Genomic DNA, 72,089 nt, shown 5'->3' with positions numbered 1-72,089 from the left:
AAATCGTGCCAAAATCTGCCTTTCACTGTGTGCTGAATCAGCTGTACAAATCTGCTCAACTGCTGCCTTGGAATGTGTGCCAAGCTGTTGTCTCCTTCTCCTCCCTGCTCAGAAATCTCTCTTGCTCTCTTGCTCTCCTTCTCCCAATCTGCTCATGAAAGAATTGAATAGAATGTGATCTTTTCCTCCTTTTCCTCCCTTAATATAACTCCAAATGACTTTTGGGTGACCCAAGTGACTTTTGGGTGATCTCTAAATCCAATGGCTGAAATAGATTTAAATCAATGGCTGAGATTAAATTCTCATTTAAATCTCACTTTTTATTTTTTAATTCACCCCACTTTAATAAAGACCCACTTAATCATTTATTTCCAAAGTCACTTTTCCTTTCTAATTTTTCATTGACTTTATAAAAGTCACTTTATAATTAGACTTAGTAACTTTATCACTTAAAGTCACTTTTAAATTAGATTTAACTTTATAAAATTATAAAGTCACTTTAGGAGAAAAATTAAATTCTTTTGGACACTTTTCCCTAGGCCAAAGATCAAATCCTAAGGGAACCACCTGTCCTCCGGTACCAAATTTGAACACTCCCTCTTACCAAGGAAGGTGTTCCTCACCACACCCATCTTGTCTCTGAAGTAGACATGCTTGCCCCGTGGTAAGGCTTTGGTAAGGATATCTGCAACCTGCTCATCAGTGGAAATATACTCAAGCTTCACAACTCCCTTCTGAACATAGTCTCTGATGAAATGATATCTGATCCCGATATGCTTTGACCTGTCATGAAATACTGGATTCTCTGTGAGTTTAATGCAACTCTGATTATCACAGTAAATCACTGAAGGTCTCAACGACTGACCAAATAAGCCAAACAACATCTTGCAAAGCCAGATAGCCTCACAACTAGCTAGACTGGCTGCCATATACTCTGCTTCTGCTGAACTCAGTGCTACTGACTGCTGCTTCTGGATGAACCATGACACTACTACTGAACCCAACCCAAAACAACACCCTGAAGTGCTCTTTTTATCAGAAGCACAACCTACCCAATAAGAATCAGTGTATCCTGCCAATCTCACTCCATCTCCCTGCCTGTAGTCCAGACCATAATCCATTGTCCCCTGCAAGTACCGAAAAATGTGTTTTGCAGCCACCAAGTGAACCTTCCTAGGCTCACACATAAACTGACTCATCGTGTTGACTGCAAAACAGATATCTGGTCTAGTGTTGACCAAATACATCAAGGAACCAATCATCTGCCTGTACAATGTGGGATCCACCAACTCGGAATCCGAAGCATGAAGCTTCTTCCAGTTGGTGATCATTGGTGTCGACATGGGTCTACAATCCTCCATGTGGAATCTGCTAAGGATGTCCACAATATACTTCCCCTGCCCTAGGAAGAAATGCCCCTCCTCCTGCCACACCTCCAAATCCAAAAAGTAATGCATCAAGCCAATGTCCTTAATCTCAAACTTCGTCGTAAGATCTCTCTTGCAGTGCTCTATGAGTCTCTCTGCACCTGTAATGATCAAGTCATCTACATACAGCACCAGAATGACAGGCTCCTCACCAATCACAATAAAGTAAAGGTTCCGATCTGCCTCACTCTTTGTGAAACCCATCCCCTGCAAATATGTATTTGTCCTGGAGTACCAAGCTTTGGGAGCTTGCTTCAGGCCATAAAGGGCCTTCTTCAGTCTGCACACATGGGACTCCTTCCCATGCACCTCAAAGCCATGTGGCTGCTCAATGTACACCTCCTCATGTATGAAGCCATTGAGAAATGCGGTCTTCACATCCATCTGGTGGATCTTCCAACCCATCTCTACTGCTATCAATATAATGGAGCGGATCGAAGTATATCGAGCCACGGGAGCGAAGGTCTCCTCATAATCAACTCCATCTACCTGGGAGAACCCTCTAGCCACAAACCTCACTTTGAGTTTCTCAATGCTGCCATCTGCAGCATGCTTTACCTTGTAAATCCATCTGGAAGTAACCACGGATTTTCCCTCAGGCCTCGGCGCCACCTCCCAAACATCATTCTTCATGATAGAAGAATACTCCTCCTGCATGGCCTCTCTGCAAACCTGCTGGCTAGCTGCCTCCTCATACCTAGAAGGCTCAGAGTCAAGGATGCTGGTAACCATCGCCATATAGCTACAAAACCTCTCAGGTGGTCTACTCTCTCTGACCGGCCTCTTTGGCTCAGCAACAGATGTGGCATCTCTCAAGGTGTCCTGAAGCCACTTGGGCTTTCTCTTCCCTGAGCACACTTCTCCCATGGGAGAATGAAACTCTTCCTCCTCATCACCATCAGTAGCCTAAAATCCTGACTGTCTGTCTGCTGTCCTCCTGCCTGCACCTAAACCTATATAAGCTGAGGCATCGTGTGAACTGTCCATCAATGGACTCCATAGTGAACTGTTATGCATGCTGCCCGGAGCACCACCCCTCTGGCTCGGCGAGCCACTGCTCACTAACAGACCTGACATCCTCATAGATGTACCTCTGGATCCACCTGATCCCTGCCCACTGGATCCCTGCGACTGACTCAACTGCTACTGAGGGTCTGGCTGATCCAGATACTCTAACTCCCGTGACCTCCTAAAGGCCCTGTCCTCCTCGAACTTCACATCCCATCTGACAACAACTCTCCTCTGTGCAGGAATGTAAATCCGAAAGGCCATTGAGGTCTCACTGTAGCCCACAAAGATACCCTTCTCTGCGGTGGGCTCTAGTTTGGTCCTCTTCTCCTTGGGTATATAGGAGTATGTAATGCATCCAAAGATATGAAGATGACCAATATCAGGCTTCCTCCCAGAGAAAGCCTCCTCCGGAGTCATGTGCCCCAAGGCACCATGCAAACTCCTGTTCTGCAAGTAAACAGCTGTGTTGCAGGCCTCTGCCCGCAAGAACAATGGCAACCCCTGATCATGTAACATGGCCTTGGCAGCCCCTATGATGGATCTGTTCTTCCTCTCTGCAACCCCGTTCTGCTGGGGGTTGTAAGGAACAGTGAACTCCCTCCTAATGCCTGACTCCGCACAATAGTCAACAAACTCTCCAAGGGTGTACTCTCCTCCATTGTACGACCTCAGGGACTTGATCTTTCGACCTGTCTGAGTCTCCACAAGAGCTCTGAACTCCTGAAACCGCTTGAAGACCTCACTCTTGGTCTTGAAAAAATAAATCCAGGTCCTCTTGGAGTGATCATCAATGAATAAAACATAGTACTCATATCCACTCAAGGAAACATGAGACATCCGACCGCTCACATCGGAATGAATCAAATCAAGTATCCCCGTCGCTCTGTTGTCACTGCTAGGAAAAGGGGATTTGGAAAACTTGCGCATCGCACAACCTCTGCAAGTATCAAAGTTAATTAGTACTGAAATCTGGCACACCTGTAGTGATCTCCCGCAATGTCCTCAAGGCTCCATGATACATATGTCCCATCCTGCGGTGCCAAATCTCACACAACTCAGAACTGCTAGCTCTGTTGTCGGTACTACTGCTTAATGCCAAAAGGGGCTGGAATGCAAACTTGTACACCTTTGCATGGCGTACACCTATCACTCTAGATGAATCAGCTGGAGTGCCCCTGGGATGCATCAACACCTGTCCTCCCCTGAACAGTACCTCATATCCTCTGTCCTCCAAAGCTGAGACGGATATGAGGTTCTTCCTCATCCCTGGCACATAAAGAACCTCTGACACCTTCAAGGGAGGTTTAGACTCCCTCTGAAATGTCACTGTCCCCACCCCGACTACTCTAAAAACTCTGTCATCACCGAGTACTACCTCAATATCAGTGCCACTCTCTGAAAGCTCTGAGAAGTACTCACGGACTCCTATCATATGATGTGAAGCCCCACTATCCACATATCAGATACCTGAAGATGCTCTACTAATCGAGGGAAAAGCATGCTCCCTCTGAACCTGTGTGGCAAGTGATCCTGCACTAGAGGACTCACACGTAGTGAACGCAAACTCTCGGTCAAAACGACCATCAAAGTCCTCAATCTCTGCTGAAGCTGCCATGTCATGGTTCTTCCCCTTCTTCTTCTTCTTTTTCTCTGGACACACAACTGCATAGTGTCCCATCTTTTGACAATTCCAACACTTCACTTTGGAATAGTCCTTCTGTGTGTTCCCCTGTTTACCTTTACCTTTGCCTTTGCCCCCACCACTGCTTGTGGAAGCCTGCTTCTTCCCTTTGCATTTCTTGCCTCCTGCCACCAGTGCTACATCCTCATCCTGCTCAACTGGCTTGGTTGCCCCAAGCGGACCTTTCTTGATCTCTATCTGAATGCAATCATCCCAAAACCTCTCCCATGTGGGAAGGGTCTCACGTGCAAAAACCCCATCAGCGAAGTTCAACCATGAACGGGGGAGGCCATTCACTGCAATCCGCACTAACTCAGTGGGTGGAATGGCCTCTCCAATCACTGCCAACTCATATCTCACATTAGTAATCTTTGTGAGATATCCAGCTGCACTATCATTACCCATCTTAATGTTCTTTAGCTTCTCCTTCAGGACCATCTTCCGGTTCTCATTGGTACTCTGGTAGAGATTGGACAATGCTGTCCACATCTCATGGGCATTGCTCTTTCCTCTCACATGAGGAATGCAATGGTCTTTGATTCCATCTAGAATCAGCCTCTTACCCTTCTTGTTCTTTTTATTATAAGCTGTCAACTGAGTAGCATCAGTAGGCACAACAATAGGGTTCTGTGTGGTATGCACCATGATATCCCAGACTTCTGCCTCCTCAAAGATACTCTGCATTCTCTCCTTCCAAATGCTGCAATTTATATGCCCATCCAGCCTATCCTCCACCCTCAATCCCAATGACATCCTGCTGTCCTAAAACTGAAAAATAGCACTGTTGTAGTAAAGATAAAACTGTTGTTTATGAAAATATCAGCTTGCTGGAATTTTCTGAGTGAAAAATCAGCAACTGTAATTTTTCCTTTTGCTGTCCCAAACTTCCCTTCAACACTCAAGCTCTGATACCATGTAGAAATTTCTCATTTCCACCCCGGTTTTAAGTTTCTCCTTATTTCTCCCATATAGTTAAATGCCATTTCCCATAACCATACATTTAAAAAGCTGAAAAAAATAAATTTGCTGAAAACACAAATTCTGGAAATTTTACAGAATGCTGGAAATTGCAGAAATAAAAATCAGCAGTAATAAACAGCCATTAAAACACATTTAAACACTGAGATTTTTGGTCAATGTGACCCTGGAAAAAGCCCCTATAGCTCTTGGAGAAAACCAATTTGAGAGCTCTTCTTTATTTCTGAAAATTGTCTTTTACAGTGAGAAATTTTCAGCAAAAAATCAGCGAGCAAATTTACAACTTATCTCTTTTCCCATGCTTCACAGCAAACTGGAAATTACAACAAACAGGATAGCAATAAATGCTGTATGGTCTCCTCGATTTTCGTGTCCACTTTCAGCATTAAATGCTGCTGTATGGCCCTCATTTTGCGTGCAGAAAAACTAGCAAACTGCTCCTCGATTTTTGTGCAAACCTTTCCTCAAGAATCATGCCAAAATCTGCCTTTCACTATGTGCTGAATCAACTGTACAAATCTGCTCAACTGTTGCCTTGGAATGTGTGCCAAGTTGTTGTCTCCTTCTCCTCCCTGCTCAGAAATATCTCTTGTTCTCTTGCTCTCCTTCTCCCAATCTTCTCATGAAAGAATTTAATCGAATGTGATATTTTCCTTCTTTTCCTCCCTTAATATAACTCCAAATGACTTTTGGGTGACCCAAGTGACTTTTGGGTGATCTCTAAATCTAATGGCTGAAATAGATTTAGATCAATGGCTGAGATTAAATGCTCATTTAAATCTCAGTTTTTATTTTTTAATTCACCCCACTTTAATAAAGACCCACTTAGTCATTTATTTCCAAAGTCACTTTTCCTTTATAATTTTTCATTGACTTTATAAAAGTCACCTTAAAATTAGACTTAGTAACTTTATCACTTAAAGTCACTTTTAAATTAGATTTAACTTTATAAAATTATAAAGTCACTTTAGGAGAAAAATTAAATTCCTTTGGACACTTTTCCCTAGGCCAAAGAACAAAGCCTAAGGGAACCACCTGTCCTCCAGTACCAAATTTCAACAACTAACGAAACCTAGAACTACTATATTATATAAGATATGGCTCAGAGTCCTTGTGCTATGTTGGCATTAGAGGCACTCCAGTCGTGCCCAACACAAAGGAGTGCATTGCTCACTGCGATCAGAGAAGTTGTTCCAAAAAACTCGCTCATTCTTACATTCGATATGTCAAACATAAAGAAGAGACTCTTACATCATATGGCTTTTCAAATAAAGTCTACATATTAAAAGACCAATATCTTTCGAACTGTAGTTGATGAGGGAGCTTCCACATGTGTAATGTCTATATCATGTTGGAAGGCTATCGCATCGTCTCAGATTGTTCCTTCACCTACTCTATTAACTACATTTGATGGTCATTCTCATAGACCACATGGGATTATTCTAGCCTTTCCCATCTGTGTTGGCTTTAAGGTTGTAAATATTGAAGTAGAAATAGCTGATGCCAATTTGGATTACAATCTCCTTCTAGGTAGAAATTGGATTTATGAGATGGATGCTATTGTATCATTCTTATTTTGAATCCTTTGTTTTCCTCATGAAGAGAGAATTGTAATGGTTGATTAGATGGATTATTCTCTGGGTGAGTCCAATGCATCTTTTGAATCTATTATTCCATTAGTGAACAATCCCAAGAAACTTATAGAGAATCTAGGAGTTGGAATGTACTCTTCCTTAATGGGTACCTTTGATTTTCCTACTCCTATTTCTAGAATTAATGTTATTTCATCCTGCAAGGCACCTTCTCGAACAGAGTTCTTTAGGAATCATTATTTTTTGGATCCTTGGCGCTTACCCTCTTTTACCACCACATTAGATGAGGGGTAGGTAGGTGGAATGGAATTTCCTATGTCTATAGCTGAAATGCTTATCCATCTATTGTTAACATTGCAGACTTCGATCCTACTCCTTTTTCACCAGAGGAGCTGGATGGGGACGTGGCTCTGACCTGGATTCTAGATTCAACTTCTGCTATGGATTTCTTAGATACCGTATTACCATCTGAAGAAGCAATTAAGAAGTAATGATGGGTGTTGAAAGACCGTGGAAGGATTTCCATCATTGATAATATTTTCTCCCTCATTTGCAAGAAGTAGAATCAAGCCTATCCAGTTCTTCATATACTAGTGATGTTCATGCAGTTTTAAATCTTTTGGCCCCAACATAGTTTTTTGTTGAAGGTAACATGTCTGTCATTTCACAAACTATTCCAGTGAACATCTCTAAGAATCCCAACATTATTGAAAATTTCTTCATTGGAGCTGACCGTTCCCATGAAGAAATTAAAACTTATACAGATCTCTTTAAAGAGTTCCGAGATGTGTTCGCTTGGTCTTATGAGGAAATGTCTGGGATATATCCATCTATAGTCCAACATGAGGTCAATACGTATGAAAATGAAAAACCTATTCACTAGAAGCTTCGACCGGTAAACTCTAGAAAAGCAACAACTATTAAAGCTAAGGTTGAGAAGTTTCTTAAGGCAGGTTTCGTATACCTTGTTCCTTTGATTGAGTGGGTCTCTAATTCCGTCCCCGTAGACAAAAAGCAAGGAAAGATCGGTGTATGCATTGACTTAAGGGACCTAAATAAGGTTTGTCCTCAGGATAATTACCCCACGCCCTTTATTGATCAGATTATCAATGAATGTGAGGGTATTGAAATTTTCTCGTTTATGGATGGATTTTTCGGTTATAATCAAATAACTATTCGTCCAGAAGATCAACATAAGACAACTTTTATTGGACCCTAGGTTACATTTGCATATAAAAAAATGCCTTTTAACCTTAAAAATGTTGGAGCTACCTTTCAATGGGCCATGTCATATGCTTTCACGATATTAAACATGTTATTGAGGCTTATTTGGACGATTTAGCTGCTCATTCTAGAAAGAGAATAGATCATCCTAAACATATTTGATTTATTTTTGAACGATGTCATTTTTATAAAATCCATTTGAATCCAAATAAGTGTGTTTTCTCTATCACATCTAGTTGGTTGTTGGGATTCATCGTGTTGACTGGATGGATTCGTGTAGATCCCTTCAAGGTTGAGGCAATACCTTAGTTGCCTCTCCCCCTTTCTCTATACGTAAACTTCAAAGTCTTCAAGGAAAATCAAATTTATTAAGGAGATTTATAACTAATTATGCCAAGATTACTAAAGGATTTATGAGATTGCTTAAGAAAAGGGTCTCATTTCTATGGGATGATTCCACAAAACACTCCTTTGATGCTTTGAAAAAAGCATTAATCTATGCTCCTTTGTTGAATCCACCCGATTATAGTAGAGAATCCCTTTTATATCTCGATGCAACAGAATTGACTATTGGTATGGTTCTGGTTCATAAGGATGATGCTTTTTGTGAGAACTTAATCTATTATCTAAGACGAGGCTTAGTAGGTCTTGAACTATGCTATTCTCCCATCGAAAAATTAGCTTTAGCAGCTATCCATCTTGTCCATCGACTTAGACATTATATTCTGCTTCGATTTTTTTTTTGTGTGTTGGTATCCATCAATCCATTTCAATTTGTTCTCATCAAGCGAGTGATTGGGTGCAAATACAATAGATGGATTGTCATTTTACAAAAATTCAATCTCGAATTCATGTCAACTAAGTCAAAGAAATCCTTAGTATTTGCATAGTTGATCTCAGAGTTTCCTTGTGAGGAAGAAATCATTTATGAGGAAAATTTTCCTGATGAACATATTTTTCTTATTCCCTCGCAAGATCCTTGGCATGGAGATATTATTATATATCTCCACACTTCGAAGTTTCTGCTCACTTTTTAAAATGATGAACGTAGAAAACTACGTCACCTTGCTAAAAGCTATATTATTATAGGTGACACTTTGTATCATCATGGGGTTGATTCAATCCTTAGATGTTGTTTAAACTTAGAAGAATTTGAGTCTGTGCTTAATGATTTCCATATTGGAGCTTGTGGTGGTCATCTATTTGGTCTTGCAACAACCAAAAAAGTTTTGCATGTTGGTTACTTTTGGCCTTCGATCTTCAAAGATTGTATTGAATCGGTCAAGAGATATCATCATTGTTAGGTTTATAATCGGAAAATGTGCATGCATCTAGCTCCACTTTTCCCTATAATCACCATTGGTCCTTTCACAAAGTGGGATATTGACTTTACTACTTGTAGTCCGCCTTCAACAGGAAATCACAAGTATATCATTATAGACATAGACTACTTTACTAAGTGGCCCGAGGCTATGCCTACTTTCAAGAATGATGATGAAAAAACAACCTTGTTTCTCTTCAATCAAGTTATTTCTCGATACGATATTCCTAAAGAGATTGTCACTGAAAATGGCATCCATTTCCAAAATCAAATGATGTCTGAATTGGCTCTTAAGTTGGGTTTTCGATAAGAGCACTCATCTTCAGACTATCCTCAGGAAAATGGGTAGGTTTAAGCCTTGAATAAATCCACAAAATCATCCTACAAAGGACGATTAACAAATCTCAATACAATTGGCACATTATGTTATATCCGAAACTTTGAGCATATCGAATGCCAGTCAAGACTGCCACCGTTTTTACTCCTTTTCAACGAGTTTATCGGTTGGAATCTATTTTTCCTGAGGAATGTGAAATTCCTTCCCTTAAACTAGTTGTTGAGCTTCTTCCTGATACTTCTAGTCTCGAAGAACGCCTTGTTTATTTGGAACATCTCGATGAGTAGCATCAAGATGCAGCCACAATTAGCGAAGCCCATAAAAAGCGAGTAAAAACTCCATATGATAAGGTTGTCTATCCTAGAGTTTTCTCTGAAGGCGACCATGTCCTGGTCTATGACGAAGACAAAGATGCCTTGGGGGTAGGAAAGTTTAAATCTATGTGGTACGGTCTATTCATTGTCAAAAAGGTTTTGAAAGAGGGAGCTTATGAATTGATTGATTTTGAGGGAAATGAATTGGCGGAGCCCAGAAACAAATTCTATCTTAAGAAGTATTTTGCTTAGGCTTTGGCCTAGCATTTTCTTGGTTGTAATATTGTATCTTTGTGGATATCTATCTATTGGTCTTATAGTGATGTCGATACTTTTGATCTGCTTTGGCAGGTATTGATGGACGATTTGAGATATCTAGTGTTCGTCGATGGTACTAGTAGACCCTGGAACCTTGATTCCACAACTTGGGTGATTTATTATCCATCTGGACAGCTTTTGGTTTCGAGAGACATATGTATCAGTCCTGCTTCAAATAATTCCGACGAATCTAATGCTATTATTAATTTATTATCTGAGGCAATACATATTGGTATTGATTCATTAGTAGTTTATTTGGATTCACAACTGGTGGTATCTCAACTGAATAACATCTATCGTGTGAGAGATCCTTATTTATATCGCCAATTTCTAAGAGTGTGTTTATTACCAAGAGCATTTGTTTATATCACATTTATTTATATTCCACGATCAGAAAATTCATTCGTAGATTCTATCGTTAATAAAACATTGGATTGGCATATAAATCATTCACTGCATTAAAAAATCAAAATTAATTGAAGTATAATCTGTATATATATGATCATCCTGATAAACCATCTCTACATAGATAGAGTTTTGTGTCCAAAATAATATATAAAATCGGGACAAAATGTCCTGAAAAATTTGGGTTTATGCCCATCATCATGTCTAATAAAAAAATATATGATCATCCATCTAGTGATCCTGCCCAGGATGAGTAGCAAGGAAGAAAACGATGGCATTTTCCACCCGCCGAAATAGCTGCACCTAATCCCATGGTACTCCTATGAAGCATCTTTGCATCTCCTCCAGTAGGTCCTCTATAGCCACCATAGGTACTTGGTTGTTTAACCTCACCAAGTTTCTCTGGACATCATGGAGGGTCCTCTCAGTCTCTGCTGCAGCTCCTTCTGCATCTTTTATGTGACGCATGTGTCGAGGTAGACCATCAGGTCTCACTAGTCCAACATCTATGTCATGATCAATAATTTTGTAATTATTGTGTCTCATCAAAATATTTTTAGTTCATTTATACTTAAAATACAAAAAGTATTAAAATTAAAAAATTAAAAAACATTTGTACCTATGGCGCCCCATGCTGCATGTGGTGGCAACACCAGATCTGGATCTACTCTGATGTCCATTCCTGCATAAGGGTAGTCCTCGACCGCAATGACCTATTTTTCCCACCAAAGGGAAACTCGTCATCAAATGTATTTCTAGGGACCTCACCGACCCCTAGTCCTTTCATTAAGTCAACCCACCTGCCCATCTGTGGATCCCTTGAGTTGCTGATGGTGGATAATACCTTGGGCCGAAGCCTAGGTACTCTCTCAAAGAACAAGGAGCACAAGGTGGTTCTGTATCCAAATTTCTTTGTCTGACCCTTCTAGATAGAGGTAAGTTGTTTTTTCATATTGACTAACAAGGGTGTGCACCAATCGAAGATTGTAGTGAGACAATCCACTACATGACTCATTGGAAAATGAGAGGCCTAATGTAGAGAAGATGAACCATTTAATCTGGAAAAGGTAAAAAGAAGGATTCTTAGTGATAGAATCTCTAAATGTTTGATTGGAATCTGGGTCCAATCTTCTCGGTGTTTCCCAGGCAATAGATGCATATGTAGTCTTCCACACTAAGACTATTTCTTGTTCTTATAGTTGAGTAGACCCTCTCTCCCCTCCGGGAAAGGCCTGTGATGAAATAGATATCCTCTATTTCAATCCTCAAGGGCATATGATCAATAACAAAAGCATCTTCTTTTGGATTCCAGTAGTGGATTAACATCTCAAACAACCTAGTATTTGCCTTCTTATTCGACATTTAAAAAATTTTCAATAATCTTCATCCTCGTAAGGCATCTAATGCATCTTGATCTTCCATTACTTCATTATCAATCACATAATGCTCTATTTCACACCAAGTAATTGACATTCTGCAAAAAAAATATGTTTTGAATCATTAAAACCATGTTTCAAATTTTAAATTCGCGCACACGCTGGTTCGGTATTCACACAGTTGTGTATAGGGCTTTCCTATACATAGTTCACATGTGTCCAACCCACGTGTATGTAGAGAGAAAATTTTAAAATAAATTCCCACAGTAAATTTTTGAAAAAAACATTTAAAAAGCATTAAAACTTATTAAAATCTTAGTTAGAAGGTTACCCAGAAGATTGGAGGCTGTTTGAATGAATGAATTTGATGGAGTAAGCTTGCTTGGTTTTTTCTCCACAACTCCTTCACCCAATTGCTCAAAACACAAATGAAGAATTGTGAGTCAAAAAGTCCTTATATAAGTTGACATATGAAAATTACTTTTTCTAAAGTTTATTTTTCTTTTTGTGGGCTTTTTGACCTTTTTGGCTTGGAGTGTTCAGATGGGTTGTTTTCTTAGGATACTTTGGAATTTTTTTAGAGATTGCTTCGGTTCCATGACTGTAGACATGTCATGGCAGGTATCATTTTTCCACTTTCATATAGGTTAGGGATATCATTTTCCACTGCGTTTTCTTTCCTATAATTCTTGTCTTAGTTTGCTTCTACTCGGGTCGTGTAGGAAGATCCTTCCTGTACCAGTGCATGTAGTTTCCTGCACTCCAGTTTATTCATTTACTTCACAACAAGTTTTACGTTCTTTTTCCTGCTTATAACCTCATTTGTTCTTGTAAGCAAAAGTATTTTTAATTCAAATAATCGTTCTTAACATTAAGAGTATACTTTTAAAGGATCTGAGAATGTTTACATGAATTAAGGAAGGATGCTACTACAAAAACTTCATACTTGAATTTTATGACTTAAGAAAATTGAGCAGAAACATTATAAGCAAATTTCCGAAAGCTAGTTGATGCATGCAAATTACTTTGATTGCTGCTTTGATTATTCTGAATTGTTTTTGCTTTATGAAGTTTACTTTCATTGCAAGGTTTATTTAATTAAAGCATTTCTTTTTCACATGTAATTTATCTCAGAATTTAGTTTGCAATTGCCATTCTTTTCAACATGTCTTTTAATTCTTTCAAAAGTAAATTGGAAACTTTGGTGAAGAAAGCTCTGTCTCGGTGCAAGAGTTGGTCTCTTGTCATAGGAATAGAGTGCTCTAAGCCTTGAGGCTTAGTGCACCTCCACAAAGACATAAATCTTTAGTAAAGAAGGTAAAATATAATTTTGCATAGAATTATGATACATGTACTAGTGCAACCAGATTGCAATAGTACAAGAAGAGGTTGCTTGGCGTAGAAGGAAAATCAATTGGGAAATAGATCCTTGCAAGGGCCTGCTTGTTAAGTTATTACCATCTATACTGAAGATAAACATAGTATTTCATTTCAACATTTGGATTGTTTCCAATTGTGTGAAAGTTCCTTTACCTGATTTGCTTGGAAATGATTTTTTTACATTCTAGCACTAGAATTTCTTTGGTGTTGATTGTTTTTAAGATTGTTTTTTATTTGATTCTGCAACATTTCATTTAAGAAGTATGGTTAAGAATAGGAAAATTTCATACCACTTCTAGCATTTCTTGTGCTTCGTCTCTAAGTTTACAAAACCCCTGGGTATGACAATTAAGTGTTGAGGAGTTTGCTTAAGTGTAATTCTTTCACCCAACACTATTGCATTGCATGTTGAACATTTGTACCTTTTGGCGTTAAGACAGGTTCACTTAGACTCATGTTTAAGCCACCTTTTGACCATGTATTTTATGAAATCAACCTTGCAATCAATTAGCCTCTGCAACTTAACACCCTCTTACCCACGGAAAGAACATTCCCTTGAGTGTCATTGACTAGTTTTGTCACCTAGCATTGAGCATAGGAATGTTCCCCTCCTAGGAATTAGTGCATATGTATTTGGACACTCATTCATTCCACTGTACCATAGGAATTCTTTTATTCTTTTTCAGGATATCTAAATATGAAAAGGAAAAAAAAATTATATATTCCAAAAAGAGTGGTAACAAGACATTATTTCCATGATTGTGGCAGCTAGATTCAGTTGTGTCGCTCTCGAACAAAGCACTCAAAATTAGGTCTTTCCTCCATTGGGATGGTCTTTAGTTTGACTTGGGAAAGCCTTAATCTTGTTATTGAGTTAGTACTCCTCTGATTGATTATATCTTCCAATCATATGGAGAGTTTGTTTATGCCTCCTGCATGAAAAATTTATACAAAGTTATCATATGCTGCCATGTAGTCACATTTGAGTCGTGCTCTTGTTCAAGGGAATTAAACATGAGTCGACCTTTCTATGGTGTCCCTTGACTCATTTTTTAGTCAGCCATCCTTGATCTTCAGAGTCATGTTCATTATCACATCAACTATTTGGTCCTCTTCTCATGATGGTTTGAGAAGGTCTCCACTGACTTCTTCTTGGCTGGTCTTGCTCTTATCGACTACAAAAAATTGCTCTAAGAGCAGATCTAGAGCTACACCCTATCCCTCTTTTCATTATTGATAGGTCACCTTATGCTAAGCATCAATCAATATCATGGGTCTTTGACTGAGTGGTTTCCTTTGTGTTCAACGTCGGCTTTCATTATCACACATTGGGATTCATGTAGTACCTTGGTTTTCATTTGACCCTATTGGTGGATTCCTCGCCTCTATATCAACTTTCATTATTGGTTGGTTCATAGGGTTTCTATAATGCACTAGCTACATCTTTTGTACATCAGAAATGTGCTTCATTTCGGTTACTACATCTTTCTTCGCTAGATTCCTTCCACATTATTTGCCTATGGGTTATGCTCGCACTGGATTGATGAAGGATGCGTTAATGCCTTCCTTCCAATGGATATTTTCCCATAGACTTCAACTAATTGCTCTGGGAACAAGGTCTAGAGTCCATTTGGCAGTACCTTAGGGTTTGTAGTCTTTAGTTGAAGACTCCTTCTCTATCGACAGTGAGAAAACATGATACCCCCCTATATATGTACCTTACCCATTGCCACAACCACCATTACCTCAATTGACTCGGCTAATGCCACCATTACCTTTAACTCCACCATTTTTCCCTTCTAAACTGCTTGGTCAAGATTTACCCAAAGCTAATAAAAATGCGGTACAAATGATCCATTCTATGAACCCGCTTTCTTTGTCTAGATATCAGTCCATGCCAGGTAGACTCAATGACCTCCAATTGAGGTCGGGGAAGATAGTAACCTCAGAAAATCAAAAGCAACCTATGGTGACTATCAGTGAGAAAGGAGAGGAGGAAACTCCTGATCGCTCTGAAAAATATGACACCATCTAGCCTATCCTCGTACCTTCTGAGCCTTTGTCATCTTCTTCCACCCAACCTCCCTATCCAGAGAGGTTAGTTATGGAGAAGAAAGACCCCGTTCCTGAGTCTAGCCTAGCTTCTGAGCTTAGGAACCTTTTCATAAGGAAACCTTTGCTCCAAGCTATTAAAGAGATCCCCATCTACACAAAAATCATTAGGGATCTCTGTCTCAAGAAGCTAAGAAGGAGAAGATTAGAACCTAAAACTATTCAATTTGTTTGTAGAGAAACAGAGTTAATGACAGGGTGTATGCACATGGAGAAATATACTGATCTCGGAAACCTTGTTGTCTCTATTTAGATAGGTGATGTCCTTGTCTCCTATGTACTTATAGACCTATAGGTAGCCATTAATGTTATGACCAAGAAACCATGGATCAAATTGGATTGGTCCATATTCATCCTACTCCTACTGTGCTTGAACTAGCAGACAGATCTAAAATCAAGCTGGAAGGGGTGTTGGATGATGTGGTCATTTCCATAGACTCTTGGGAATATCATGTAGATTTAATTATGCTTCAGAAAAATAATCCTATGGGAGGACATCCCTTGATCTTGGGATAACCATGGCTTGCTATGGTCGATGCTTATATCGAATGTCGTTCTGGTGACATGTATATTTCCCATGGAGATTCCAAGAAGAAGTCACATTGTATCCACGCGCTAGATCCATTCAAGTGCTTCGAGACACTTTATGGTCAGAATACAGTAGTGATGAGAAGACTCGGCATGTTACCTTGATGCATTAGAATGTTGAGTTTTCAGAGGAGGGTGAGATTCAAGAGCTCCTGAAAAATCTAGAAACCATGCCCAATTTTGAGTCATTGAGTTATATTTTTAGTCTATATTTTTAGGACATATATGACTCTCTACCTCCCTTACCACCATCTGTACTGACACCTCTGTGTACTCTTGAGCCTAATACCACTCTTGTTGCAATTAGTCCAAATAAATCCTTGCATATCAATTCAGGCTTGGATTCTTGCCAGCAAGAGAAGCTTGTGAATTTGTTGTGAAACCATCTTGATTCCTTTATATGGAGCTATGAAGATATGAAAGGAATCCCTCCTGAAACTTGTGCCCACCATATATACATTCAGGATGGAGCACGACTTGTCTGACAACCCCAAAGGCGAATGAACCCAACTCTAAGAGAAGTTGTAAAGGAAGAATTGAAAAAACTCTTAGATGCTGATTTTATCCACTACAAGAAAAAAGGACATTGGTCAGGGGAAAAAAATGTCACCATAAGCTCATTGGTGATGATCAAAAGAGCATTCGTCACCAAAAACTAAAAATCACCAAAGGTGGCGTCGCCAAAAGTATAAGTGTTGTAGTGACATACAAAGTCCATCACCAATAATGATTTATAATGACGTATAGTGACCGTCACCATTTCATATGAGCAATGGTGATGGACCATAGCCTCCGTCACCAAAAACTAAACGTCACCAATGGTGGCATCGCCAAAAGTATAGGTGTTTTAGTGACATTCAAAGTTCGTCACCGATAATGATTTAGAATGATGGATAGTGACCATCACCATTACATATGAGCAATGGTGACGTACAATAGACCCGGTCACTAAAAACGGAACATCACTGAAGGTGGCATTACCAAAAGTATAGGTGTTATGGTGACATTCAAGGTCCGTCACGGATATTGATTATAATGACGAATAGTGACCATCACCGTTTCATATGAACACCAATGATTTATTGTGATGGATCTTTAATGGTCGTCACTATTGGTGCATATATATCGTGATGTTTGTTGACCCTCACCAAAATTCACATTGCTAGAAGTATAGGTGTTGTGGTGACATTCAAGGTCCGTCATGAATAATGACTATAATGACAGACAACAACTATCACCATTTCATGTCAATAACAATGATTTATGCTTGTGGACATTTGAGGGTCGTCACTATTGATGCGTATATATGATGGTGTTCGTTCACCGTCACCATTTCATATTTTTGGTGAGGGTTGAAAAATGTCACCAAAGCTCATTGGTGATAGTCAAAAGAGCCTCCATCGCCAAAAATTGATCGTCTCCATTCCATATGGATGTCAGGGCATGATGGAATCCAACCATCAAACTCCTACTTGTAAAGTAGTTACTCTTCCATTGAGCTATCATGCTTTAAAGAATTATACTTTTAAAAAGTAGACCTTGAAACTTCATAAATTGTGAATTCTACAACTTTCAATAAGTTAAAGTCTCAGAAATATTTTACTAAGCAAGCAAAGCAACATCGAATCTGCATGTCCCTACCTAATGGTTATTGAAGTTATGAAAAGTGGGTGGAGGGAAAAATGTTTTTGTATAAGAGAATCAATATGTTCAGTTGAATACTCAATTAGAAGTGAAACATTGATGACATTTATAACCTATAAATGACCTATAACTAGCAAACGCACCAACTATTGCAAAGGAAATGTCATAAGTGGATATCATATGGAAGAAGAGAAGGTAGGGACTTGGAACCCTTGTTCATGTTGGCATGCCTTAGCACTTGGCACATCTTAGCTTGTTTGACATGTCTCCATACTATCTGGCACATGTTAGAATGCCCCAGCATTCCCTAACACACCATGGTAGTCATGACCTCACAACTAGAATTACATTCTTCCATGACTTGGGAACCTTAAATTCACTAGAATACCTTGGCACTCCCTAGTTGTCATGCCCTCTGTTATCCTCCATAATATCCCAAGTTGACGAGGAGATCGATGGAGGTAACCACAAACCAAGATTTTAGTTTGGTATCTAGCCCTACCAAATTAGAGAGGGCTATCTCTAACAAATCACAGCCAAGAGATGACTGGAATGTAAAGCATTTTAGGCTAGATAGCTAGGCTTAGGTGGGGTTTTGGAAAATTTAGCGACTTGGAACTCTATCCACTGGTGTCTTGTCTGGCAGGGACTTTGTCAAGGAGGTAGTGACTTAGAGCTCTGTCTAGGATAAAGCACCTAACTAATCGCACTCCTACTAACGTTTTAAAGAATATCACTCCAGAAGAAGCATGAAGCTTAATCAAACTAGATGTAAGTCACTTTCGTGTTTTTAGAAGTGAAGCATGGGCCCATATTCAGATGAGAAACATAAAGCTTTAGAACCTAAGAGTGAAAAATGTATTTTTGTTGGATATTCTGAAGATGTCAAAGGATATAGACCTATTCCACTTAAGTCCAAAAATGTTATCATTAGAAGAGATGTAAAGTTTGCTGAAAATATATCGGCCTGTGAGCCTAGTTCGGCGGATGTGCCACCTCTCCCTATCTCTTCTTCTTTTGAAAATATTTCTTCTTCAGATGATGAAAGCGAGGATGAAAATCCTCCCCCACCTTCTCAGGATCCTCCTTCAGGTCCTCAGCTTCCAAAATGGGTCTGTGCTACTCGGGATGCAGCAGGTGATCTTGTCGGTGATCCTACAGATCAACAACGTACACGTTCTCAGTTCGAGAGAGTCTCTTCTTTACTAGCTCAAGCTTCAGTGAATTATGATCCTGACACCTTTGCAGAAGCCTCAGGCCATCCAGATTGGGAAGCAGCTATGAATGAAGAATATCATTCATTATTGGCAAATGATAGATGGGATCTTGTTCCTCTACCAAACGGACGAAAACTTGTTAGATGCAAATGGGTTTACAGAACCAAGTATGGACCAGATGGGAAAGTTGATAAACATAAAGCTCGTCTTGTTGCTAAGGGTTTTTCACAAATTGAAGGCATTGACTATACTGAAACCTTCTACCCTATTGCCAAAATGAACTCTATCCGCCTTGTTCTTTCCCTTGCTGCCTCTTTCAAATGGGAAGTCCATCAGATGGATGTTAAATCCGCCTTCTTGCATGGGGACTTGCATGAAGAAATCTATATGGAACAACCTATTGGCTTTATACAAACAGACTCCAGCCTTGTATGTCAGCTTAAGGAATCCCTTTATGGTCTCAAGCAAGCTCCTCAAGCTTGGTATGCCAAAATGGATAACTTTATTTTAGAATCTGGCTTCTCTAGGTGTCATTCTGACAATACTGTCTACGGAAAGAAAGTGGGCAAGTCTCTTATCATTCTTGTTCTTTATGTTGATGATCTTATCCTGACTGGTAGTGATCCCAACCTTATAAACCATGTGAAGTCTGGCCTTAAAAGGAAGTTTGAAATGACAGACTTAGGACACTTACATTATTTTCTCAGTCTTCAAGTCTTGCAATCCAAGGAAGGTATTTCCCTTTCTCAGTCCAAGTATGCCTGTGATATTCTACACCATTTTCACATGGAAGACTGTAAGCCAGCCCCTTCTCCCTTTCAGTCTAGAGTCAAACTTTCAGTCACTTGTACTTCTCTTGAAGTTGATGCTACCTTATACCGTCAACTTGTAGGAAAATTTTTGTATCTAACCCATACTTGTCCTGACCTTTCCTTTGACGTTGGCCTTGTTGCTCGGTTTATGTAAAACCCACATGAAATTCATTGGAAAGAAACTAAAAGAATAATTCGTTATGTTTGAGGTATAGTTCAGTTTGGGATTCATTACCGTGCCGAAGCAGCTCCTCTATTGGTTGGTTTCACTGATTCCGATTGGGCTGGTGACCCTGATGATCGGAAGTCTACTGCAGGTTATGTGTTCACTCTTGGTTCAGGACCTATTACATGGGCTTGCAAGAAACAAGGTTCCTACAAGTTAAATTCCTACAGGTTAAATGTCCACTGTCCATGTAATAATTTCTAAACATGTCTAAGCTACCTCAGTTTATTGGGATGTGACAGGCTGTTAGTAACTCGAATAATGAAAAATGATGAAATAAAAATTTTGAGTGCAAAGAAACAATGTAACAATAAATAGATAGATAGATGGATATGGAGAGAGAGTTTCTTCCCTCCCTTTCTTTCCCCTTCCAAATCCATCTCTCTCCTTCCCTCTCTCCTCATCTCCCCCGTCCTCTCTCCCTTCCTTCCTCTCTCTCCCTCTTTTCCCCACCTTTATGTTTCTCTCCCCCACTTTTTCCCCCTCCAACTAACTCTCTCTCCTAAATATGATCTCATTGTATTGTATTTAAGAAAGCATCCAAAAAAAGATTATTTGGTTGTAAACTATTAAACCTATGTTTTGGATCAATCATGTCAAAGAAAATACAATAATAAAAAAATTACAAGAATCATGCACTATCTTTCCTTTATCATTGTTAGTCACTTTGCTTTCTCTCTTCACCTAAGATGTATCTATCCAAGTTCCTTATAATATTATTTATATTATATAAATTTCACATATGTATATACAAAAGTATTCTCATTTTTAATTTATTAAAAACTAGACTTAATCTATATGGGAATATGTTTAGTAGTTGTGAGGATGGAGAGTTTAGATCTACCTCCAAAGTAATCATAACTTTTTTTCTTTTACATTTAATAAAAAATATTATAAAATTAAATTAAAATATAGTATTTGCAAAACTGCCGCTCCATACAATTTGCTGGCTCCACGCATTTCCATCTAAGCGGCTCCAATCTATGATAGTTCGCAACAAAATAACATTCGGATATTCCTTGGGCCACTGTAGTTCACAGGATGCCATTCATACCCTGCTTTCTGTCCAATGTCGTACAGATACATTATCCGTACTCTGTGACCGTTAGTTCTCTCAAAGATTTCTATCGCAAAACAGGTATTATCAGTTTCGCATCCATTTCTTGATTCCTCCATCCCGTCACTTTCTTAAAGATACGTTGGAGAAGATTCAGCACGTACTGCCAAGAAACTGTAAATATGATAGCGCGATCACACGCCTTTGCTCCTATCCTTTTAAGGCTTTATATACTTCTCATATCCGTTTAATGCCGCCGACCTCTCCTCCGCCCTCCGTTTAACACTTTTTGCATCGTAATGTGTAAATTTTTTTGAAAGACTACAAGAAAATGGTTGTGAATGGTATTTTTATTTATTTGTTTGATTTCGAAAAACATTTTAATTTTATTTTCTTTCTAAATACGTACACAATTATATTTCTCAAAATTTTTATTTTTTATTTATTTATTTTTTTCTATTGAAAGCTTTGAAATTGAAATTTTCAATTATTTTTTTCCTATTCAAAGTTTTTTCATCAATTTCAAGAATCTAATACATTCAAAATAAAAAAATAAAGAATGTATTTTCATAATTGACATATAACTGTAATATTTCGAAAATAAAATCGATGGCCTAATTAAAATTGATAAAAAATAAATTTTGATCATGCTTAGGAAATATCACATATAGAGATATGTGGAAAAGAAAGTAGTAATATTTCAAAATGTTTCAAAATTCTAGTTTTGAACAAAATATCAAAATTCTAGTTTTGGATAAAATGTAACTTTCACCTTTCTTTCCTAGAACATATTGAAAAGAGCAAGATGTTTGAAAAACACAATCAATTATTGTAGTCGGAGGCCGAGGAATTGCCTCGACGGCGAAAAGTGGCCGAAAACCGGGCAAAAGAAAATTAAAAATATTGTATAGGCAGTGTTTGAATCATGTTTTTGATGATAAAAATGGATCAGCACCATCAAAAACCTTTGGGGCACCTAAAATTTTGAAGTTTAACAACTGTAACTTGGATTTACAAAAATCCCTGTCGTATTTTTTCAAAATATAACCAGAATTTCCGCAAGGCAAAAAAATAGTCTCGTTAGACTACTGCTCAATTTTTTGTCCTCATCCAAGAAAAAATTTATTAACACTTTGTGACATACTTGTTCATCATTTACTTATTTTTTCACAATCCTACCTATATATTGTTAATTCCTTTTTCATTTGTCATGGACAATTCTATTTTAAATGTCACCAATTTTGCACAATTACATGGTCCCCATCCCGACCTTCCCATAAAATTAATGGAGTGTTTATATCTTAAAACACAAAATCCCTCTCTCCGTGTACTCTAGATCCCTTTGTGATGTCCTATCAAAAAAAGCTTGAGGAAAGGTCTTATCAATTTATTATTAAACACTAGACTTAGGGAAATTTGTTTCATGCAAGGTTACAAATTACTCTATATGTTGAGCACATTGGATGAAAAATTTATTGAAGGAATGTACTTTTATTTAAAAAATTAGATCTTCAAGGTCATCCATACCCCATTCCATTATTAATGGAACAACATTAAAATTCTCCCACAATTAATGGAACAACACTAAAATTCTTAGTTTCTTATTCCCTGCTCAATTCCTAGATATGTTGAGCCCATTGTCTACAAAATTTATTAAAAAAATGTATTTTTATTTAAAAATTAAAGCTTCTTGTCCATACATATCACTTATGCCAATGGAAGAAGCTCAAAATTCTTTGTTTGTGTAATCCATACTCAATTCCTAAAACTTATTTCATTACAATCTACTAATTTTCTTAAATTTTAAATCTTGTTATGACCTCATCTTCTAGAACACTTGTTTAGAGCACTGCAATGCGTGACAAAATGACCATTTTTATTTCCAATGAGTTTATAAAGATCGCATCCATGATCCCCTCCAAATTTCTCTTCTCTAATTTTTCTTAAGTTAATACTTTGTTCATTAATAAGCACTACATAAACAATTATTCATTAGGATTTTTCATATTCCAAAGATAACACTACAACCGTCAAAGTTCATTCCTTCCTTCTTTTATTCTTAATTTTTTTTATCAAATCCTAGGGATGTGAACCCTTAAAGGAGGAAAAGACCACTTTGGATCACCTTGGTTTTCCTCCATTCAAACATGACTCCTTTATAAACATCATCAAAAACCATTTTATGAAATCACTTCATTTTATATTAATATTATCTCGTCTATCATAAGCCATCCCTACATCCACATTTAAGTTGTAAGAGGATTTAAAATGTGGGAAAGCATGCAAAAGCCTATGTCCCTTAGCTGTTGAATTATTTTTTGTGCAATTAGGTCATGTCTTTCACTCCCAACCCATGCATCCTCCCCCATATGAATGAAAATTGCCACACCCACCTTTTAAATTAGTGCATACCTTCCCTTGCCCCCAAATCAAATGAAAATCCTTCACAATAGTCATCCACATCACTAAAATATCATGCCTAGATTTCTCACTAGCCCTTATCAAATATTTCATACAATACACATAAATATATTTCTAAATGATTAGTTGACACCACAATTCTTCACCTAGAAGAGGCCTCCAAGGACTCTTTGCTACCAAATATTTTGAGAAAAGTAAATTTTTCCCAAGGCACCATCTTCCCAACAACTTTCGTATAACTAAATTCTCCCATTTTACCCATGAAGTCACCTCTTTTGGTTTGATCCTTCCCTATAGCTTATCCTTTTAACCTTTTCAATAATCCCTTTTAGATTGAACTATTTAATGGATTTATTTATGTCACCCAAATTGGCCACTAAATGATAGATATAAGCTCATGATATTTGATAAATCCTAAATAATGTGATAGGTAACTTTGTCACATTGATAGCGAGTTATTATTAAGGACTTCTATTGTTATTTGGCAATTGTTTGATAGAATACAATCAAATTTCCTTGTATTTGTTGAAACTTTTTTGTTTGCTAAGTTGTGTGAGTCCTATGATGATTGCACACATGGCTTGGGCCACATTAGCCCTTAACATAACTCGATTTTTTCTCATGGAGTTTCAAACCCGTGGCCTTCACATCATAGAGTCCCTTAATAGTGCACCCCATCAACATATATTCTAAAACCCGAGGGCTTGTATATTTTGAAATTTGATAAATGAAAAATTGTTTAAATTTTAATTTGCAACGTTCCAAGTGTAATTTTAAGTATTTTGGTAGATTTAGAATTATGGAATTATTGAAGTCGTAATTTTTAATTAAATTAAAAAAAATTAAGTTTACTTTGATCAAACTATTAAGAAAAAACCACTTGAATAATGGCTGAGATCATAGACTTATATACTATTCTCACTTTGAAATGTTTATAGTTATTTATTATTAGGAAAAAAGTAATTTACTTTACATAAAAATGGGGATCCTTATTGGACAAATATAACAGAGATTTTTATTGCACCATTTACCACTCTTGGTAGATTTGATGCTCTGGTAATGGCCTAGGGCAACCCTTCCTTTCTAGACATGGTTCAAATTCTAAAAAAATAGTGTTTTAATTCTCATACACTATTTTTCCCTATATAAAAAGTGTGTACATGCGGGTCCATCTATACCCAACCCGTGTATATGTATTAAAACACCAAAAATATATAATATCCTTAAACTCACACAGACTTTATGGGTTTTACCTATTAATCACCCACTATAGCCCGTGGTCCAAATGTTTCCCAACTAAAAAAACTATTTTGGACAAGTATAACTAAACCTTCGTGGGAAGGCCTAAAGTGTGAGAGATAAGATATTGACATTATAGATGATTACATCCCTGATAAATTCTGAAGAAGTCCCTGTGCCTCCTACACTCCAAAGTTATAGGAAACCTTTGTTTCCTTCTTTGAGGTGTCCAACATCTTTGTATGACATCCTGGTGTACCTTTACGGAGGAGGACTGCTGAGGCCTGGGCATGACAAATCTAGAAGACGGTTCCGCTTGGAGCTAGAGGAAGACTCACATTGTAGTTTTCCACAATTCATTTAGCTTACATCAATAAAGAAATGTTGTTTTGTTCTTGATATTTATTGTGTTTATGCATTAGTCTATGTTATGTTTTACATATGAAATCTTATGTGAATGCTAATTTTCTCACATTCTTATATGATTTAACACCTATATCATGAACATGATTTCTATTATTTTTGTTGTGTATGCTTTGCTTGGATAAGTTACAGGTTCTAAAGGCAATGGAAGGAGCAGATATTTTGGACCTTGCGAGATCAACCTCAAACGTAGGACCTCCACATAATACCTATTCTTCCTACTTCAGTAATTTAAGCATTTGGATTGCTTGTCTTCATGTTTCTTTATGTTGTATGCCCTCCACTCTATTGGGGTTTTTAACTCAAGACCCTAGGGTGTTTCCACCCACAATAAAATTGACGACTTGACTGGGGAAAACATTCTTGTTTTTTCCTAGTTTGGGTTGTTTTTTCTTGATCAGGGTTTGTTTTCTTGATTTCTTGTTTTTACAATGTCAGTGAATTTTTGGCTTCCCACGCATCAAGTCTGAGCTTTTGGATGAGGCCTTGATTTTTTATTTTTCTTAATTGAGCTTTTTATATGCATTTTTTAGGGATACAGTAGTGTATACATGATTCTTTACTCAAATTTCCTATGCTTGAAATGTGTGCACACACCTCTGTACCTTTAGACAGTCGCGTATACCTAATTTGGAATTAACTAATCAAAATATTTTTCCTAGTTAAGTCTGTTGCCTGGTAAATTTTGCTGTTTTTTGGTCATTCATTGTCATTAAAGCTTTGTTTTCTTGCAAGTTTTCAATTTCGAATCTTCTTCTTGGTGAAAATTCTAGTTGACCTAAGATTGCTTTTTGAGTAAGGTTTCACTTTACATTTTGGGTTCAAGGCTTCTGTCAAAAGTTATTTGTTGTTTTGGCTTTCCAGAACAAGAAATTGGTTTCGGTTTGGTTTATAACCCAACTTTAAGATTACTTTTCTTTGCTTTGCTTTTTGGTTGACCTATTTTGTTTTTCATGGTTTTTGAGTCTCTCTTTGGCAATCTTGAGAATCTTTCTTGAAATTCTATTGGTTTGCTGAAGCCTTTTACACTGCTATTCAAACCAGTTAATCCAAGTTTGTAGTCCTTTCTCATTTCAAGTTTCATTTTATTAATGAGTTGCATAACTTGCGAAATCTAGGGACTCTTTATGCTTGTTTCTTGATCTTTGAAATTTAGTAGTCTTTTGTGACCTCAAAATTTTGTTGGGTTTTTAAAAGAAAAAGCCAAAAAACATAGCTTTTTCCTTTATTTTTCTTTTCAAGCTTTTGTTTTTGGTTTCTTTTGTTTGTTTTTGAGCAATTGTGAAATTTTTCAATTGGTTTTGCTGGGTTTTGAGAGAACTTTGTTATTTAATTTTTCCCTCTTTATTTTCAAGTTGGCTTATTAATATTGCAAAGAAACACATTTTCTTAGGATATTGAATCATCATTATTATTCTCATTAGGTTAGTTTGCACTGTAAGCATTTTTAGTCTTTTTGTCAGATTTTGAGTGTGTGTGGAGTGTACTTCTGAAAAAAGAAAAAGAAATATTTTTCTTATATATGTTTTTTGTAGAACCAAGTAGAAATCCTTTTTCATAGAAGAAAATAACTGCATGCATATAGTTAAGTTTCTATTGATGTCTTTTGTGTCGAAAAGACCATAAGCTTCACTCTCATTTGTATCGTTGACTTAAAGAAGAACCCTCTAAAATCAAACGCTTTAATAAAAAGAAATAGAATTTTTTTTAGTTTGTCATTAAACACCAACAAGTTTGGTTCTTTAGGGCCTTGGAATAGGTGAGTGGTGTTGGAAATAATACTGAGAGGGGGGGTGAATCAATATTATCAAGCCAAATATTCCCTTTTTCAAATTCAGATGATATACGCTACTTCAGTTAATTAAACCCGCGTATATAGACAATTATGCAGAAGGAAACCCGCGTATATAATGCAAACTTTTTAATTTACTTTATCTTTCTGATGTTGATTGTTAATCTGTGTTTCAGAAGCAAATAACCAGTAACCAGAAATAGTAAAACAGAGCAGAAAGACAATCGCACACAAGAACAGAAGATATAAGGTGGAAACCCAATGTGGGTGAAAACCACCTATTGCAATTTGTCTCTATCTTCTCTTTAATTAGAAACATAATTTTACAATTGTACTGGTGCAGTCCTTTACTAGTACGCAGGCTGCAACCTGCAGAGAGCTACAACCCTCTCTCGTTTTCCAGCTTCTCCTGGAAGGGAGCTACAACCCCCTTAGCTCTTGCACTAGCCAAGATACTAGTACGTAGGTGCTGGCCTACAGAAGGCTAAAACCTTCTCTTTCTTTCAAGGACCACATTTCATAAATTTTCAGACTAGATCCACAAACAACATCATTCAAACATCAAGAATTTCTGCATAAACCGATCACCTTTTCACAAATCAAAACTGAATCAACATAAACACTTCTCTGACGACTGTACCCAGATCATAGTAACAGTAACCACACAACAAATCTGAACCCAGAACATTGTAGCAATAAACAGAAGCAACAAGATCACAACTCAAAATATATACGCTACTTTAATAGCCGGAAACTTGCGTGCATACGCTTCTGCGTATGGAACAACCTGCATATACACTGTTTTCCTTCACTGAGCCAGCGTATATATGCACCTTCGCTTCAATGAACCTGCGTATAGATCTATAAAGGATAATTCGCTCTTTCAGATATAAATAACCCAGATTATCAGTTTTATAGATCAAGCAAGTGCCACAAATAACAGATCAAAATCATACAAAGATACTATCATTCAAGCTTAAGATTATGATCCATCAATAGAACTTATCCTTCTCTTTTTCTTTTGTGTAAATTTGACTACTGCTATTATATTATACAAAAATTGTTACAAAGGAGTACAACCGCCATGCTAAGATGGCCGCCACTGAACATTTGAGCGCGCTATGACTGAACATAAACCTGAAAACTGTGGAGCTAAGGAGCTGTCCACTGACTCTAGACCCGGACACATGACAAACTAGTTACACGCAGATAACAAACTAGTTACACGCAGATTGCTTTCTGTCCCTGCCAAAACGACACGGAACTTCCCAACGATCCAAAGACAAGACACGTAACAGACATTGAGCTATGCTACCCACTCCCATTACAGACTCAGAGCTACCATTCATACCCGTCCCAAGACACTTAACCGACATTACATACGATGATAAGTATCGTGCAAAAACCATGGAGCTGCCATTCTGGAATTGAAAGCGCAGCCAAGCAGAGGACTTACTCATCCATGGAGGTGGACGGTTGTTCCTCCACCACTCGGCAGGCGTAGGGAACAGAGGCGCTCGTATCCGTGTGGGGAGGTTCATTGCGTGCAGGTTCACTTGTTCCAGCCGTTGCTCCCACAGCCGCACCCGAGGCCTCCGCAGGTTGCAGTCGAGAGCTCTGAACAGGCGAGGGTGGTCGTGGCTTCGCTGGAGTTGCTGGTAGGTCGGTGTGCTCACATTTCTCGAGCCGAACAGTAACATAAAAGGTGGCGTTATCCAGAACACAGGGGAACCGGAACCGCGTGGAAGGGTGAGAGCCGAGCGAGCACATCGCTGTGCCACCCCGCCCTCGTCCTCTGCCGCGGCCCCTCCGAGCACCTGGAGAGTTGATTTCTTCGGAAGGAGAACCGAGTGAGGCTGAGGACTGTGGAGGAGAAGCTCGTCCACGAGCGCCACCTCTTGAGCCTCCCCGTCGGCAAGGTTGCCGCATTCGTTCTCGCGGCATTCTGGTATCGTGTTGCCTAGTGTACAAAGGATCCTTTCGCCACACAAAAGCCGACCATGTGAGGAAATATCAATTGAAATGACAGACAGGGAAAAACCAGAGCTTACCACCCCCGAATGTTGACCGAAGTGAACCACGGCGACGCTGAGAGTATGGCATAGAGCCCAGAAACTTTGGAGCCAACGAGACCGCACAGGTGCCAAATTCTTTTGAAGCAGATAAACCAGAGAGCCAGAGCGAGCCAGGATGGAGACCAAGGCCTTCTGCACAGAGGGCCGAGGTCTAAAGCCTGGCACACTCGGCCAAAACAATCTCATCCACAAGATGAGCAAGTTGCAGGCTAAACCCCGAGACCAGTTACAGACCATACCCACCATTACCACCCTTGCATAATGCATCGTCGAGCCGATGGAGCCGAATGAAATAGAGTGCCGCGTGACCATTCTCCCATGCGGAGTAATGGCTGCATTTAACTGAGCCGGACAAAGGAGGCGGTTTCGAGACGCTTCCGTCCACACGTCTGGAGCGGGCTGCCACTTGCCTTTTAATGAGGCGGCCCGTTCATTTATGGGCAGACTAATCACCCGCAGCCAGGGGTAGAAGGTCCTGATTTGCCAGAGAAAGGCAATCCTGCTGAAGTTGAGTGTCCTTTGATTCATTGAGATGACCTGAGAAGGGTGAGCTATTCAGATTAACTCCTTGGTTGGCCAGGCGATCTGCTACCTTGTTGGCGGATCTCTTAACATGTTGGAATATAATGCTATTGGGGCTCCTGAGCTTGTCCTCCAGTGCTTCAAGTCTGCTGAGCAATCTCCAACTAGAGGCTACTTTGGCAGCAGGTGATCCTGCCTGAATTCGAATGGCTGCGTTGATGAGGATCAATGAGTCGCCTTCAGCTACCAGCGGATAGTACCCTTGTTGATCGGCTATACAGATGCCTTTCCATAGGCCTTCTAGTTCTGCAACATTGTTGGTGTCATTGCCTATGGAGCCAAAGATAATGTGCTAAATGATACCTTGATCGTTTCGAATGACACCTCCGTATCCAGCTGGTCCTGGATTTCCTTTTGCTGCACCGTCGAAATTAAGTTTGAAGACTGATGATACTGGGGGTGTCCAATGAACAGGGGAGCCAATCTTGGGAGGGGATGAAGAGGGGGCAGAAGGTGGGCAAGCAATGTGGAGATCCCATAATTTCCAGACCTGTAGCTCTTGTGGAGAAGAGGGCCAGTCTGTTTCTTGCCATGTTCTTATCGCCAAAGTTTCTTGGATACTTTGTTTGAATAGTAGCCAAAGGATGTCAGGAGGGCGCTTTTTATTGTTGAATACTCTGTTATTCCGTTCCTTCCATAGGGACCAATAGAGGAATCCTGGGATGAGAGCCCACAAAGAGTTTAACAGCAGACTTTTATACAACGATTTGTGCCAGGTTCTCAGCAGGTTTGCGATATCTCCCTGACGGTGTGCTCTTCGTTGATTGCATTGTTCTATTTGATTCCAGAGATGGGCTGCGAGGGGGCATGTCTCCATGAGGTGCAGTATGGTTTCCAACTGGAGAGCGCAATTTGGACATATTGATGGCCCAATGAATCCTCTTCTCTGCAAGTTGTCCCAAGTAAGGATGCGTTTTTTGCTCAACAACCATAGGAAGGTTGAAACTTTGGGCCAAAGTTTGGGCTGCCATATATTATTCCATAGCGGATCTCTGTTGTTTTGACTTGGAGCATATCGCAGTATATAAGCCTCTTTCGTGGTGAAGGTTCCCTTTGTTGTGTTCCCCCATCTCAGCTTATCCTGCTTATTTGACTGCTTGATTTTCCTATGGTTTAATTCTTCCTCAATATCTGCGTGGGTCTCTTCTTGCCATCCCGGTTGCCATGAGCAAGCTGGCTTCCATTGTTGGTAATCGCTGTTTGCCTGTTGTTGCCAGAATTGGGAGATGCGAACCAAACTGTGGCTCTGCATGTAAGTCTGCCAAAGTGGTTTGTGGAAAATCGTGGCAAGCTTTGGAAGTTGTTGCCACGAATCTTCCCAGAAACGCGCTGAGTTACCGGAATGAACTTCCCAGAAACTGTACTCCTGTATGAATGCACTGTGTAGCTTAGCCGCATTCCAGATCATGGAGCCAGAGATGCTTGGACTTATTCTGATGAGATCCTCCCATTGACTGCCAGGTGCATACTTGGCTTGCCAGAGTTTTGCCCATGGAATTAGAGGTTTGACCAGCCAGTTCCACCAAACTTTCGCGCCCATGGTATGATTACTTTGCATTGGATCCCGCAGGCCTAATCCTCCTTTTGATTTAAGTTGGCATACTTCTGACCATTTAACAAGGGCCCATTTCCTGTTGAGACCTATGGATCCCCATAGAAAGTTCCGCTGAATATTTCGAATGGCTTTGAGTACCCACTTGGGAGTAGCTAATATGGAAAAGAGGTAAAGAGGCATAGCCTGGAGCATGGACTTGATCATTACAAGTCGACTGGCTGTGTTTAGCGATCGGTACGTCCAGGATGAGAGTCTGGCTTCCAGCTTGTCCAGGAGCGTGCGCCAGGATGCATGCTTGAGAGCAGAGACCATAAGAGGAGCACCCAAGTATTTGGATGGGAGCACTGCAATGGTGAAGCCAAGGATGCACGCTATATTCCTTTGAATGGAGACAGGGGTATTGAAAAAGAGGAGTTCAGATTTAGAAGCATTGATGGAGGTCTCTGAGGCTTCAGAGAACAACTCGAGCAAGGCTTTGAAGGATTTAGCTTCAGAAGAAGAAGGATGGCCAAAGAGCATGGTATCGTCGACAAACTGTTGATGAGATAAGGGGGATAGGCCATGAAGCGTTATGCCTCTGATTGCTTGAGAGGAGATAGCATGGTGTATAAGGCGGCTGAGCCCTTCCGCTATCAGAACGAAAATGAAAGGCGAGAGGGGGTCCCCTTGCCGGATGCCTCGTGAGGAGCGGAAAGGCAAAGATGGGGAGCCATTGAGAAGAACCGAGAAACAGGGAGATGAGATAAGGCTCATGATCCATCTAGTCCATGTTGCATTAAAGCCAAAGGCTAGCAGCATCTTCTGAATATACTCCCAACTAAGCTTGTCAAAGGCTTTAGATAGATCAAGCTTCATAATCATACCAGGTTTCTTTAGGATTTTTAGGGAGTGCAGCACCTCATTAGAAAGGATGATGCCATCCATGATTTGGCGACCTTCGACATAACCCGTTTGTTCCGGAAGGACAAGAAGCGGTAGGAGGGGTTTGAGCCGATTGGCCACTACCTTGGAGATGAGTTTATAAATAACATTACAGAGGGCTATGGGCCTGAATTTGTCAGGCATATTGGCTTCTTCCCCCTTGGAAACCAGAGCAATGAACGTGGAGTTGAGAGAGGGGAGGAGCCAGTGCATGGAGCGAGATTCTTCCACTAGTTCCCAGACCTCTGCGTGTATTAGTTCCCAGAAATCATGAAAAAAATTTGCAGTAAAGCCATCAGGTCTAGGAGCCTTACCATCTTTTAACTGCGCCATTGCTTCCTCTACCTCTTGCTTTGTGACTGGTTGTAGCAAATTTTTGCTGTGTTCTTCTGTGATGAGCTTGGGGATGTGCCTAGTGACCTCTTGTATTGTTGTTGTTCTGCTTCTGGTTTGTTCCTTGAGTGCTTCCTGAAAGTAATCCCTTAGCTCTTTTTCCATATCTTCATGCGTTTCTAATTTCTCCCCTTGGTTATTGTTGATGAAGGCAATGTTATTGTGCATTCGCCGTTGAATGGTAGATCGATGAAAGAATTTTGTATTTTTCTCACCTTCTTTTAACCATTTTATTCTGGATTTTTGGCGCCAGAGGATTTCCTCTTGAGATCTCCGAGCTTCTAACGCTGTCCATGTGGCTTGCTCCTTGTCTACCAATTCCTCTGTTCTGCCTTCTAGGATGATTGTTTGCTGTATTGTTCTCATTTCCTGTTCCAGTTTTTGCCTGGATTCCGTGATGTTCCCGAATTGAGTTTTATTCCACACCTTCAATACTTGCTTGAGATGTCGGAGTTTCTGTTGAAATATGAACATCTTTGCGCCTTCTGGAGGAGAGAATGATTTCCATGCCTCTTGGACCACCTCTTTGACTTTGGGATGACTGGCCCAAAAGGCTTCATATTTAAATGGTCGATTGCTGTGTTTACCAGGTCTCGTTCATTGCAGCATGATTGGCCAATGGTCCGATCCCCCCTGAGGTAGGATGGAAGCGTTAAAGTCTCCGCCCAGGTGGATAGCGTTGTCTGAGATGAGAAAGCGGTCAAGTCGCGAGGCAATATTGTGTACTCCCCTGCGCTTGTTCGTCCATGTGAAGGTGCCATTGGAAGTTTGTATGTCTATAAGCTGATTACTTCGAATGAAGTCTTTGAAACCGGTGTTGTCATCTTCTAGCTTCATGCGCCCACCTTTTTTTTCTCCCAGATGAGTGATAAGATTGAAGTCGCCTCCACTTATCCACAATGGGAATTGTCTGGTTGAGTTTAGATCTGTTAATGCTTCCAGCACATCTAGCTTGTGGTGCATATCTTGCGGGAAGTATGTATTGGTGAGGAGTCCATGAATGTCCATTCCAATAAGATGAAAATTAGCTTGAATGAAATGGTGGGTTGCATGAAAGTCTTGTAGCTTCAGGATCTGCGGATTCCATGCAATGGAGAGCCCGCCCGACGCCCCTACTGCGTCCACGGAAACTGATCTACTTCCGCTCCAGGCTTTCTGAAGGATCTTTTCAAGCGCTGTACTAATACTTTTTGTTTCTTGAAGGAATACCACTGCTGGTTTTTCCAACTGTATCATATTCTTCAACATTCTGTGTTTCGAAGGACTGTTGAGCCCACGCATGTTCCAGGAGATAAGCTTCATGGGGAACTTTGGGGTTGGGGCTTGTAAAACGTGGTCAACTTCGGAAATCTTCCAGATTCAATAAGTATTTCTCCTAGAATGATGGTTCTTTGCAAATCAGTTTTGCGTCCCCTTTTCTTGGTTTATTTTTGGATTTTCTTGCCGTCCCATGGACTGCCTGCTTGTACTCCAAGACATTTGCTGTGCTGAGCTTTGGCAAGGACTCCTACAAGTCTGTCTATTTCCCATGGGGGGATTGAATTGTATTCTTTTTGCTTGCAGGCCTCTTCAAGTTTAAGTATATCCAGACCATCTATACTTACTGTTTCTTGATCTTCCTCCATAATAATGGGGATGTTCTGAGGGTCTTCTGTAGCCTCCTCATGCAAACTGAGGGCTAGTGTGGCATCAAGATCCATGAATGAGGGGTGTATATCAGCTTCTATGGTTGGCATTTTGGCATTCGAGTCAAGAGGAGCATTGGCCATTATAGAGGAGGAAGGATCCGAGGGGTTTTTTAGATCCTTGGATGATGATGGCTGCAGAGGCGAGGCAGGGGATACATTTGGCTGTGAGACTGAGGGATCTTGAGGAGCGAGGGCTTGAAATCTGTTTTCGGAGGTTAGCTTTTTGGGGCTTGAGGGAGTAGCAGCCTGTTTTTTAGTATGTCTGCGTCGAGAAGGCACTTTAATGAAACCCTCAGAGTCTTTGTTGGGTTCATTAACAGAAGATTTGAACTGGGAGGTCAGAGGGCAATCTTGGAACAGATGACCATGTTCATGACATTTACGACAGCGGAATGGAATATGTTCATAATCAAGAGGCTGAGTCCATTCATAGTCATCGTGAAAAAGACTTACCGAGTTTGCAAGGGTCTTCTTGAGATGCATTTGGATGCAGAGCCTGGCATATGAGGTGAATCTTCTGTTCTTGGTTTCCTCAGCAACTTTTATAAAGGTGCTAATGCTATCGCCGATGTCCTTCAGCATTTCTTCTCTCCAGTACTCCGTGGGGAGACCATACATGCGAATCCACACTGGAGCGTGACTTAGATCTTCTGTGTCTGGATTGAACCTCGGTTTCCAATCTCGCAGGAAGAGACCTGCGGAGTTGAAGAAGTAAGGGCCTCCTTCAAATACTCTTATTTTCTCCTCCAGGTAGGTGAATATAGCAGTGAAGAAGCCTTTAGGGCCTAGTAGCAGCGATACATGCCCTTTGGGTTTCCATCTGGAGGCGATCCATCCATATAAAGCTTTTTCTGTTGGCCAGAACCCGAGAAATTTTCCAATGAGTGCATGATCTTGCATGTATTGGATTTCACCATTGATTCTATGGCTGGGAAGCTCAACTTTGATTCGTTCTGTTGCCTTGGGGATGCAAGTGGCCGATTTTGCCTTTCACTGTGACGCCCTTGGAGTATTTGTCTCTTCCCCTTCCGTGTCTGGGTGTTGTACTGAAATGTCAGGCTGTTCGGAACTTTGGCCTTGTTCTGGAAATGAACCAGGTGGAGGCGAGGAGAACACGGGTGCGCCGTCATTCCGTTGCTGTTCATTTGAAGGAGGGGGGGCTTGAGATCCTGCCCCTTCCTTCCGAGAGGACATGACGCGATGTCCTATATATTCCAGAACCGTTACTGCAAGCTATTCTGAGTATGATGACGTTCTGAGAAGGTCTGATGGCGCAGGGGCGCAGGACTGCGCATTGGAAGTAGGGTGCAGAGCTCAGAGCTCAGAAGCTAAACTTATCCTTCTCTTTGCGCTAAGGTTCCTCCTTCATTTAGATCCAGATCTGCACCATAAACCAATTACCAGTATTCCAGATCTAGCACTTTATCAGATATTCAATATAATTTAGATGATTCTTTGCCACATGATCTTCTTCCTCTTTTATAGGTTTAGGCCTTCCATAATACCATGGTCCAAAACCATAATAAACCAATACCACGGACCCAATACTTGGGATCAACACTTCTGACGAGGTACCATGGTCCAAACCACAGGTTCAAATACCAAGGACTAACTACCATGGACCAAAAGTAAGTTCTCCAACATATACGCATTTTTCCTTGCATGAAAGTGTGTGTATACGCATACGTGCCTTTGTAACGTCTAACCCGCGTGTATACGTGTATTCATCTAGATGAAATTGTGTATATATCTTTTCCTTCATTCTAAAAGCCTGAACTGAGATTGTTACCAAAGAGAGTTGCCATCAAGGACAACACCTGTGCCATAGCTCCAAACCTGTGCCATAATGCCAACAATCTCCCCCTTTGGACTTGATGGCAACCCAACATCCTCAAAGTCATTCTTCCCCTTTTTCATCAAGGGCAAAGGGTTGTGCTCCCCCTGAGTGCATGCTAAAATCTCTGCCCTGCTGTGCTGACCATGCTCCCCCTGACTGTAGGCAAGATCTGAAAAATATGTTCTTCAAGAAGAACCATGACTTATACATCATAAAAGACCTTCCTATCACCAAAAGACTCAATACATACTTCCATCATCCAACCAAGTGGGGATACATCAGAAATTTACATATGAAAACCAAGTTCATTACATGTTCATCCCAGGCATAGTGGGGAAACCAAAATAAGTCGTTACATGACCTTGACACCATAAAAGAGATACCACAAAAGAGATACATAACATAGAGACGAAATATCTAGAACAAGACTTATTAAAGTCACCAATAACTAATAACATCATCATCTGTCAATCGCCATTCAGATCAGCAACCAAGATTTCCTTCTGTGCTCCTTCTGCCTCTGTTCCACCTAAAACCAACAACAGTTGTGAACTAGAACCAAAAGCTTCTAAGATAATGCCAACAATGCATTATTAGAATATTATCTGCTCCCCCTGAACCTGTGCCAGATGGTCTTCGTCAGACCCATATCAGAATATCTCCAACCAGATCCTGTCACTACCGATATCCATCAAACCTCCATATATGCAACTGTCTCTGCACAAACCAGCGTATGTATGTGGATCCTCCTCAGGCAACTCGCGTACACCCATTTTTCTCTGAAACAAACAAGTTTTAACAGCAAGATGATGCATCAACTACTCCCAGCTTCTGTCTGAGGTATTCAAATGTCTCCTTCAGCAGTGGCTTGGAGAGAATATCAGCAACGTGTTCCTTAGAAGGAACATACTCTAGTTTGACCTTTTGTTCCAACACTTGTTCCTGGAGAAAGTGATACTTGATCGATATGTGCTTGATCTTTGAATGCATGACTGGGTTCTTTGAAATGCTGATTGCACTTGTATTATCACATAAGATGGAGATAGGTGGTGTACAAGTGATTTGAAAGTCCTGCAAGGTTTGCATCATCCAAAGAAGTTGAGTGCAACAAGATGCAGCAGCCACGTATTCCGCTTCATCTGTAGATAAAGCAATTGAACTTTGTTTCTTGCTAAACCAAGATACTAATCTGGAGCCCATAAAGAATGCACCACCACTTGTACTCTTCCTGTCATCCACACTTCCAGCCCAATCTGCATCTGTATAAGCATGAAGAGTGAGATCTGTATCTCTAGGATACCATAAGCCATAGTTTTGAGTTCCTTGAAGATACTTGAAAATTCTCTTTACTGCTTGAAGATGAGTTTCCTTTGGATTTGCCTGAAATCTTCCAACTATTCCCACTGCATGCATGATGTATGGTCGAGTACCTGTTAAATAAAGTAGACTTCCAATCATATATCTATAGGTTGGTTGATGTACTGCTGCTGATTCCTCATTTTCATTGAGACTACATCCTATAGCCATAGGAGTACATACTGGTTTTGAATATTCCATGGCATACTTCTGCAGAATCTGCTTGAGGTACTTGGTTTGAGACAAGAAGATACGGCCTTCATTTTGTTGGATTTGCAATCCAAGAAAGTAGGTCAATTCTCCAAGCAAAGACATTTCGAATTCTTTCTGCATCACCAACGCAAAGCTTTGACTCATAGCTTCTTCGTTGCTGCCAAAGATAATATCATCTACATACACAACAAGTATTAGCAATTTGTCATTTTCAATTTTTATATAAAGATTGCTATCTACTGATCCTTTTGAAAAACCTTGTTGATGAAGGTGTTTGTCCAAACGATAGTACCAAGCCCTTGGATCCTGTTTAAGACCATAGAGAGCCTTTTTCAGTCTGCATACAAGATTTGGATCATTCCCAAGAATGAAACCATTTGGCTGCTCAATGTATACTTCTTCTTCTAAATCTCCATTCAGAAAGGTTGATTTCAAGTCCATTTGAAATACTTTGAACTTCTGAAAGCCTGAGAGAGCAAGGAACATTCAGATGGCCTCAAGTCTTGCAACAGGAGCAAAAGTTTCTTCAAAGTCTATTCCTTCTTGTTGAGCATACCCTTTACACACAAGTTTGGCCTTGTTTCTGGTTACTTCTCCATTTTCATTCAACTTATTTTTAAAGATCCATTTTGTCCCTATGACATTCTTATCTTTTGGTCTAGGAACCAACTCCCAAGTGTTGTTCTTTTTTATCTACTCAAGTTCTTCATCCATTGCCTTGACCCAACATTCATCTTTGCATGCCTCTTTTACATTTTGTGGCTCAGTGGAGGAGAGAAATGCCAAATAGCTTAAGGCTTCTGCAATTGTTCTTCTTGTTTGTACACCTGCCTCTTTCTGTCCCAAAATCTAAGATTCTGTATGATTCTTCTGAAAGTACCTAGATGGAGTCTTTTCTTCTATCCTTATCTGTTCCTCTGATGCCTCTTGAGGTTCTTCTTCATCATCAGTCTGATTTGGAGAGTAGTCTTCATCCTCTTCGATATTTTCATAATTTACTTGCCTAGGAATGTATCCTTTTTCATCAATCACTACACCAATGCTGTCAAAAATTATTCCAAGTCTTTTATTGTAACAGTTATATGCTTTTCTATGGGGAGAATAACCAAGGAGAATGCCTTCGTCTGCTCTAGGTTCAAGTTTGCCAAGTTGTTCATCATTATTCTTAATGTAGCATTTGCTTCCAAAAATTTTGAAATGCTTTACCGAAGGAGTCTCACCATACCAGATCTCATGAGGAGTTTGAGTGTTGTTCACTCGAACATTTGTTTTGTTGAGAATAACAACCGAAGAAAATGCAGCTTCACCCCAGAAGGTTGCGGGAGTTCCAGACTCATCAAGCATAGCACGAGCCATTTGTTGAGCCGTTCTGTTCATCCTTTCCACCACTCCATTTTGCTGAGGAGTCCTAGCTGTAGAGAATTCCCTTCTTATTCCATGTTCTTCACAAAAATCAAAAAATTCATTTGAGGTAAACTCCCCACCTCTGTCAGACCCGAGACACTTAATTTTGTGATTTGATTCATTTTCAGCCAAAGGCTTTGAAAGATTTGAATTTTTCTAATGCTTCGTCCTTGTGTTTCATAAGTCCTAACCAAACCATCCTGGAGAAGTCGTCAACGAATAATATAAAGTATTCTTCTCCTCGAGGTGACCTTGTCCTAAATGGACCACATACATCTATATGAACTAGTTCAAGAGGCCTGCTCGCTGAGCCTTCCTTCTCAGGGAAGTTGGTTTTGGTTTTCTTACCAAACTGACATGATTTGCATATGGTGTTGTCTGGAATTTTGATATCTGGGAGACCACGAACTGCTTGATATTTGCATGCTTTCCTTATTTTTGAAAAGCTTAGATGCCCCAACCTCCGGTGCCATAACCAGTGTTCATCATCCTTGCTCAAATAGCATTGTCGTTGTCCTTCTTCAAATATGTATAAGTTATTTGGAGTTCTTCTGCCTTTGATAACTGTTTTTCTTGTATCAAGATCACGAACACTACATCCATTTGATCGAAATATTCCCTCGGTTCCTTGATCGCACATCTGACTGACACTCAGGAGATTATCCTTCAAGCCATCAACATACAAACGTTTCCAACTTTGACCCTTTCTTTCAAATGAGCAGTGCCTTTTCCTTTTATGACTGCAGGGGTATCATTTACAAAAGAGACTTTCTTTCCCTTTTCTAAAACACTATATGATTCAAGTTTTTCTTTATCACCTGTCATATGCTTCGAACAATCACTGTCGATGTACCATAGATTTTCCTGTCCTTCTGCATAAAAAGCTATCCCACATCTTTCTGGTTGTGGTTCCTTCATTCTCCATGTTCTGGCATTTGGGGTTTGTTCCTTTTGAGTTGTCTTCCGAAACCTGCTCCTACATTCAGACTCTTCATGACCGAAGTTATTACAAAATAGAACATTCAATTTCAATTTCAAGGGCAGAAAAATTGTTATAGGTCCTCTTCGTGATTCCAGACATACTTCTTTGTTTTTGAGCTTCTCTAGTCATGATTGTCTTATAGGCAACACATTGAGCTGATTTGTGACCAAAGTTATGGCAAGAGAAACATTTCCCATTGAAGAAACTTCTGAAATTATCAAATCTATCATCCAACCGATTGTAGTTTCTACCAACATCCATTCTTGAGGCAAATTGGGAAGATTTTACCTGTGGCTAGTTGTAGTTTCTGTTTATCCTTAAGGTAGTTTGCCCTTGATTTTCTTGATAGTCTTTGTTCGTTCTTGAGGTAAACTGTCCCTGATTCACCTGATGATTTCTATTAGGCCTCTGCTCGCTCCTCCTTTCTGCATCAAGATAACTTTTGGAGGTGGATGCTTGATATGCTTCTCCATTATATCCCAGACCTGTCTTGTTTAGTGGAGAACGCTGCACATTGATAATCTCATCCAGAGTTTCAGATCCTTTAACAAATTTAAGATTAAGAGCTTTTGTTTTCTCAATCTCTTTTCTAAGACCAACAATTTCACATTCCAATTTTTCAAGATGGTTTTCCCTTTCAGCCAGTTGACATTTCAGAGAATCAATAATCGCATTTTTCTCTTCTAAGAAAATTTTGAGATTAGAAATCTCTTCATAAAAACCTTCTTTATCTATAGAATCCATGTAATCATCATCTTCAAAATCCATTAAAAGTTTATAATCATTACCTCGTTCATCTTCGTCACTATTTGAATGTCCATCACTATCTTCATGAGTGTAATAGCTTTTCTTGTTTGCATTATGTTTCTTGTTCCATATAATAGGTTCCTTCCCCTTGTCAATCTTATCCTTATGAGGACATTTGGCAGCATAGTGACCGACTCTTCCACAAACAAAGCATTTGAAAGGTAACTTACCTCGGAATCATCCAGCACCCCGTTGAAGATTTTTGACAAAATTTGATTCTTCTTCTTCTTCTGACACGTGTCTTGACTCATAGTAATCTCCTTTACCAAAAGCCTTGAAGACAGCTTCTCTCCTGTCTGATGGACCCCCTTTTCTCATTTCATAAGCAGTTAGAATTCGATGCAGCTGTGACATTTTAAGGTTTTGTAGATTCTTTTTTTCTTCTATTGCAGAAACTTTAGATTCAAACCTAGGTGACAAAGATATTAGAACTTTTTCAACCACAACAACCTATTTTATTTCTTCACCCAAGTTTTTCATACAATTAACAATCTCATCTACACGAAGAAAATAGTTAGCCACACTTTCATCATTGTACATTCTGAGATTTGCATACTAAATTCTGAGGGTTTGAAGTTTTGCTCGTTTTACCTGATCATCTCCGTCATAGCCTAGTACAATCTTGTCCCATATTTCTTTTGCGGATTTAAACTGCATAACCTTGACAAATTCTGATTAAGATAGGCATCCTAATAGAGTATTGACCGCCTTTGCATTTGTTTCATATTTCTTCTTCTCAGCCAGATCTGTAGGAGTTGTTGATGGAAAAGTATACCCTGTTTCTATGATATCCCAGACTTCTGTACCAAGAGATTGAAGATAGGCAGTAACTCTTACCTTCCAATATATGAAGTTTGTCCCATCAAAAATCGGTGGCCTGATTGATGCTTCCCTCTCGTAGTTGCTCATGATGAATGATCTTCCTTCAAGCGATCAAGCTTCTTCTGAAGGACCTGCTCTGATACCAATTGTTGGAAATAATACTGAGAGGGGGGTTGAATCAGTATTATCAAGCTAAATATTCACTTTTTCAAATTCAGATGATATACGCTACTTCAGTTAATTAAACCCGCGTATATATGCAATATTGCAGAAGGAAACCCGCGTATATAATGCAAACTTTTTAATTGACATTATCTTTCTGATGTTGATTGTTAATCTGTGTTTCAGAAGAAAATAACCAGTAACTAGAAACAGTAAAACAGAGCAGAAATACAATCGCACACAAGAATAGAAGATATAAGGTGGAAACCCAATGTGGGTGAAAACCACCTGCTGCGATTTGTCTCTATCTTCTCTTTAGTTAGAAACTTATTTTTACAATTGTACTAGTGCAGTCCTTTACCAGTACGCAGGCTGCAACCTGCAGAGAGCTACAACCCTCTCTCGTTTTCCAGCTTCTCCTAGAAGGGAGCTACAACCCCCTTAGCTCTTGCACTAGCCAAGATACTAGTACGTAGGTGCTAGCCTAGAGAAGGCTACAACCTTCTCTTTCTTTCAGGGACCACGTTTCATAAATTTTCAGACTGGATCCACAAACAACATCAATCAAACATTGACAAGAATTCTTGCATCAACCAATCACCTTTTCACAAATCAAAACTAAATCAAAATAAACAATTCTCTGATGACTGTACCCAGATCACAGTAACAGTAACCACACAACAAATCTGAACCCAGAACATTGCAGCAATAAACAGAAGCAGCAAGATCACAACTCAAAATATATACGCTACTTTAATAGCCTGAAACCTGCGTGCATATGCTTTTGCATCTGGAACAACCTGCGTATATGCTATTTTCCTTCACTGGACCAGCGTATATACGCACCTTCGCTTCACTGAACCTGCGTACAGATCTATAAGGATAATTCGCTCTTTCAGATATAAATAACCCAAATTGTCAGTTTTATAGATCAAGCAAGCACCACAAATAACAGATCAAAATCATACAAAGATACTATCATTCAAACTTAAGATTATGATCCATCAATAAAATTTATCCTTCTCTTTATGCTAAGGTTCCTCCTTCATTCAGATCCAGATCTGCACCATAACCCAATTACCAGTATTCCAGATCTAGCACTTTATCAGATATTCAATAATAATTCAGATGATTCTTTGCCACATGATCTTCTTCCTCTTTTATAGGTTTAGGCCTTCCACAATACCACGGTCCAAAACCATAATAAACCAATACCACGGAGCCAATACTTGGGATCAACACTTCTGATGAGGTACCATGGTCCAAACCACAGGTTCAAATACCAAGGACTAACTACCACGGACCAAAAGTAAGTTATCCAACATATACGTGCTTTTCCTTGCATGAAAGTGCCTGTATACGCATACACGCCTTTGTAATGTCTAACCCGTGCGTATACGCGCATTCGTCTAGATGAAACTGTGTATATGTCTTTTCCTTCATTCTGAAAGCTTTAACTGAGATCTGTTACCGAAGAGAGTTGCCATGAAGGAAAACACCTGTGCCATAGCTCCAAACCTGTGCCATAATGCCAACAAGTGGAGAGTTAACTCTAGGGAAAATTTTATGCATCTAAATTTTTCTTAAAGTTTAGAAAGCTTGGCGAATCTTACTAGTCCCTAAAATGAAAACTATAAAATATTCGGTCATCTATTTGTAAAAATATTCAAATTTGTAATGATTTTATAAGTAGTATCTGTATAATTTTGGCGATATTTAAGGTAAAATAATTTTATACTATAGAACTTGGGCGAATCATTCTTAGAAAGAAAATGGAAATTAGAGAATATTGTTTTTGGAAAAACCTTGGAAAATTAGCCCGCTTGCGAATATTAGCCCCTAAAATTTTCCTTTGTTATCTCTCCAAGGCCACTCAAACTATCAAACATAGATGTTGAATAACGAGTGAAATCTAGTGTCGTTAGAAAGACGGGAAAGCTCTGTGACTAAGAGTTAAGCACAAGGGAGAGTGAAGGCAAGGAAGAGAGATACCCCCTCTCCGACTTGTTGGATACCGCCCCGAGACTGTTCCACCCAGATTTTGATACGAACTGGTGCCCTTAGTTGCTATTCCTATGGATCACATAGGTGGCTACGGAGGGGAATCCTGTGGCACTTGAGCTAGAAGTTGCATCACATTCATTAGTACTTCTGCAGGGTACCTAGAATCCTTTCTAGAATCCTCTTCCAGTCAGAAGAGATTAGCAGACTTGGAGCTGGGAATTAGTTCTCTTTCGGCCAATGGGGGAATATTCCATATTCCTCCTTGATTTCATTCCAAGGTTTTTCTCCCAACGCTTAAGCATGGAACCCTTACCAAGGGCTCTCTACTCCATTAAACACCTCTCTAGGGGGAAATTTCATTGGATATGGAAATTTTTCGACAGGAGTTAGACAAACTCCGATTTTTTCTAGGCCACAGGTGCTCCTTATGGTTCATGTTTTGCTTGGAATTACCTTAGAAAACCTTGTGCCTTAAAAAATCTATGGTATTCTTTTCAGAATGTTGGAAATTACGCCCAGACCGGGTGGAATCCTTAGGGTCCTCCGTGCCTACCTTTCCTGGTAATGTTAAACTTTCCAGATCTATCCAAATTGACTAATGATCCTATCTAACATAACCCTACCCGGCCTCCTATTCCAACCAAAATTCCATTAGATATACCCAAATTTGAAGGGAATACTGGTGAAGATCCAGACAACCATATAACCACTTTCCACTTATGGTATTCGTCAAACTCCCTAATAGATGATTCAATCAGGTTGAGATTATTTCAGTGCACCCTAACTGGGAATGTGGCTAAATGGTACATTGAACTCCCAGGGGGCACCTTCGCTTCGTTCGGTGATTTGGCTACCATATTTTAAAACCATTTTCAGTTGTTCATTTGATATGATGTTGGAACTAAGCTATTATCTAATTTCCACCACGACCAGGCAACCCACATTTCAAATCATATCTAGGAATGGAGGAGAAGGAACAGGCTCATTAAAGCCGATATTCCACAAGAATTCCTTCTTGAATGGTTTCTCAAAACTTTACAACTTGATATTTCTAAGGATGTATCGCTCTTCAGTGTATTCACTGAAGAATAGGCTATTTTTAGAGCCCGACAGCTAGAACTTATATATTCTCAATCTAGGGTTCTTAAGAAAATTTTACCTAATGCTCCTAGATCTAAGGTTGCATTAGCCAAACCGTAGCCAAGTCCCCATGCCGATGGGCTAGTTAGATTGAATGATAGTAACACAACCAACTTGCTAAATCAATTGCAACAGTTGTCTTTACAAACTGTTTCTTTTATGTAGGCATCGTCATTAGTCCCTATGCCCTCTCAACCTTCATATATAAATTCCGTTCAAAAATCTAACCCTAAAAGAAACCAACAATCCGATGGGAAGAATAAAGGACATGGTAGGAAAAAGAATTAGGATGGGAAGGGTAACACAAGCAAACCCGACAATGATCTTGGAGGAAATAAAAAAATCCTAAGAAGAATGTAAAGTTTCCATGCAAGTTATGCAATGGTGACCATTTGACTCATATTTTCCATAAGATTCAAGATGCTCAATGCTTGTTGATTCAGTAGGGGTCTTCTAGCTCCCAGGCTGTGCTAACTAACCCTTTCCCCCAAGGGCAGTAGTTGCTTGCTGGTGCTAATTCTAGTACCAGTACCTCTATTGGGGGAAACTAGGAAGGGGAAAATACATCAAATGTTTATATGATGATTTCACATATTGACGTTGCTACACGGTCATGTGATTGTGGTGAATAATAATCGTCTAAGGCTAAGTCTACTCCTGATGTTTCAGAGCCACTCCAGATCGAGAGGCCCGTAGTTGATATAATACCTCGGATGCCAAAAGGCTTCGCAAAAGGCTCGACCATTAACTCCAATACTAACGAAACCTAGAACTACTATATTATGTAAGATATGGCTCAGAGTCCTTGTGCTATGTTGGTGTTAGAGGCACTCCAGTCGTGCCCAACACAAAGGAGTGCATTTCTCACTGCGATCAGAGAAGTTGTTCCAAAAAACTCTCTCATTCTTACATTCGATATGTCAAACATAAAGAAGAGACTCTTACATCATATGGCTTTTCAAATAAAGTCTACATATTAAAAGACCAATATCTTTCAAACTGTAGTTGATGAGGGAGCTTCCACATGTGTAATGTTTATATCATGTTGGAAGGCTATCGCATCGCCTCAGACTGTTCATTCACCTACTCTATTAACTACATTTGATGGTCATTCTCATAGACCACATGGGATTATTCTAGCCTTTCCCATCTGTGTTGGGGGTAAGGTTGTAAATATTGAAGTAAAAATAGTTGATTCCAATTTGGATTACAATCTCCTTCTAGGTAGAAATTGGATTTATGAGATGGATGCTATTGTATCATTGTTATTTTGAATCCTTCGTTTTCCTCATGAAGAGAGAATTGTAATGGTTGATTAGATGGATTATTCTCTGGGTGAGTCCAATGCATCTTTTGAATCTACTGTTCCATTAGTGAACAATCCCAAGAAACTTATAGAGAATCTAGGAGTTGGAATGTACTCTTCCTTAATGGGTACCTTTGCTTTTCCTACTCCTATTTCTAGAATTAATGTTATTTCATCCTCCAAGGCACCTTCTCGAACAGAGTTCTTTAGGACTCATTATTTTTCGGATCCTTCACGCTTACCCTCTTTTACCACCACATTAGATGAGGGGTAGGTAGGTGGAATGGAATTTCCTATGTCTATAGCTGAAATTCTTATCCATCTATTGTTAACATTGTAGACTTCGATCCTACTCCTTTTTCACCAGAGGAGCTGGATGGGGACGTGGCTCTGACCTGGACTCTAGATTCAACTTCTGCTATGGATTTCTTAGATACCGTATTACCATCTGAAGAAGCAATTATAGAAGTAATGATGGGTGTTGAAAGACCGTGGAATGATTTCCATCATCGATCATATTTTCTCCCTCATTTGCAAGAAGTAGAATCAAGCCTATCCAGTTCTTCACATACTAGTGATGTTCATGTAGTTTTAAATCTTTTGGCCCCAACATAGTTTTTTGCTGAAGGTAACATGTCTGTCATTTCACAAACTATTCTAGTGAACATCTCTAAGAATCCCAACATTATTGAAAATGTCTTCATTGGAGCTGACTGTTCCCATGAAGAAATTAAAACTTATACAGATCTCTTTAAATAGTTCCGAGATGTGTTCGCTTGGTCTTATGAGGAAATGTCTGGGATATATCCATCCATAGTCCAACATGAGGTCAATACGTATGAAAATGAAAAACCTATTCACTAGAAGCTTCGACTGGTAAACTCTAGAAAAGAAACAATTATTAAAGCTAAGGTTGAGAAGTTGCTTAAGGCAATTTTCATATACCTTGTTCCTTTGATTGAGTGGGTCTCTAATCCCGTCCCCGTAGACAAAAAGCAAGGAAAGATCGGTGTATGCATTGACTTAAGGGACCTAAATAAGGTTTTTCCTAAGGATAATTACCCCACGCCCTTTATTGATCAGATTATCAATGAATGTGAGGGTATTGAAATTTTCTTGTTTATGGATGTATTTTTCGGTTATAATCAAATAATTACTCGTCCAGAAGATCAACATAAGACAACTTTCATTGGACCCTAGGTTACATTTGCATATAAAAAGATGCCTTTTAACCTTAAAAATGTTGGAGCTACTTTTCAATGGGCCATGTCATATGCTTTCACGATATTAAACATGTTATTTAGGCTTATTTGGATGATTTAGCTGCTCATTCTAGAAAGAGAATAGATCATTCTAAACATATTTGATTTATTTTTGAACGATGTCAATTTTATAAAATCCATTTGAATCCAAATAAGTGTGTTTTCTCTGTCACACCTAGTCGATTGTTGGGATTCATCGTGTTGACTGAAGGGATTCGTCTAGATCCCTTCAAGGTTGAGGCAATACCTTAGTTGCCTCTCCCCCTTTCTCTATACGTGAACTTCAAAGTCTTCAAGGAAAATCAAATTTATTAAGGAGATTTATAGCTAATTATGCCAAGATTACTAAAGGATTTATGAGATTGCTTAAGAAAAGGGTCTCATTTCTATGGGATAATTCCACACAACACTCCTTTGATGCTTTGAAAAAAGCATTAACCTATGCTCCTTTGTTGAATCCACCCGATTATAGCAGAGAATCCATTTTATATCTCGATGCAGCAGAATTGACTATTTGTATGGTTCTGGTTCATAAGGATGATTCTTTTTGTGAGAACGTAATCTATTATCTAAGACGAGGCTTAGTAGGTCCTGAACTATGCTATTCTCCCATGGAAAAATTAGCTTTGGCAGCTATCCATCTTGTCCATCAACTTAGACCTTATATTCTGCTTCGATTTTTTTTTTTTTTGTGTTGGTAGCCATAAATCCATTTCAATTTGTTCTCATCAAGCGAGTGATTAGGGGCAAATACAATAGATGGATTGTCATTTTACAAAAATTCGATCCCGAATTCATGTCAACTAAGTCAAAGAAATCCTTAGTATTTGCATAGTTGATCTCAGAGTTTCCTTGTGAGGAAGAAATCATTTATGAGGAAAATTTTCCTAATGAACATATTTTTCTTATTCCCTCGCAAGATCCTTGGTATGGAGATATTATTATATATCTCCACACTTCGAAGTTTCTGCTCACTTTTTAAAATGATGAACGTAGAAAATTACGTCACCTTGCTAAAAGCTATATTATTATAGGTGACACTTTGTATCATCATGTGGTTGATTCAATCCTTAGATGTTATGTAAACTTAGAAGAATTTGAGTTTGTGCTTAATGATTTCCATATTGGAACTTGTGGTGGTCATCTATTTCGTCTTGCAACAACCAAAAAATTTTGCATGTTAGTTACTTTTGGCCTTCGATCTTCAAAGATTGTATTGAAGCAGTCAAGAGATATCATCATTGTTAGGTTTATACTCGGAAAATGTGCATGCATCTAGCTCCACTTTTCCCTATAATCACCATTGGTCCTTTCACAAAGCGGGATATTGACTTCACTACTTGTAGTCCACCTTCAACAGGAAATCACAAGTATATCATTATAGACATAGACTACTTTACTAAGTGGGTCGAGGCTATGCCTACTTTCAAGAATGATGATGGAAAAACAACCTTGTTTCTCTTCAATCAAGTTATTTCTTGGTACGATATTCCTAAAGAGATTGTCACTGAAAATGGCATCCATTTCCAAAATCAAATGATGTCTGAATTGGCTCTTAAGTTGGGTTTTCGATAGGAGCATTCATCTTCAGACTATCCTCAGGAAAATGGGTAGGTTTAAGCCTTGAATAAATCCACAAAATCATCCTACAAAGGATGATTAACAAATCTCAATCCAATTGGCACATTATGTTATATCCGAAACTTTGAGCATATCGAATGCCAGTCAAGACTGCCACCGTTTTTACTCCTTTTCAACTAGTTTATGGGTTGGAATCCATTTTTCCTGAGGAATGTGAAATTCCTTCCCTTAAACTAGTTGTTGAGCTTCTTCCTGATACTTCTAGTCTCGAAGAACGCCTTGTTTATTTGGAACATCTCGATGAGTAGCATCGAGATGCAGCCATAATTAGCGAAGCCCATAAAAAGCGAGTAAAAACTCCATATGATAAGGTTGTCTCTCCTAGATTTTTCTCTGAAGGCGACCATGTCCTGGTCTATGACCAAGACAAAGATGCCTTGGGGGAAGGAAAGTTTAAATCTATGTGGTACGGTTTATTCATTGTCAAAAAGGTTTTGAAAAAGGGAGCTTATGAATTGATTGATTTTGAGGGAAATGAATTGGCAGAGCCCAAAAATAGATTCTATCTTAAGAAGTATTTTTCTTAGGCTTTGGCCTAGCATTTTCTTGGTTGTAATATTGTATCTTTGTGCATATCTATCTATTGGTTTTATATTGATGTCGATACTTTTGATATGCTTTGGCAGGTATTGATGGACGATTTGATATATCTAGGGTTCATCGATGGTACTAGTAGACACTCTCGGAACCTTGATTCCACAACTTGGGTGATTTATTATCCATCTGGATAGCTTTTGGTTTCGAGAGACATATGTATCAGTCCCTCTTCAAATAATGCCGACGAATATAATGCTATTATTAATTTATTATCTGAGGCAATATATCTTGGTATTGATTCATTAGTAGTTTATTTGGATTCACAACTGGTGGTATCTCAACTGAATAACATCTATCATGTGAGAGATCCTTATTTATATCGACAATTTCTAAGAGTGCGTTTATTACCAAGATCATTTGTTTATATCACATTTATTTATATTCCACAATCAGAAAATTCATTCGCAGATTCTATAGTTAATCAAACATTGGATTGGCATATAAATCATTCATTGCATTAAAAAATCAAAATTAATTGAAGTATCATCTATATATATATGATCATCATGATAAACCATCTCTACATAGATAGAGTTTTGTGTCCAAAATCATATACAAAATCGGGACAAAATGTCCTGAAAAATTAGGGTTTATGCCCATCATCATGTCTAATAAAAAATATATGATCATCCATCTAGTGATCCTGCCTAGGATGAGCAGCAAGGAAGAAAACGATGGCATTTTCCACCCGCCGAAATAGCTGCACCTAATCCCATGGTACTCCTATGAAGCGTCTTTGCATCTCCTCCAGTAGGTCCTCTATAGCCACCATAGGTACTTGGTGGTTTAACCTCACCAAGTTTCTCTGGACATCATGGAGGGTCCTCTCAGTCTCTGCTGCAGCTCCTTCTGCATCTTTTACGTGACACATGTGTCGAGGTAGACCATCAGGTCTCACTAGTCCAACATCTATGTCATGATCAATAATTTTGTAATTATTGTGTCTCATCAAAATACTTTTAGTTCATTTATACTTAAAATACAAAAAATATTAAAATTAAAAAATTAAAAAACATTTGTACCTATGGCGCCCCATGTTGCATTTGGTGGAAACACCAGATCTGGATCTACTCTGAAGTCCATTCCTGCATAAGGGTAGTCCTCGACCGCAATGACCTATTGTTCCCACCAAAGGAAAACTCGTCATCAAATGTATTTCTAGGGACCTCACCGACCCCTAGTCTTTTCATTAAGTCAACCCACCTACCCATCCGTGGATCCCTTGGGCTGCTGATGGTGGATAATACCTTGGGTCGAAGCCTAGGTACTCTCTCAAAGAACAAGGAGCACAAGGTGGTTCTGTATCCAAATTTCTTTGTCTGACCCTTCTGGATAGAGGTAAGTTGTTTTTTCATATTGACTAACAAGTGTGTGCACCAATCGAAGATTGTAGTGAGACAATCCACTACATGACTCATTGAAAAATGAGAGGCCTAATGTAGAGAAGATGAACCATTTAATCTGGAAAAGGTAAAAAGAAGGATTCTCAGTGATAGAATCTCTAAATGTTTGATTGGAATCTGGGTCCAATCTTCTCGGTGTTTCCCAGGCAATAGATGCATATGTAGTCTTCCACACTAAGACTATTTCTTGTTCTCATAGTTGTGTGGACCCTCTCTCCCCTCCGGGAAAGGCCTGTGATTAAATAGATATCCTCTATTTCAATCCTCAAGGGCATATGATCAATAACAAAAGCATCTTCTTCTGGATTCCAGTAGTGGATTAACATCTCAAACAACCTAGTATTTTCCTTCTTATTCGACATTTTAAAAATTTTCAATAATCTTCATCCTTGTAAGGCATCTAATGCATCTTGATCTTCCATTCCTTCATTATCAATCACATAATGCTATATTTCACACCAAGTAATTGACATTCTGCAAAAAAAAATATGTTTTGAATCATTAAAACCATGTTTCAAATTTTAAATTCGCGCACACGCAGGTTTGGTATTCACACAGTTGTGTATAGGGCTTTCCTATACGTAGTTCACATGTGTCCAACCCACGTGTATGTAGAGTGAAAATATTAAAATAAATTCCCACAGTAATTTTTTTGAAAAAAACATTTAAAAAGCATTGAAATTTATTAAAATCTTAGTTAGAAGGTTACCTAAAAGATTGGAGGCTGTTTGAATGAATGAATTTGATGGGGTATGCTTGCTTGGTTTTTTCTCTAGAACTCCTTCACCCAATTGCTCAAAACACAAATGAAGAATTGTGAGTCAAAAAGTCCTTATATAAGTTGACATATGAAAATTACTTTTTCTAAAGTTTATTTTTCTTTTTGTGGGCTTTTTGACCTTTTTGGCTTGGAGTGTTCGGATGGGTTGTTTTCTTAGGATACTTTGGAATTTTTTGAGAGATTTCTTCGGTTCCATGACTGTAGACATGTCATGGTAGGTATCATTTTTCCACTTTCATATAGGTTAGGGATATCATTTTCCACTGCATTTTCTTTCCTATAATTCTTGTCTTAGTTTGCTTCTACTCAGGTCGTGTAGGAAGATCCTTCCTGTACCAGTGCATGTAGTTTCCTGCACTCCAGTTTATTCATTTACTTCACAGCAAGTTTTATGCTCTTTTTCCTGCTTATAATCTCGTTTGTTCCTGTAAGCAAAAGTATTTTTAATTCAAATGATCATTCTTAACATTAAGAGTATACTTCTAAAGGATCTGAGAATGTTTACATGAATTAAGGAAGGACGCTACTACAAACACTTCATACTTGAATTTTATGACTTAAGAAAAATGAGCAGAAACATTATAAGCAAATTGCCGAAAGCTAGTTGATGCATGCAAATTACTTTGACTGCTGCTTCAATTATTCTGAATTATTTTTGCATTATGAAGTTTACTTTCATTGCAAGGTTTAGTTAATTAAAGCATTTCTTTTTCACATGTAATTTATCTCAGAATTTAGTTTGCAATTGCAATTCTTTTCAACATGTCTTTTAATTCTTTCAAAAGTAAATTGGAAACTTTGGTGAATAAAGCTCTGTCTCGGTGCAAGAGTTGGTCTCTTGTCATAGGAACAGAGTGCTCTAAGCCTTGAGGCTTAGTGCACCTCCACAAAGACATAAATCTTTAGTAAAGAAGGTAAAATATAATTTTGCATAGAATTACGATACATGTACTAGTGCAACCAGATTGCAGTAGTACAAGAAGAGGTTGCTTGGTGTAGAAGGAAAATCAATTGGGAAATAGATCCTTGCAAGGGCCTGCTTGTTAAGTTATTACCATCTATACTGAAGATAAACATAGTATTTCATTTCAACATTTGGATTGTTTCCAATTGTGTGAAAGTTCCTTTACCTGATTTGCTTGGAAATGATTTTTTTACATTCCAGCACTAGAATTTCTTTGGTGTTGATTGCCTTTAAGATTGTTTTTTATTTGATTCTGCAACATTTCATTTAAGAAGTATGATTAAGAATAGGAAAATTTCATACCACTTCTAGCATTTCTTGTGCTTCATCTCTAAGTTTACAAAACCCCTGGGTTGACAATTAAGTGTTGAGGAGTTTGCTTAAGTGTAATTCTTGCACCCAACACTATTGCATTGCATGTTGAACATTTGTACCTTTTGGCGTTAAGACAGGTTCACTTAGACTCATGTTTAAGCCACCTTTTGACCATGTATTTTATGAAATCAACCTTGCAATCAATTAGCCTCTGCAACTTAACACCCTCTTACCCGCGGAAAGAACATTCCCTTGAGTGTCATTGACCAGTTTTGTCACCTTGCATTGAGCATAGGAATGCTCCCCTCCTAGGAACTAGTGCATATGTATTTGGACACTCATTCATTCCACTGTACCATAGGAATTCTTTTATTCTTTTTTCAGGATATCTAAATATGAAAAGGACAAAAAAATTATATATTCCAAAAAGAGTGGTAACAAGACATTATTTCCATGATTGTGGCACTTAGATTCAGTTGTGTCGCTCTTGAACAAAGCACTCAAAATTAGGTCTTTCCTCCATTGGGATGGTATTTAGTTTGACTTGGGAAAGCCTTAATCTTGTTATTGAGTTAGTACTCCTCTGATTGGTTATATCTTCCAATCATATGGAGAGTTTGTTTATGCCTCCTGCATGAAAAATTTATACAAAGTTATCATATGTTGCCATGTAGTCACATTTGAGTCGTGCTCTTGTTCAAGGGAATTAAACATGAGTCGACCTTTCTATGGTGTCTCTTGACTCATTTTTTAGTCAGCCATCCTTGATCTTCAGAGTCATGTTCATTATCACATCAACTATTTGGTCCTTTTCTCATGATGGTTTGAGAAGGTCTCCACTGACTTCTTGTTGGCTGGTCTTGCTCTTATCGACTACAACAAATTGCTCTAAGAGAGGATCTAGAGCTACACCCTATCCCTCTTTTCATTATTGATAGGTCACCTTATGCTAAGCATCAATCAATATCATGGGTCTTTGACTGAGTGGTTTCCTTTATGTTCAACGTCGACTTTCATTATCACACATTGGGATTCATGTAGTACCTTGGTTTTCATTTGACCCTATTGGTGGATTCCTCGCCTCAGTATCAACTTTCATTATTGGTTGGTTCATAGGGTTTCTATCATGCACTAGCTACATCGTGTACATCAGAAATGTGCTTCGTTTTGGTTACTACATCTTTCTTCACTAGATTCCTTCCACATTATTGGCCTATGGGTTATGCTCACACTATATTGATGAAGGATGCCTTAATGCCTTCCTTCCAACGGATATTTTCCCATAGACTTCAACTAATTGCTCTGGGAACAAGGTCTAGAGTCCATTTGGCAGTACCTTAGGGTTTGCAGTCTTTAGTTGAAGACTCCTTCTCTATCGACAGTGAGAAAACATGATACCCTCCTATATATGCACTTTACCCATTGCCACAACCACCATTACCTCAACTGAGTCAGCCAATGCCACCATTAACTTTACCTCCACCATTTTTCCCTTCTAAACTGGTTGGTCAAGCTTTACCCAAAGCTAATAACAATGCGGTACAAATGATCCATTCTATGAACCCGCTTTCTTTGTCTAGATATCAGTCCATGCCAGGTAGACTCAATGACCTCCAATTGAGATCGGGGAAGATAGTAACCTCAGAAAATCAAAAGCAACCTATGGTGACTATTAGTGAGAAAGGAGAGGAGGAAACTCCTGACCATTTTGAAAAATATGACACCATCTAGCCTATCCCCGTACCTTCTGAGCCTTTTTCCTCTTCTTCCACCCAACCTCCCTATCAAGAGAGGTTATTTATGGAGAAGAAAGACCCCGTTCCTGAGTCTAGCCTAGCTTCTGAGCTTAGGAACCTTTTCATGAGGCAACCTTTGCTCCAAGCTATTAAAGAGATCCCCGTCTGCACAAAAATCATTAGGGATCTCTTTTTCAAGAAGCTAAGAAGGAGAAGATTAGAACATAAAACTATTTAATTTGTTGGTAGAGAAACAAAGTTAATGACAGGGTGTATACACATGGAGAAATATACTGATCTCGGAAACCCTGTTGTCTCTGTTTAGATAGGTGATGTCCTTGTCTCCAATGTACTTATAGACCTATAGGTAGCCATTAATGTTATGACCAAGAAACCATGGATCAAATTGGATTGGTCCATATTCATCCTACTCCTACTGTGCTTGAACTAGCAGACAGATCTAAAATCAAGCTGGAAGGGGTGTTGGATGATGTGCTCATTTCCATAGACTCTTGGGAATATCATGTAGATTTAATTATGCTTCAGCCAAATAATCCTATGGGAGGACATCCCTTGATCTTGGGATAACCATGGCTTGCTATGGTCGATGCTTATATCGAATGTCATTCTGGTGACATGTATATTTCCCATGGAGATTCCAAGAAGAAGTCATACGCGCTAGATCCATTCAGGTGCTCCGAGACACTTTATGGTCAGAATATAGTAGTGATGAGGAGACTCAGCATGTTACCTTGATACATTATAATGTTTGAGTTTTCACAGGAGGGTGAGATTCAAGAGTTCCTGAAAAATCTAGAAACCATGCCCAATTTTGATTCATTGAGTTATATTTTTAGTCTATATTTTTAGGAAATATATGACTCTCTACCTCCCTTGCCACCATCTGTACTGACACCTCTGTGTACTCTTGATCCTAATACCACTCTTGTTGCAATTAGTCCAAGTAAATCCTTGCATATCAGTTCAGACTTGGATTCTTGCTAGCAAGAGAAGCTTGTGAATTTGTTGTGAAACCATCTTGATGCCTTTATATGGAGCTATGAAGATATGAAAGGAATCCCTCCTGAAACTTGTGCCCACCATATATACATTCAGGATGGAGCACGACTTGTCCGACAACCCCAAAGGCGAATGAACCCAACTCTAAGAGAAGTTGTAAAGGAAGAATTGAAAAAACTCTTAGATGCTGATTTTATCCACTACAAGAAAAAAGGACATTGGTCAGGGGCAAAAAATGTCACCATAAGCTCATTGGTGATGGTCAAAAGAGCATTCGTCACCAAAAACTAAAAATCACCAAAGGTGGCGTCGCCAAAAGTATAGGTGTTGTAGTGACATACAAATTCCATCACCAATAATGATTTATAATGACGGATAGTGACCGTCACCATTTCATATGAGCAATGGTGATGGACCATAGCCTCCGTCACCAAAAAGTAAAAGTCACCAATGGTGGCGTCGCCAAAAGTATAGGTGTTGTAGTGACATTCAAAGTTCGTCACCGATAATTATTTATAATGATGGATAGTGACCATCACCATTACATATGAGCAATGGTGACGTGCAATAGACCCGGTCACCAAAAACTAAACATCACTGAAGGTGGCATTGCTAAAAGTATAGGTGTTATGGTGACATTCAAGGTCCTTCACGGATATTGATCATAATGATGAATAGTGATCATCACCGTTTCATATGAACACCAATGATTTATTGTGATGGATCTTTAATGGTCGTCAATATTGGTGCATATATATCGTGGTGTTTGTTGACCATCACCAAAGTTCACATTGCTAGAAGTATAGGTGTTGTGGTGACATTCAAGGTCCATTGTGAATAATGACTATAATGACAGACAAAAACTGTCACCATTTCATGTCAATAACAATGATTTATGGTTGTGGACATTTGAGGGTCATCACTATTGATGCGTATATATGATGGCGTTCATTCACCGTCACCATTTCATATTTTTGGTGAGGGTCGAAAAATGTCACCAAAGCTCATTGGTGATAGTCAAAAGAGCCTTCGTCACCAAAAATTGATCGTCTCCATTCCATATGTATGTCAGGGCATGATGGAATCCAACCATCAAACTCCTACTTGTAAAGTAGTTACTCTTCCATTGAGCTATCATGCTTTAAAGAATTATACTTTTAAAAAGTAGACCTTGAAACTTCATAAATTGTGAATTCTACAACTTTCAATAAGTTAAAGTCTCGAAAATATTTTACTAAGCAAGCAAAGCAACATCGAATCTGCATGTCCTTACCTAATGGTTATTGAAGTTATGAAAAGTGGGTGGAGGGAAATTTTTTTTTTTATAAGAGAATCAATATGTTCAGCTGAATACTCAATTAGAAGTGAAACTTTGATGACATTTATAACCTATAAATGACCTATAACTAGCAAATGCACCAACTATTGCAAAGGAAATGTCATAAGTGGATATCATATGGAAGAAGAGAAGGTAGGGACTTGGAACCCTTGTTCATGTTGGCATGCCTTAGCACTTGGCACATCCACTGGAACTCTATCCACTGGTGTCTTGTCTGGCAGGGACTTTGTCAAGGAGGCAGTGACTTGGAGCTCTGTCTAGGATAAAGCACCTAACTAATCACACTCCTACTAACGTTTTAAAGAATATCACTACAGAAGAAGCATGGAGCTCAATCAAACCAGATGTAAGTCACTTTCGTGTTTTTGGAAGTGAAGCATGGGCGCATATTCAGATGAGAAACATAAAACTTTAGAACCTAAGAGTGAAAAATGTATTTTTGTTGGATATTCTGAGGATGTCAAAGGATATAGACCTATTCCACTTAAGTCCAAAAATGTTATCATTGGAAGAGATGTAAATTTTGCTGAAAATATATCGGCCTGTGATCCTAGTTCGGCGGATGTGCCACCTCTCCCTATCTCTTCTAATTTTGAAAATATTTCTTCTTCAGATGATGAAGGCGAGGATGAAAATCCTCCCCCACCTTCTCAGGATCCTCCTTCAACTCCTCAGCTTCCAAAATGGGTCCGTGCTACTCGGGATGCAGTAGGTGATCTTGTCGGTGATCCTACAGATCAACGACGTACACGTTCTCAGTTCGAGAGAGCCTCTTCTTTACTGGCTCAAGCTTAAGTGAATTATGATCCTGACACCTTTGCAGAAGCCTCAGGCCGTCCAGATTGCGAAGCAGCTATGAATGAAGAATATCATTCATTATTGGCAAATGATACATGGGATCTTGTTCCTCTACCAAAGGGACGAAAACTTGTTAGATGCAAATGGGTTTACAGAACCAAGTATGGACCAGATGGGAAAGTTGATAAACATAAAGCTCGTCTTTTTGCTAAGGGTTTTTCCCAAATTGAAGGCATTGACTATAATGAAACCTTCTACCCTGTTGCCAAAATGAACTCTATTTGCCTTGTTCTTTCCCTTGCTGCCTCTTTCAAATGGGAAGTCCATCAGATGGATGTTAAATCCGCCTTCTTGCATGGGGACTTGCATGAAGAAATATATATGGAAAAACCTATTGGCTTTATACAAACAGGCTCCAGCCTTGTATGTCGGCTTAAGGAATCCCTTTATGGTCTCAAGCAAGCTCCTCAAGCTCGGTATGCCAAAATGGATAACTTTCTTTTAGAATTTGGCTTCTCTAGGTGTCATTTTGACAATACTGTCTACGCCAAGAAAGTGGGAAAGTCTCTTATCATTCTTGTTCTTTAGTGATCCCAACCTTATAAACCATGTGAAGTCTGGCCTTAAAAGGAAGTTTGAAATGAAAGACTTAGGACACTTACATTATTTTCTTGGTCTTCAAGTCTTGCAATCCAAGGAAGGTATTTCCCTTTCTCAGTCCAAGTATGCTTGTGATATTCTACACCATTTTCACATGGAAGACTGTAATCCAGCCCCTTCTCCTTTTCAGTCTGGAGTCAAACTTTCAGTCACTTGTACTTTTCCTGAAGTTGATGCTACCTTATACCGTCAACTTGTAGGAAAACTTTTGTATCTAACCCATACTCATCCTGACCTTTCCTTTGTCATTGGCCTTGTTGCTTGGTTTATGTAAAACCCACATGAAAGTCATTGGAAAGCAGCTAAAAGAATACTTCGTTATGTTCGAGGTACAATTGAGTTTGGGATTCATTACAGTGCCGAAGCAGCTCCTCTATTGGTTGGTTTCACTGATTCTGATTGGGCTGGTGACCCTGATGATCGGAAGTCTACTGCAGGTTATGTGTTCACTCTTGGTTCAGGACTTATTACATGGGCTTGCAAGAAACAAGGTTCCATTTCTCTTTCTTTAGTAGAAGCAGAGTATCGTGGTGCCGTAGAAGCTAGTAAGAAAGCCTTGTGGCTTCTTCAGATCCTGTCAGAGTTTGGCTTTCAGCAGCAGCATCCGACTACACTTTGGTGTGATAATCAAAGCGCCATTCAGTTATGCAAAGATCCCATCCAACATTAGCACAGTAAACACATTGAACTGCACATGCACTTCATCAGAAAGCTCATTCACGACCATGTTCTTGAAGTGCAATATTGTTCAACAAATGATCAAGTTGTAGACATCTTTACAAAGGCTCTCACAGAGGCGAAGTTCACTAAACTTCGATTTATGGTTGGAATTCAGGAAGTTGTCACTAAGGGGGGATAGGCTCTAGTGCCTCCTTCCTTCTCCTATTGTGTCATATTTGTAAATCCTTCTATCCTATCCCAAGTTGTTCTTAAGGGGGGATGTTAGGATATTCCGACACATAGGAAATAGTTAAGTACAACTTGGTCTAGTATAGAGTTAGGTAAAGTGTGTTTCTTTACTATGTACATTTTGTAACTTACAATCCGACGGTCACAATATGTAGTGATCTGACGGTTCATTCTCTCCTCGGTATTATTAACACTTGATCCATGGCTTAACACCCGATTGGTCCATGATCTCTATTTAAAGAGAATGGAGGGTCATTTGTAGGGTAATCTGCCTATGAGAGAAGCATATGTAAATTTTCAATCTTTTATTAATAAATTGCCTGAAGTGGCCGCGTTGGCTCAGGCCATGGACCGTTTCACTCTAAGGGTTTTAACAGCGTAAAAATACTGGTGTATTGATCTGTGATCTGTTTGTGAGCGGTGTCCTTTGCTGTTCTGTCTGAGGAACTTACCCTGTAAATTCCTACAGGTTAAATTTCCACTGTCCATGTAATAATTTCTAAACATGTCTAAGCTACCTCAGTTTATTGGGATGAGACAGGCTCTTAGTCACTCGAATAATGAAAAATGATGAAATAAAAATTTTGAGTGCAAAAAAACAATGTAACAATAGATAGATAAATAGATGGAATGGAGAGAGAGTTTCTTCCCTCCCTTTCTTTCCCCTTCCAATTCCATCTCTCTCCTTCCCTCTCTCCTCATCTCCCCCTTCCTCTCTCCCCCTTCCTCTCTCCCTTCCTTCCTCTCTCTCCTCTTTTTCCCACCTTTATGTTTCTCTCCCCCACTTTTTCCCCCTCCAACTAACTCTCTCTCCTAAATATGATATCGTTGTATTGTATTTAAGAAAGCATCCAAAAAAACATTATTTGGTTGTAAAATATTAAACCTATGTTTTGGATCAATCATGTCAAAGAAAATACAATAATAAAAAACTTACAAGAATCATGCACTATCTTTCCTTTATCATTGTTAGTCACTTTGCTTTCTCTCTTCACCTAAGATGTATCTATCCAAGTTCCTTATAATATTATTTATATTATATAAATTTCACATATGTATATATAAAAGTATTCTCATTTTTAATTTATTAAAACCTAGACTTAATCTATATGGGAATATGTTTAGTAGTTGTGAGGATGGAGAGTTTAGATCTACCTCCAAAGTAATCATAACTTTTTTGCTTTTACATTTAATAAAAAATATTATAAAATTAAATTAAAATATAGTATTTGTAAAACTTTTTAGGGATATAGTATTAATAAGACATAATATGGTAAGAGAATGATCAAAAACTTAAATTATCTAAAATATTAATAAAACCATGGTAAAAAACATGCATTAAGCTGGAGTGAGCAACTTCCCGTTAATATTATTTAGAAAACAATATTCCCCGATAAAATTCCCTACCACATTAAAATCCTAAAGCTAACAAATTTTCAAATGTAAAATATCAGATACACTTCCCTTCAATAATAAAATCCTGCAGCTACCAAATTTTCAAATGTAAAATTATGTATGGTTAATGATTACGAAGCCCAGAAAGATTTAAAAATATAAAGCCATTGAGCTGTCCAGCTCCGAAAGTCACGCCTACATAGAGGGCATTCGAGTTTAAAATAAAACCACCCGAAAAGGCAGTTCCTATGAAAAAGGTGATTGCAAGACAGTCGATTTGCAATTCCAGTGGAGAGCATATCATGACAAATGGCACATAAAAATATGTCACCCTCACCATTACCTGTGTCTACGGATTCGGCTGGAATGATAAGCATTGGGAAAGTATCAACAACTGCCATAGCAGCAACTGTGGGATAAGTCTCATGGCGAGCAATGTATTCCCCTCGCAAATCTACATGAAGATCAAAATGGTCACTGTTGTCTTCCAAGAGTTGCAGTACTCGATGACCATCTGCAAAACTGCCGCTCCATACAATTTGCTCGCTCCACACATTTCCATCTAAGCGGCTCCAATCTATGATAGTTCGCAACAAAATAACATTCAGGTTTTCAGCCATTGCAACCAGGATATTCCTTGGGCCACTGTAGTTCACAGGATGCCATTCATACCCGGCTTTCTGTCCAATGTCGTCTAATTGACGTACAGATACATTATCCCAAACCTTATCAAATATCCACTCGTATCTGTACTCTGTTTCAATCCTTGTAAACACCACACTAGAGACCAAGTGTTGCTCAACAGCGGATTCATTTTCCATGGATGCTGATTGTTCATCTCAAATATCATCAGCTCCGCGTGTTTCTTAAAATTTTATTCTTTTATTCCTTCCTTCTTTTATTCTTAAAATTTTGTATCAAATCCTAGGGATGTGAACCCTTAAAGGTGGAAAAGACCACTTGGGTTCACCTTGGTTTTGCTCCATTCAAATATGACTCCTTTATAAACATGATCAAAAACCATTTTATGACATCACTTCATTTTCTATTAATATTATCTCGTCTATCATAAGCCATCCCTACATCCACATTTAGGTTTTAAGAGGATTTAAAATGTGGGAAAGCATGAAAAAGCCTATGTCCCTTAGCTATTGAATTATTTTTTGTGCAATTAGGTCATGTCTTTCACTCCCAACCCATGCATCCTCCCCCATATGAATGAAAATCACCACACCCACCTTTTAAATTAGTGCATACCTTCCCTTCCCCCCCAAATCAAATGAAAATCCTTCACAATACTCTTCCACATCACTAAAATATCATGCCTAGATTTCTCACTAGCCCTTATCAAATATTTCATACAATACACATAAATATATTTCTAAATGATTAGTTGACACCACAATTCTGCACCTAGAAGAGGCCTCCAAGGACTCTTTGCTACCAAATATTTTGAGAAAAGTATATTTTTCCCAAGGCACCATCTTCCCAACAACTTTCGTATAACTAACTTCTCCCATTTTACCCATGAAGTCACCTCTTTTGGTTTGATCCTTCCCTATAGCTTATCCTTTTAACCTTTTTAATAATCCTTTTTAGATTGAGCTATTTAATGGGTTTATTTATGTCACCCAAATTGGCCACTAAATGATAGATATAAGCTCATGATATTTGATAAATCCTAAATAATGTGATAGGTAACTTTGTCACATTGATAGCGAGTTATTATTAAGGACTTTTATTGTTATTTGGCAAGTGTTTGATAGAATACACTCACATTTCCTTGTATTTGTTGAAACTTTTTTGTTTGCTAAGTTGTGTGAGTCCTATGATGATTGCACACTTTATCTTTGACTCAAGAAACTGTGACTCAAAACCACCCAGGGATCACACATGGCTTGGGCCACATTAGCCCTTAACATAACTCGAATTTTTCTCATGGAGTTTCAAACCCGTGGCCTTCACATCATAGAGTCCCTTAATAGTGCACCCCATCAACATATATTCTAAAACCCGAGGGCTTGTATATTTTGAAATTTGATAAATGAAAAATTGTTTAAATTTTGATTTGCAACATTCCAAGTGTAATTTTAAGTATTTTGGTAGATTTAGAATTATGGAATTATTGAAGTCGTAATTTTAAATTAAATTAAAAAAAAATTAAGTTTACTTTGATCAAACTATTAAGAAAACACCACTTGAATAATGGCTGAGATCATAGCCTTATATACTATGCTCACTTTGAAATGTTTATAGTCATGTGTTATTAGGAAAAACTTATTTTACTTTACATAAAAATGGGGATCCTTATTGGACAAATATAACAAAGATTTTTATAGCATCATTTACCACTCTTGGTAGATTTGATGCTCTGGTTATGGCCTAGGGAAACCCTTCCTTTCCAGACATGGTCCAAATTCTAAGAAAATAGTGTTTTAATCGCCATACACTATTTTTCCCTATATAAAAAGTGTGTACATGCGGGTCCGTCTATACATATGTATTAAAACATCAAAAATATATAATCTCCTTAAACTCACACAGACTTTATGGGTTTTACCTATTAATCACCCACTATAGCCCGTGGTCCAACTGTTTCCCAACTAAAAAAACTATTTTGGAGAAGTATAACTAAACCTCCATGGGAAGGCCTAAAGGGTGAGAGATAAGATATTGATATTATAGTTGATTACATCCCTGATAAAGTCTGAAGAGATCCCTGTGCCTCCTACACTCCAAAGTTATAGGAAACCTTTGTTTCCTTCTTTGAGGTGTCCAACATCTTTGTATGACATCCTGGTGTACCTTTACGGAGGAGGACTGCTGAGGCTTGGGAATGACAGATCCAGAGGACAGTTTCGCTTGGAGCTAGAGGAAGACTCAAGTTGTAGTTTTACACAGTTTATTTAGCTTACATCAATAAAGAAATGTTGTTCTGTTCTTGATATTTATCGTGTTTATGCATTAGTCTATGTTATGTTCTACATATGAAATCTTATGTTAATGCTCATTTTCTCACATTCTTATATGATTTAACACATATATCATGAACACGATTTCTATTACTGTTGTTGTGTATGCTTTGCTTGGATAAGTTACAGGTTCTAAAGGCAATAGAAGGAGCAAAGGTTTTGGACATTGCGGGATCGACCTCGAACGTAGGACCTCCACGTAATACCTATTCTTCCTACTTCAGTAGTTTAAGCATTTAGATTGCTTGTCTGCATGTTTCTTTATGTTGTATACCCTCCACTCTATTGGGGTTTTTAACTCAAGACCCTAGGGTGCTTCCACCCACAATACAATTGACGACTCAACTAGGGAAAACATTCTTGTTTTTTCCTAGTTTGGTTTGTTTGTTCTTGATCAAGGTTTGTTTTCTTGATTTCTTGTTTTTATAGTGTCAGTGACTTTTTGGCTTCCCACGCATCAAGTCTGAGCTTTTGGATGAGGCCTTGATTTTTTATTTTTCTTAATTGAGAGTTTTATATGCACTTTTTAGGGATACAGTAGTGTATACATTCTTGTTTACTCAAATTTCCTATGCTTGAAACACGTGCACACACCTATGTACCTTTAGACCGTCGCGTATACCTAATTTTGAATTAATTAATCAAATTTTTTTTCCTAGTTAAGTCTGTTGTCCAGTAAATGTTGTTGTTTTTTGGTCATTCATTTTCATTAAAGCTCTGTTTTCTTGCAAGTTTTCAATTTCAAATCTTCTTCTTGGTGAAAATTCTAGTTGACCTAAGATTGCTTTTTGAGTAAGGTTTCATTTTACATTTTGGGTTCAAGGCTTTTGTCAAAATTTCTTTGTTGTTTTGGCTTTCCAGAACAAGAAATTGGTTTAGGTTTGGTTTATAACCCAACTTTAAGATTAATTTTCTTTGCTTTCGTTTTTGGTTGACCTATTTTGTTTTTCATGGTTTTTGAGTCTCTCTTTGGAAATCTTGAGAATCTTTCTTGACATTCTATTGGTCTGCTGAAGCCTTTTATACTGCTATTCAAACTAGGTAATGCAAGTTTGTAGTCCTTTCTCATTTCACGTTTCATTTTATTAATGAGTTGCATAACTTGCGAAATCCAGGGACTCTTTATTCTTGTTTCTTGATCTTTGAAATTTAGTAGTCTTTTGTGACCTCAAAAATTTCATTGGGTTTTTAAAAGAAAAAACCAAAAAACATAGCTTTTGCCTTTATTTTTCTTTTCAAGCTTTTTTTTTTTGATTTCTTTTGTTTTGTTTTTGAGCAATTGTGAACTTTTTTAATTGGTTTTCTTGGGTTTTGAGAGAATTTTGTTATTGAATTTTTTCCCTCTTTAATTTCAAGTTGGCTTATTGATCTTGCAAAGAAACACATTTGCTTAGGATATTGCATCATCATTATAATTTTCATTAGGTTAGTTTGCACTGTAAGCATTTTTAGTCTTTTTGTTAGATTTTGAGTGTGTGTGGAGTGTACTTCTGAAAAAGAAAAAGAAATATTTTTCTTATATATGTTTTTTGTAGAGCCAAGTAGAAATCCTTTTTCATCGAAGAAAATAACTGCATGCATATAGTTAAGTTTCTATTGATTTCTTTTGTGTCATAAACACCATAAGCTTCACTCTCGTTGTACCATTGACTTAAAGAAAAACCCTCTAAAATCAAATGCTTTAATAAAAAGAAATAGAACTTTTCTTAATTTGTCATTAACAACACCAACAAGTTTAGTTCTTTAGGGCCATGGAATAGGTGAGTGGAGATTTAACTCTAGGGAAAATTTTATGCATGTAAATTTTTCTTAAAGTTTAGAAAGTTTGGTGAATCTTACTAGTCCCTAATATGAAAACTATAAAATATTTGGTCATCTATTTGTAAAAATTTCAAATTTATAATGATTTTATAAGTAGTATCTATATAATTTTGGAGATCTTTGAGGTAAAATAATTTTATACTATAAAACTTGGGCGAATCATTCTTAGAAAAATATGGAAATTAGAGAATATTTTTTTTGGAAAAACCATTGAAAATTAGCCCGCTTGCAAATATTAGCCCCTAAAATTTTCCTTGGTTAACTCTCCAAGGCCACTCAACCTATCAAACATAGATGTTGAATAATGAGTGAAATCCAGTGTCGTTAGAAAGATGGGAAAGCTCTGTGACTGGGAGTTAAGCACAAGGGAGAGTGAAGGAAAGGAAGAGAGATACCCCCTCTTCGACTTGTTGGATCCCGCCCCAAGACTGTTCCACCAAGATTTTGGTACGAATTGGTGCACTTAGTTGCTATTCCTATGGATCACATAGGTGGCTACGGAGGGGAATCCTGTGGCACCTAAGGCAGAAGTTGGATCACATTCATTAGTACTTCTGGAGGGTACCCTTGCGAAGCTTGGGTGCTTGCACCGGCAAAGGATTTTGTCTGAAGGTCAGCGTAATTGTTTATGTTACCTTCGCATTCACATACAAATTTCCTTCTTTGTTGCATTTAAGTGAGTCAAACAAAACTCCACTTTCAACATCTTGTATCATCCAAGTTTCAACATACTTTTAACAGAAAAGTAATGCATTCATAAGGCAAAGAAATTCATTTTTAGGGGAAAGAATTGCATCAATCAACAAAATAAATGAAAGCCTTATTTGGATAAGAAATTAAACCACCTCTTACCAAACCATTTCCATGGCAATTCTTTCATCTGCACATCATCTTGTGAATCATCTTGACACACATCAATTATGGAATCCTCTTTTTCATTCTTGCCAAAGTCTCTGTCCACCTTCTTCAAATGTCGTGGATGAGTTGTTGGATACAAAGTCCAACATTTGTCTACGAGATGACCTTGCTTATGGCAATGAGTGCAAAACAATTACATCTTCTTTGCAACATGGTTTCCATTATCCAATGGACCTTTGGTTTTCTGTCGCTTTTGCTTTGAAAGTTTCTTGTATGTCGCAATTTTATTCCAACGTCTTGAAACATTATGTTTATTCAAACCACAATAGGAACATGTAAATTTTCTCCAATTCTTATGTGAATATTTAACATGTTTATCATAATCAAAAGAAACTTGATTTAAGGAAGATTTATACCTTGCACTTTTACCATTTTCTCCTTCTTGAGTAGTTTAATTAGATGAGGTAGTGGCTCTCTTCGGGATAACAAAAAAGGTTTCAAGGAAATTAGAGCTTTCATCATCCTGTTTTTTGCCATTTCCACTAATTGCATGCTTATGAGGATCTTCTTGCAAAGTGGGTATTAAAAATTTTCATTCCTCATGAACACAAACTTCACAAGCTTGAGGGTATGAACATGTAATTAAATTCCCTCTTGGAACACCTTCATGTGCCTCCTTGGCTTTGGATAATTCTCCATCATGTTTTCCATAACCAAGACCCAAATACCTAGGCCTTTCCTCAAGAACAATTGGCTCAACTATGCCTTGTGCATGTTTGCCTAACCGTTTACCTTCATAGCCCATCTTCATCAATAATTTGGACCCTATTCCTCTAGTTTGTCTTTCAAAAGCACCAAAACGTTTATTTTGAGAGGAAATTGAAGATAAACTTGAATTTAATACCTCATGTTCATGCACATACTTGGCTAGGGTTTCCTTGGAATCATGGAGTAAAATCTCCATCTCATGCATCTTTTCAAGAAGCTCTTGCTTTTCCTGCTTCACGGCCATAAACTCCTCCTGAAGTATAGTGTTCTCCTTCCTATCTTCAATCATCTCGTGCACCATATCTCTCATGATGAAAAACTCCTGCAACATCTCTTCATCAAAGAATCTTGCTAAGGAAGAGAGATTAGATACATCACTTGTTGAAGTTGCCATCACATAAACTTGCACATTGTTAATTCTCCTTGCACAAATCTCAAACAATCAAGCAAATCAACCTTTGCTTTGATACCAACTTGATTTGTTGCACATTGTTAATTCTCCTTGTACAAATCTCAAACAATCAAGCAAATAAACCTTTGCTCTGATACCAACTTGATCCATAGCTAAATGTTAGTTTTACTGTGCTAATTTCAACTTCATCTTATTAGAAATATTCTTGTCAATTGCTTCATGTGCATAGGTTCCCTTATGGTGTTTGCGATTCAAAACAAGTAAATTTATATCAAGTTTTATGTTAGAATCATGAGAAGAATAACATGAAAGTAAAGTGTTGAACAAAAACAAGCAAATGAACAACAAACCATCAAGAAAAACACTTAACACGGTGTTTTGATAAAGCAGTTCACCCTCCTGGGCTACATCTCCTTTGTCCAACTTCCATGGTTTGGGCCTCTGTATTTAATAAAAAAGGAAAAAAGTATAGTTTACAATTATTTTCATCTCCTAAAACCTACTTAAATGGAATCAAAGCATCCAAAAACCCCTAATATGAATCTCCAAGCTCTGCAAATGGAATACAGATATTCTGAGCTTGACCTCCTCTCCTGGTGGCCCTAGTCTTCCTTAAACTTCAATGTGGAAAACTCACATACAGAAGTGCCTCATTGTCACTGAAACTTATTCCATTGTGTTTAGAATGTCGAAATAATCTAGGAACACCTTTTTCTGATCCCAATTTGGTCGAAAATTGCAAATGTTATGGCCAAAATAGTTTCTCCTAGGAATTCTCCACTATAACTAGAGGAACTCTAGTTAACTCTACCAAAACTAGAGTTTCTACCAAATTTGGAGGGTCCGCTATAAATCCTCCAACTTAATCCCACTTAATTAGGAGTTAATCACAGTTTAATTAGCGCTAAACGCCAACTAATCCACACGGTTAAGGTTTAATGCTAGTGGTTAAAGAGTGGTGGTCACATGCGCAATTAACCCTAATGGTTAATGCTAGCAGTTAATGGTTTCCTGGTGGTTAAGCTTGTGGTTGGTCACATGCTAGTGTTAATTCTAACGGTTAACTCTTAAATTCGAAAGTTTAACATATCAAATACAATGTGCACCCATGATATATTAAGAATCAATGTGGCAGTGTAGTGGTGAGTCACCCCTAGTAGAGGGGAGGTTATGGGGTCAAACCTTGACGCCTCCACAAAATTTTTGACCAAATGCTCAGTTGACCATTTGGCCTATGGGAGAGACATTTGGTAGCCTCCGAGCTTGCCACGTGTCACCTTCACATTGGTTCTCCACAGACCAATGCAAAGGCACCACATCACAGAGTTTCAAACCAATCAATGAGTGACACTTGGTGAGCCCAGATTGCAAATTGACCCCATTGACCTGTATAGTCATCTACCACATCAACAATATGGAGTGTTGACTGGGCGATATATGCAATTTTTTTTATGTTTGGTGAAACGGTTAGCGGGCTCTAACTTCTTCATACGAACTCTGTTTTGAGTGAAACAAGTTGCATTGGGATTGTATCACCGAGACAAACGTGGTAGTTCAGGTTTTGATCGATTTTGAAATCTTTGATTTTTGAGCAAATTTTTACCCCTAATCCAGATTCTGGTCATCTAACTACAAAAGGAATATCTAACTTATCAAAACCATTTGTGTTACAACATATGTAATGTAAAGGAGGCTTCCCCCTTAAAGAGGATACTTTTTAAGTTGTTGATCTATATTTTTGTGAGTTGGTTGCATAATAGGAGCACCATGGTGGATGCACATACATGAGGAGAGCACATGCATAAGAAGATGTACTACTGAATATAAGATGTGAACTTGACATAATAGAAGGAGATCCATATTTAAGAACATGATATAGCTTTGAGAATATTATGTGTGAAAAAAATGTGGCTTGTTGAAATTGTCAAAGAATTGATGATATCAAGGTTAAAAATCATGGATCAATTCCCATGGTAATAGAGATAATACATTATAAATATTGAGTTAAATGTTTTTGCAAGTTTCTAGCCTATGTATATTGAATGACCAAGAGAATTATTGTGGACCATGTAAAAAAGTTTAAGCCAACTGAAATGATGTAGGAGCATGAACCGCACCCCAAAATCTAAAGTTAGTACTAAGGTGCTTCAAGAGGAAGAAACATGGAAACTAATCAATGAGGACATGATTTAATGAAATTTTATGTGATCTTAAATTATTTGTAAGCCTCTAGAAGGTGTAACATGTCCAAAGGATGAGATTCCTCATGCATGTAGTCAATAGGGTTGTTTTATTTTATAGGGTTTTCCTACAAGTGTGGCAGGGGAAGGGGACAACCAGTGCCATTATGAAATCGTGTCGATAGGTTGTTAGTTCCTACAAGGGCGTAGTCTGTAACTGTGATGTTTATATTAATTCGGGTATTCGGTGTGGGTTTTTGTCCATCTACATGGTTTCCTTTATTTACCCCTATCAAACATCCATTATGTGCACAAACAATAAGGACTATTTATAATTGGAGGTGGTCACAATGATTACTAAAGGGAAGAGGTGTGGAAGCAAATATCATAGGAACATTTTCCATGTGGTGTCGAATCCTTGGGAGTGAAGGGTTTGAACAAGTTCAAACATGACTAAGGAATTTAGGAATATAGAAATCTTAATTCAATGTTAGAACTGCGTTAACGAAAATGTTCTTGAGAACTGTCAACTAAATAGAGAGAGATGTGGATGGAGGCATATACTACTTCCCTCTAGAGGAAACTTCTTAATCTTCCCATGAATTTTGCGTTTGACAGAAAGAGGATAGTCATGATTATAGCATATATAGGCATTGCAACATGCCCAAGGATTTGTTGGAAATACTGAGAGGGGGGGTGAATCAATATTTCTTTTTCCCACTATTGTTTTCAGAACACAAGATGAAAAACAAGAATAAATGATTTTATTAATATAAACTGTGCAGTAAAATAGATACAATATGTAGATGGTTACAATCAGTTGCCAAGCTCCAACTTGGACTTTGATGACGCTCCAACCTCCAGAGCACCAACCCTCTTTTGCCAAGACACCAATCTTGGACTTAGGAGAACAAACTCCCAAGGACTTCAATCCTTCCTACTTCTGAGGCATCAACCCCAAGGACTCCAATCCTTCTCACTTTTGAGGCACCAGCCCCAAGGACTCCAATCCTTCTCAATTTTTAGGCACCAACCTCAAGGACTCTGACCCAATCTTGTCAAGATTCATTTGATAGTAATGTTCTACTCTCAGGACTCTTCTCTACTGAGTTTTGTCTGATTATAGCTTTACTGCAGTCTCCAAGCTACAGTATCAATGACAACTAGTCTTCTTATGAATGAGTCTTTAAAACTTTGCACAATGCCCACGCATAGTCTCCAATAGCCTTCATGCTCTCTGATAATGTCTTCACACAGCTCTAGTCACTCTACTGTTAGCCGCACTAAGCTCTGCATAAAGAACAACTTCTTGTTCAAGCTTATGTTCTCTACTGGATACTTCTCCCCTTCGACTGTCTGTTGTCCTGTTGGCCCTTCGGCCCTCTTTCTGTTCTGCTGGATCCTCTCGCTGCCTCTATCTCCTCCAACTTATTTTCCACAGTGTTCAACAACCTTCAATAGCATTCACCACTGCTACTTTTGCTATCTCACACTCTGGTTCTTCACCACACCAACAACAACAACAGTTCTCTGTTTTTACTATTTTATACATTCCCATGCCTTCGTCCATTCGTTTCTGCTTACACCGCCTCTTAGACTTCCTCAACGCTCATTCTCATTTCCTCTGTAATTTCTTGCTTCTCCATATTCCCAGCTTTCAGTTTCCTCTGTCTATTCATGCTCTCAGGACACGTTGATTCAATGGCGAGGACCGAGTCATACGCAGAGGACACATATTTAGAAAACTGTAGCATCGCTCCTGTTTTCTCATGATAGTAGGCATACACAAGGACCGCTTCATTTAATGAACATACACATTCTATCGCAATAACAATCACCATTATTCAGCCTCCTAAGCTATCGAGACCGTTCCTTAATGTATTTTTTCCTCAAAACCCAACACACTGCAAATATCAAATACACAGGGAATCAGAGAAGAAACATAAGCGAAGCACTAAGGGTGGACTTCAATTTTAATTCACCTGAGTCTATAATGTATCGGGTCTGCCTTGTAATCGTAATCGGTAGTTGCCAATGGTCGATGGATGATGGACACGATAAGAAATTAAGCCACCTTTCAATGTTGCATCAAGTCCGGTCTTACAATCGTAATTGG

The 72,089-nt window shown here is 38.5% G+C and overlaps 2 protein-coding genes across 2 annotated transcripts; both read right to left on the bottom strand.

Moving 5' to 3' along the window:
• Window positions 1–29,415: 29,415 nt before the first annotated feature.
• On the bottom strand, window positions 29,416–32,895 carry LOC149197330 (uncharacterized). The gene is made up of 2 exons (XM_089408659.1): window positions 29,856–32,895; window positions 29,416–29,765 (listed from the first exon to the last, which is right to left on the bottom strand). The coding sequence occupies exons 1-2, from the start codon at window positions 32,893–32,895 to the stop codon at window positions 29,416–29,418; spliced, it is 3,390 nt and encodes a 1,129-aa protein (XP_089264785.1).
• A 123-nt stretch (window positions 32,896–33,018) lies between these two features.
• On the bottom strand, window positions 33,019–33,702 carry LOC149197329 (uncharacterized). The gene has a single exon (XM_089408658.1). It carries the CDS (start codon window positions 33,700–33,702, stop codon window positions 33,019–33,021), a length of 684 nt encoding a protein of 227 aa, XP_089264784.1.
• Between the last annotated feature and the right edge of the window lie 38,387 nt (window positions 33,703–72,089).

This window comes from Pinus tabuliformis, chromosome 2_2 (genome assembly GCF_031772625.1).
Source record: "Pinus tabuliformis cultivar Carrire ecotype Pingquan chromosome 2_2, CPIR1, whole genome shotgun sequence".
NCBI classification, from domain to species: Eukaryota; Viridiplantae; Streptophyta; class Pinopsida; order Pinales; family Pinaceae; genus Pinus; species Pinus tabuliformis.
The sequence above is the reverse complement of the archived record's forward strand: the minus strand, read 5'-3'. Positions and strand labels throughout refer to the sequence as shown.

Excerpts from the sequence above, each read along its gene's own strand:
- LOC149197330 (XM_089408659.1), bottom strand. The coding sequence starts at position 32,895 with ATGTTCATATTTCAACAGAAACTCCGACATCTCAAGCAAGTATTGAAG. Across the intron at positions 29,766-29,855 it reads TGTCATTCGAAACGATCAAG|CCGATCAACAAGGGTACTAT; the intron begins GTATCATTTAGC and ends GCATCTGTATAG.
- LOC149197329 (XM_089408658.1), bottom strand. The coding sequence starts at position 33,702 with ATGCGTGGGCTCAACAGTCCTTCGAAACACAGAATGTTGAAGAATATG.